Source organism: Camelus ferus, chromosome 6 (genome assembly GCF_009834535.1).
Source record: "Camelus ferus isolate YT-003-E chromosome 6, BCGSAC_Cfer_1.0, whole genome shotgun sequence".
Lineage (NCBI taxonomy): Eukaryota > Metazoa > Chordata > Mammalia > Artiodactyla > Camelidae > Camelus > Camelus ferus.
Window position 1 is genome coordinate 25,281,887 of NC_045701.1, and position 72,089 is coordinate 25,353,975.

The window sequence follows — 72,089 nt, forward strand, 5'->3', positions numbered from 1 at the left end:
TTGATTGCAATAAAGGAAACTGGGATGAGCCTGTGGGTACAGGGAGTGGTTGGGGTGGGGGTGGGGGTTCCCAGTCATAAGAAAAGAAAGAATATGAGAAAGAATAACCAGGGGTCTGCCTCCATCTAGTAATCCAGGTTATGGTATTTCTTGTCTATTTGTTTTTAAGTGTTATGTTAAAGTGTCTCCTTCAGTTCCCAGCACAATCACATGCACACAGACTCACACATACACACACATCCCTCCCTACCACACCCTCTGATTGGTGAGTTAATGTTCTTTGTTGTTTTAAATGAGGCATCATGGTTAAAATATTATTAAGAGGTAGAATTCTCTTGCCCTTGTCTATAAAATGGAAAAACTTAGAATTTATTTGGATTTATATAGTTCACCTTGAAATGGGTGTTTTAGTCAGTGAACTTCAGAAATACTAAAATGGTAACTATGTAAAATTATTGAGTCCTTAAGGAAGATAACATAATGTGGAAGACTAGATATCTAACTCCAAAACTTGGACTTGTTCTTGTTTATTGTCTTTTTAATTTTGTTTTAGAAATGTGTCATTTATCTGCTTTTAATTTGGTAGTGCATTTTACAATTGGCAGCATCTATGATTCAAGAAATTATTATAGAGTCAGGAGAGTCTTCTCCAAGGAAGTACTTTTTGCCCAGAGCTGGCCCTCAACAGCAAAACTGGCTAAGCTAGTTTTTCACATCTAGCACACACCGTCCAGGGCTAGGCTGTCTGTGTCATGTGTCCTGCAGTCACTACGTCCTCTTCTGGATTTACATCTCTGAGAAGGATCTTCTCTCTTCAGCGCCACCTGAGGGAACAGTAGGGCCCCTTGTCCCAGGCAACCACAATTTGCTGTTAATGTTATGAAGTTAATACTATAGAAATTCACATAATGATGGACAGAAAGAAATAAGAAAAATTCCTAGGAGAGGTCTGTGACTGTGATTTGTTTTTGTATTGACTTCCAAAGTGTAAACTGTGATGTTAGAGTTTGTCTTTCTTTCTAGAATATGTGTTAATGTGCCCAAAGGCTAGTAAGCATTGAGCGCATTTAATATGCATGATAAATAAAGGCATGAAGCCACCAATTTTGTTTAAAAGAAAGTTTTTACTTCATTATCAGAATAATTCTGATTCTGTAGAAAGGAATATGCAAGTCGTTTTCGGGGGGAATTCTCTGCCACTCTCCCTACATGCTATTGGCCATCTTCATTCTAGAAATTGGAGGGGGAAGATTGGAAAGAGAGACACTTCTGGACACCAAGAGCAGTGCAGACCCCTCTGAAGCTACTGAGCCTAAAATCCACATGTTAAATGAAACACATAAGGGAAGATGATGGTATTCTGTGCACCCTGCAGCTTCCTCTGTGAAATGCAAGCCCACTTTCCGTTTCAGCTCATTCTTTTTCCTGCACTGAGTGGCACTGAGCCAGGAATTGACCCAGAATTCCCCAGGCAGGTTGGTCAACTATTGGCTTCAACAGATGTATCCTTTCATTCTGGTTTAATCCCTATACCTTACGGCTCTAGAAGAGGGAATATGTTTTACTTTGTCTTCATCATTAAGCGTGCCCAAGTGTGAGTTTTAGAAATCATTTTATAAATGATTTTAGTATGTATTCTGTATTTAATAAAAATATTAACCATATGTATACAACAAAACCAGCGTATCACTCAGCTTCTGAGTTATCTTGCCAGGTATTTACAAGTCCAAGGCCACAGCATTATGGTTTTATGTCCCACAAACCGTCAGGAAGGCGGGTTGGTGAAACATAGAGGGGGATGAACCATTATTAAAACCAATGTTATTTCTTTGGATTTGAAGGGCCATTTTCTTCCTGACATTGATGTTTTCTACTGTGGGAGATGGGTCTTTCTGCTGGCTTAGACCAAAGATATTGTTAATGCCAAAATTGAGTTTAAACTTTGAAATGACAACCCCATTTGGCAGAGAGGAAGGCTCAGCCTTATTCTGTAATGCTCCTTGAGTGCCAGCAGCCCACGGCAGGGTAACTGTGCAAATGTGTGAGTGGAGCCCAGTCACGTTGCTGTTATCTGGAAAAACAATTCCAAGTACCTATGTAAGCTAGTACACCTTTCAACCATTCATTCATTCTTTCAAACATAAATTCAATAAGCTTTAACTGAATATTTACGTTTTACAAAATATGTTAACAAAGACACAGCCATCTGTGTTGGATTTGAATCCAGTATGTTGAGACCAGCACATAGTTTGAGTGTGTGGGCTTGTCTGGGTTATTCATAACTTGATTCTCATTGGTTTTTAAATTTTTTTGTTTTTATTAAACATAGTATATAAGAGGTGGTGCTTAATTATATTTCTTAGCACTATGGTAAGAATAGATCTCCAGAGTGGTTTCAATCAGCATTCTTTGATTGATTCTTGTAGCCAACTTCCGCTTTTACAAAATTCTTACTTACTGCTATAGGCAATTTTTCTTTCCTGTGTCTTCACAGAACTCAATATGTCTGCGAGAAACCTAAATCTCTTTATAAAACAAACTCTATGTATAATGCTTTCCTTTAGCTCTGAAAATTTCTTTTTATTCAGTATTACTGAGCCCTTTCTAAGATTGTGTTGTTGAATGTATTTTGTGTGAGAACCGTGGATAAATCATACTTGAGAAAGTGATGACCCTGAGCTTTTGCTCTCACATTATTGCTGGCTTTAAAGATCTAAGGTTATCACAGCAACATGGATGGACCTGGAGAACATCATCCTAAGTGGAGTAAGCCAGAAGGAGAAAGAAAAATACCATATGAGATCACTTATGTAAAATCTTAAAAAAAAAAATGACACAAATGAACTTCTTTACAAAACAGAAACAGACTCACAGACATAGAAAACAAACTTATAGTTACCAGGAGGGAAAGGGGGTGTGTGGAGGGATAAATTGGGAGTTTAGGATTTGCAGATAATTAATTACTGTATATAAAATAGATGAACAATAAGGTCCTACTGTATAGCACAGGGACTATATTCAATATCTTATAATAACCTATAAGGAAAAAGAATATGAAAGGGAATATATATATATATCTCCAAATTACTATGCTGTACACCAGAAACTAACATAACATTGTAAGTTGACTATACTTCAATTAAATATTAAAAAAATAAAGATCTAAGGTTATCAAATAAAACTGACACAGATCCCTTTATCAAATAATAGTAAAATATTTTTTGTTGCATTGTATAATGAGAAGCATATGTATGCATAACCAAATGGAAAACTCTTCAGGCTTACATAAATTCCAAAATTAAGGTTATGTTCTTTGAATTCGCTGTTTCTAATAGCACTGTCATGCTCACTTTTTTCCTTCATACTATTAACCTCTACCTTGCTTGTGTAAAGCCCAGGTTTGGTCTCTGAACTGGCAATGCAGTGTTTACTTGCTACCCGAGATACAGTGTAAAAACACAGTCAGAAGATTCGAATTCAAGGGTCTGCATAACTCACTACACTTTTCAGAGCATCTGTTTCCTTGTCTTCAAAATGTAGATAATAATGTCATTCTTGTTTGTGGGGATTATGTGAGGTGTGATAATGGATGTAAAATTATTCTTAATATAAAATGAGTATAAATATAAGTTATCAGTCTTACAGCAGCTATATTAGAGGTAGAGGTGCTTCCTCAAATTCCTTGGAAGCTCCTAATGATTTAAAGGCAGAATGTCTTCCATTCAGTTACAAATACATTTGGTGATGTTACTGTGATATTTACGTTTCATTCCTATGCCCGGAACCCTGACTAAACCTACAGATTGTATTTTCACTTATAATCCCCTTGTGTCTGATGATAGGAAATCCCCGTCTGTCTTTAACAGAAGGACAACTATTTGTGCTTGGGTGTAGAGTGTGATGTTTGTGAATGTTAAATGTTTTATTGTGTGCTTGAATTCTAACAATGAAAATAGAAGAATGGTAGGGATTTCAAGATGGATTCTGAGGAGTGATCAGACAAGCATGCTTTTATGCCATTTCCATCATTTTGAATTTTAAATCACCTTTTAAAGGGCACTAACGCATTCTTGCAAATTAGTCTGCTCTCCAATTAATGTGCCCAACATGACAATAAGACTGGTTTCAGCTTGGCTAAGCAAACCAGTCAACCAGGAGTGTGTGACTTGAGGACTTGGAAAGCTTGTATAAGTCCCATTTCCTTTCCCTCTCTTCTCTGGGGCTCTTTTAACAGCTTACATCTAATTAGGCCAGTTAATCCACCTAAAACCAGTGAATAGAAGAGTTTCTATCAAAACCCTCCCACTACTTATAACAATATGAAATTGTGTTCCATATTGCCAAATCTAATTGCTACGTGGGACAATAGCAGTATATTTCTTAATCTAGGTTACTGCTTTCCAATAGAAATATATTGTGAGCCACATATGTAATGAGACATTTTCTAATAGCCACATTATAAAAAAGTAAAAAAAAAAAAAAAAGTGAAATCAACTTTAACATCATATTTTATTTAACTCACTATATCCAAAATATTATAATTTCAACATGTAACCAATATAACATTGTTAGTGTAATATTTTGTAATTTTTCACACATTTTCAAAAAAATGTGTATTTTATACTTAAAGCATATCAAAATTTGGACATTTCAAGTGCTCAATAGCCACATGTGGCTACTGGTTGCTACATTCGACAGACCAGGTCTAGATCATGAGAATTCTTGCCTTGATAAGCCCGTTTCAGAACATTTACTGATAAAGAGAAGGTTTCTTCTTTGTCTCTTTATTTTTCAGACCATGCACATTTTTGACATGCATTAAATTTTATAAAAGTAGACTGCAAATGGTAGTGATGAGAAATGCCAGGTTTTATTACAAGAAAGTGTTCATAAATAGAAATGACTTTGTGTTTTCAATCAAAAAGTAAATAATGCTTGCATGGAAATATGGGCATCAGATTTTCCAAAGGAAAATTGAAGAGTGGGGTGCAAGAAGAAACCAATTATGCACTTTATGAGTGTAGAGATGTGCTATTTCCCAAGTTCCTATAGAAAAATAGTGATTTTTGAACTACAAGAAATGTTAAGTCATAGCACAAAATTGTTCTTTGTGGTATTCTTACCTTAAAAATCCTCATTAAATGCCTGCCTTCAGGTGGTTTGGATTGAATACCACATCGTAAGTATTGGCCTTGCCATATTGGAAATTGCAAGTTAAAACAGGCCTCAGGAATGCAAAGGTATAAAGATTTAGGGGTTTTCTAAAATGCCCACCTCGCTTACCACCCTCAAAAATGATTTTCTTTCTCAGTTTTGCATTGTTTGGGACAACTGTCCTTTCCCTTTAGTTGACTCAGTTTGGCATAATCTTGAGGGAATAGGAAAATGAGTAGGGAGACTACATAGTTGCCCAGAAAATCTTTTGTATCAGTGTAAGGGGAAATGTAGCCTTAATATTTCTTTAGGCTTTCCTTGTTCTAATATCTAACATCTCACACCATTCATGGATATGCACGTGAGCACAGACACACATATTATGACACACACACAGACAATGTCATAAGTACTCTGATATGTCTGGGGCCAGGCTGAGGTTTTGGTCCAGGAATTCCTTCATGGGTGGTCTCAGAATCACCAAGAGCATCTCATTTGCCTCCAGCATGGCATCTTTTGAGGATGCATCTGCACATGAAAAGGGGTTTATTGTGTTCCTGTATCTCAAGGCATTTAAAACTTAGTAATAGATAATTGTAATTATTATAATTATTATTATAATAGAAAACACATTTTATATATACATTTTAGTAGTCAAAATAAAAGCATATATATATACTATATTGTATACTATATATAGGTATATAAAGTTATCTACCCTCATTTGAAAAATTACAATTTATTCATTCCTTTAAAAACTTGCCAAATATTGATTCACTATCTTTTGCTCCATTTAGCATGTATAAATATCACCTGAGGTGCATGAGAAATATTGATTCCCAGAGATTCAAATTCAGTAGGTATGATGTGGGACCCAGGAATCTGAAAGCATTCAAGCTCTCTCAGGGGCTTTTGAAGATCACACTTAGAGAGACATATCTCTAGATGGACATCAATCAGAATCATCTATACAGGTGTAGGGATTGTTACCTTTACAGATAGATTAATTATTGCCAGCAATGCTGATAAGATTAAGGTCAAATCAGCTAATAAGTGTTAGTTCCTTGTCTGGGCAGAATTTGATTAACTGGTGCTTTTAGTATTTTAAAATACTGTACTGCCTAACTGAGGCATTCAGCACCTTAAAAATCAATAAATAGTTTGCATTTTAGAAAGAGCAATGAAAATGTTTAATATAATAACATCACAGCCATTCGGCACTAAAATTCTTGTCTTTTTTTAAGTGCTAACTATGCAAAATAGAAATAAATATAGACATTTTTTCTAAATATAAATTAGCCCTCTCAGAGAGAGCCTATTTTATATTTGCTAAGGTATTCCTTAATTTACATTATTAAAGAAATGCTCTTATTGTTGAAATGAAAAATTACCCTTTTGCCTACTAAAAATGGCAACATCTTTTTTCTTCAGGTACATTATGCAAAAATATCTATGTGATAGATTTTATCAGCTTAGCTCCATCTGTCAACAGGTAGTTTTAAGTATTTGCTTCTAGATAGAATTGGTGACAGGCTCTGATAATAATTTGCTTTTATTCCAATGAGTGGAAAGACAACATCAAAACTGGAAAGCTGCAGGTAAATTACAGAGCCTCATAGCTTAACGTGGCTGGACCTTCATTTATTTCAAAATTTAAATTTTATTAGTCTTTCAGTCATCATGTCTGCTGAGAAATTATATCATATGCTTCATAGTGGAAGCATGTGGATTGAATATTGACAGCAAGAAGAAACTCTTCATTTTTCTATCACAGAAAGTTATAATCCTTACTTTTCTCATAAAAGAAAATGGAAATTAAAATTATTTGTGTTCAAAATATAAATTATAAATCAAAAATATACAAAATTATTTATATAAAATTAAATACTTATATTTAGTATCAGTAGTTAAGGATATTTAATTTTATACTATCAAAGGGTGAAAGTGGGAAAATCTTCTCTAATTTTCCAGAGAAATTTAGAACAAATCATTAGCAATTCTTGGTATCTGAATTCATTCCCTGAAATGGGCCATAAGCTAAAACAACACCTAGCCTTAGAATTACCATCAAATATATTCATGACAAGTAAACTTATTTTTCCTTATGAGTACTAGGTTAATAAGAAGATAGAAATAACAACCAAGTTTATTAAGTTTCTCTAAAGTGACCAAAGAAAGAACAGGTTGAATTATTTTTCTGACCATAAAAGAATTATATGCTGATTATAAAAAAAAAAAAAAAATACAGGGAAAGGTAAAGGAAGACTTAACCAGCTCCGTAATCTACAATGCAGAGATAATTAGTATTAAAGTATTTTATTTCTATACATATAAAAAGTATGCATGAATATTTTTACAAAATTCAGATGTAAAATTTTACGTGCTGCTTTAATAAACCTGAGCTCTAAATCATAAGGACTGTCATTCACTTGTATTTTCACGTTTTTAGTGTTGTGTAATATACCAATGGATTGTTGTAATGGATTTGAATAATTTGGGACATTTAGGATCCCAGGATTTTACTGTTACAAATAATAATATGATAAATACCTTTATATGTTTATCCACATTTCTGTAGGTCAGATCTTATGAGTATGGCAAAAGTATCAATATTTCTCTGCAACTTAATATGTATTGTTATATATAGTTACACAATAATATGTATTACCTTGTAATACACTATCTGCTGCTTTCCACGAAGATTGTGCCAATTTAAACTTACACCCCAGTGTTTTAAAGTTCTAGTCTCATCACACCTCAAGAGAACGCTGAATTTCAATACATTTTTGTATGTGAGAGAACTATTCCAGTAGTCTTTAAAAGCAGCAATTAAATGAGGTCAAAAGGAAGAGCCTGACTTAATCTGTGAAAAATATGACTTTACTGTTAATTAACTGACCCCAAAGCTTGGTGATATTTTTCCTGATTAGCTCTCAGACCCTGAACTTTTCCTTGTGCTTAAGTAAGTCAGGCTAATAGGGAACATGTAATGGCAATCACTAATTGCATCAGGTATTTCAAATCAGAGGTCTAGTCGCTGCCCATTTTCGTTTTTGTTTTTTAAAACTTGCAGTTTTCTGAGGGGTTGACTGGGCCAGTTATTACCGCTTTGCCCTTGTCATATTTTATAAGAGACACATACACACAGAGACATTTGCCAAAGATGAACTGGGTCAAGGGCATCTTTCTTTGGATTGCCAGGATATGATATACAGTGTCCAGTGTTTAACCATGTATTATTATTTGTTGAAAGCCCCTCTTTCTCACTGCCATTTTACTTAATCTATGGAGCCTAATGTGGAGATTACAGGGAAACAAAAACATTCAATTGAGTGTTGCCCTACCCTACACATACAAACTGAGGGGTTTAAAGTTCTATAATATTTAGTGTGAGTAATTGAAACTATTAAATATACCTGGTCAGTCTGCACTGTTACTAGCATCACCCATATTTTGTTCCTGGTCTATAAACAGATTTGTTGGTGTTTATCATTTTGTCAGCTCTGACATCCCCATAGGACTTGATCTGGTATGTTTGGGGAATTTACCTGAATAGGCTTTAAGTGAACCCGAAAAAAATAGCATCAGTAGATTTATCATAGTTCTAAAAGCGTTTAACAGACCCTGTGGAAGATACCAAACTGCAGGTTTGTATATCCAACTGCCTACTTGAAACCTCTACTTGAATATCTCATTTCAAACAGCATGAACTCTTATTCCTAAACTTACTTCACCTTCCACTTGATCAATCACTGCTGTTGGCAACTATATCCTCTCAAATTTTAGTTCAATAACCCTGTAGTCATCCTGGACTCCTCTCTTTCTCTTATACCCAGCACTTAATACATGAAGGAATCCTACTAGTTCTGCTTTCAATATAGTTCCAAAACACCATCATTTCTCATTACTTCCAATCCTACCCTGACCCAAGGTACCATCATCTCTCAGACAAATTATTGTTAGGTGAGACAGATCATATCATTCCCTTTCTCAAAACTCTGCAATTCATTGCTCTTTGTTTCATTGAGAATAAAGAGAAAATCCCTAAGGTAACTCTGACATCCTTTCCACCTCCTTTCCTGTATTCATCCTCTTACTCACTTCACTCTGGAGTATTCTGCCCTCCCTGCTTTACCTCTGCCTCAAGGCCTTATATTAGTGGTCCCCTCTGCCTGGAATGCTCTTCCTCCAGATAACCACCTGACTAAACTCTCACCATCTTAAATTTTTTGCACAAAAGTCATCATCTTAATGAAGTCTAGTCTGACCACTGCATTTAAATTGCAACCCTAGCACCTTAGACCTCTGTTATTCTGCTCTACTTCTAATATTTTCCTAAAGCACTTACCGCCTTCTGGACTACCATGTAATATACTTATTTACTATTTCCATTGTTTCTTGTTTGTCTCCCCCACCAAAAACTTAGCTACAGGAAGGTAAGGATCTTTGCTTGCTTTGTTCATGAATGAAAACTCATAGAATCTAGACAGTGCCTTGCACATAAAAAGCTGAATAATATTTAATAAAGCTCCCCCCCAAACATGAACAAAGATAAAATAACAATCCTGAGGCTAAGAATTAACCCTTAAAATGTTTATTAGATTTAATGGTGATGTATGGAGATGCAGCTGCATGAAAATGTACTCCTGCCTCTTCCCCCCTTGCTCACACACTTTTGTTTTTCTTAACTATTCCTCATTGTTGCCTTAGGTTTTCATACCAAACCTGCCTTCAAACTACTTCCATTGAGACCAACAATAACTCCCATCTTGGAAAATTCTCATTTTCTTGACCTCTCAGAAGCATTGAAAATATTTGTCCAATTTCTTCCTCTTGAAACCTTATTATCATGGATCTTGAATTCTGTACCATGCTTTCCCTCTATCTTGAGACAGTCTCCTAGGTTGGTTCCTTCCCTTCTGCTTAGCTCTAAATATTGAAAAGTCCCAGAGCTCTGTGCTGGGTAATCTCTTCTTCCCTACTGACTGACCACTTCCACACTTTCAATTAGATCTATGCAATTATTACTGCTGAGTGTCCATTTCCAGCTTTGGGTTGAGTGCCACATTCTTATGTAGAAATGTCTACTTGACACAGCATTTAGGTGTCCAATAGGCAACTTTTCATTAACAATGGTAAAAACTGGACTCTTGGTGCACCGCCCCATTTCTCTTCCTAATTCTTCCTTCCCACCCGAGTAAATGTCACCATTCACTACTGAGTTGTTCAATGCAAAACCCATGGAAGTCATCTTGATCCCTCTCTGTTTCACACCTGTCCCCCCAAACTAAACCATTATGAGACCTTCGAGTTTTATCCTAAAGATACCTCAAATCCAAGTACCACTTATTACCAATTCCCTACTGCCATCACTGGTCATTTAGATGATTTCATTACCCTTTAAACCCTTTTAATTTTTTTCTGCCCCCAGGCCACAATGAGAGTGTAAGCTACACTAGAGCACACACTCTGTCCTTCTCAACCACAGCTTTATCTATAGTGCCTTGTATAATTTCTGGCACTTAGATGAATAAATATAAGAATAACTGGATAAATTAACTACAGTTGCACAGTTTATTGATTGAGAATTTATTCAATTTAAAACCTTACTAGAGATATTTTCAGGTAGTTGTAATGTCCTTTTATAAACACATTTGAGACTTTGGCCAGTTTATGCATTTCTAAGGTAATGAGATATTGCTGTGTTTCTTTTTTGTTTTGGTTTTAGAGATGAAGAAACTGAGATACAGATAGAGTGTCCAGCATTGCTGTTATTCTCTGTCCAGGATGATTAAATCTCTATTCAGAATCACTAATGAAACCCTGGGCTCAGCTCCAACCATTAGGCAACACTTTCTGAATAGAATCAATTTGCTGGTGTAAGAGAACAAAATAGTGTGCACTGGACTATTTATTTGGCTGCTTTCTTCTTTTTCTCAAGACATACGGCCTTTTGCTATTTTAGTATCAGAGAACTATGGTGCTAATATTAACTGAGCTCTTTGGGGACTACAGAATGAAGATTTTAGAAAGAGAACCAAGAAGCAGATTGTCATTTGGATAGATCTTCACTAGCCAGTCTTTAGACAGAAATCTGGACAGATCACTGCCACTTACCATGATAAAATAGTTATTTTCATTTTTCAGAGACATGAACCAAAATAATTTCCCCTCCAGTTTAAATAACACATTTCATTTAATGAGCAGGGAGACTTAAGACTGTATTTACCCTGTCGATGACGATCACCTTCCTAGTGGAGTGAACCCAACGAGAAATATGACAATCTCTTAACTAGAACTATTCATTAACTATCTGTAAAAGGGAAGAATAATTAAAATAATCAAAGGCAAACTTGCCAAAACACTGTAAGGGTGATCAGAGAGCCTATCTGTATCAGATGGAAGAATGTGGCTACTCAGGAGTTACTGTTACCAGAAGCTGGGATGAAAGCACACATTGGTGAGACAGAAAATTCACCACAGAAATGACTGAATAGCAACATGAAAGAAAAAACGCTCAGCATCCAAGTCTAGACCTAATTGCAAAGAGGAACTATTCCATGAAATGCAATTAAACTTCTAGGGAGATCAAAGCATTCTTCCACAAGGGAGGTGTAAGGGCAGAGAAATATTCCCCTTATAATTAAGAAGCATTACCAAAATTTAGAGGAAAATCCAGAATATCTCTTGAGATTGAAAATAAAAGTGAAATGAACATATAGGTTGTTTGTTATGATTGCACAGGCATAAAACATAAATAAATGCAATTAGCCCAAGATACTCTAGCTGGTAAAATAAATTACCCTGCATTGTAATTAAATGTCATCTAAAAGCCTCTTTATAATAATAGTTACTTCCTTTTATAATGTTTTTGAAAATTAAATTTACAACACTGAGTAGGAATGATTCATAATCCTCTATTGTGCTCAAATATAGACACAGTATTCATAGACAGTTGTGCATTCACAATGCTGTTCTTTTCAATTGCTTGAAGCACTAGAAAGAAAATGAAGTTCACTACTCTGTGCAAGGTAAAATGGAGGAATGTGTTTTGTACCTAGAATATATACAGTAATGCCTTCCCCACTGAGAGTTTTTCTTACCCCAAATCCTAGTTAATTTGGAATTCATTTTTGTTTCCAGCTTTTTTGTAGTAGCAAAGAAAGCAGAGGCAAGTGGAAGTAGAAGTTTTGTTGTTCTTGTTGCTTATTTGTTGCCAAAGAAGCCTAGGAGAGCTGACAGAGATTAGGAAATCCAGGGTCTGATTCCATTAGCAGAAAGGTATCAGGCTGTGTGTCAGCAGGGCAGATGGTTAATGATTCAGTAAGAATGTATGTACAGTGCATTGCATTAAGACCACACAACCTTAGATTGTACATAGAGGGGTTGAAAAATATCTACTCAATTACATCTCACAGGTTAAAATACAGTTTCCCAAGGCTCTCAAACAATTAAAAGACTTTGTATCTGGGACCAGTTAGAATCCTAAAACAGGAGATAATAGGTGCTGTATCATAAAATCAGAAAGGCATGGGAAACAAAAGAACACAAACCTCTTAGCATGTATTTTATTTCCAGTAGAGCACTTTCAGGTATTTTGTTCAAATCACAGGAGAGGAATATTTTATAGCAAGCATGAGATTCTAAACAAAAATAAACTACATTATTAAAAATAATACTGAAATTACTAAGTAATGACGTATATTTGTTGATTTGCACTTTATACATCTTGCCATCTTTTTGTAATGCACATTTATAAGAATTTTTATAGATTAACATGAGATTTCTAGTTTTCTATTTCAACAAAGAATACTGTTATTAAAAGGCTAGTGGGGAACAAAATTTTCCTGTTAGGAAAGCAAGATAATGTCATGATTTTCCAAGGGAAAAAACAAAAACTCATAATTCCAATTTATAACTGGCATTCATTTATAATAATGCCAAGTGTTCCATATCCCAAACCACATTGCTTTTCTCTTACAAAATTTCTCAAGTGAATTAGAACCTTTCTATTCTGGCAAAGTGGTTATTTCTGGGGAAAAAAAGAATCTAGTAAATTAGGATTTTGAATTTTAAGTTTTCATTTTCAGTAGCAACAGAATAGGGAGATTTAATTTGAAATTTCATTGAACCTCTTCCCACTTTAACAGTACTGATATCTACTTTGACTTTATATTTCTGTTTGTAAACTTTGTTATATTTTATTTAAATCATTTAAATGTTTTCATTTTCACAAATTTAATTTAAAGTGATTATAACTGACATTACAGATAATACACAATGATTGCAAGTAAAGCAAATAAGGACAGCAGTTCATGGTGTTTATGGGGAGCCATGGCACTGCACAAGTGGAGATTTTTTTCAATTCATTCTTGTTTTTTTCAAAAAAAAAAAAAGCAGGTTCAGACCTTGTGTATTGTGTACTGCCTTTTGTATTAAAGGCTTATGACTAAGAGTACGTTGACATTTACTTTCATATGCATCAGAAGAGACCTAGAAACTTACCAACAGCAAACAGAGCATGAGCCGGTGAGAGGAATACATATAAAAATTTTGGGTTCAGAGAAATCCTCCCAAAATTCCCAGTAGAGCAGTTGATGGCCTTCCAAAAAACATCTTAGTGGGAGGTCAATGACCCTGCATTTAGAGTGACCTTAAAATAATAACAGATATAAGGTCTATGAACTTTGTAATGAGGGGGTGAAAAAGCAAAAATAGAATCCCAGAACACTGGTAGGAGGCAGTCCTCTACAGCCTGCCATGCAGTTTCAGGAGAACCTAGGAGAGTGCCTGGAGAAGGGGGACCCAGCTGACACCTGGTTTGAAGGAACTGAAGGTGATTGGTAAACTCACTGTGGAATGCAAGTATGCTGAAGTCCATGTAGAATAAAGCACGTATAGGTGTCTTTCCAGACTTTAAGTTAAATCCTTGTGTTTTCTTTGAAAAATCCTGAGTTGGCAAATGTAATATAATGTAATTAGGTGTAATAATGTGATAGATAAGGTATTTTTATAGAAATGTAATAGGAAGAATTGACAACCACTATCTCCCTCTATAGGGGCTGGGGGTGGGGCAGCCAGTGAATAGAAAAATTTAATCCAGATGACCAAGAAAGCAGCCATTACAAACTAGAGTAGTTTCTGTTCTTGTTCTAAGCTTTCTGTTGGAGCAAGAAGGAACAAATGCTTCTCAGGAAGATAAGGGGAACTCATTGACTCTAATGGCAACAATGTTTATATGATGATGGGTAAAATCATTTTTTCTTTAATATGAATTTAAACTATACTATTTCTGAATTTTTTTATGTTTGAGAGACAACTTACCTTCAATAGTCAAGTATTCAAAAAAAAATTATCAAGAATGCCTCCCGCATTTCTTGGAGAATATCCAAGAAATACAGTCTTCTCTTAAGACAAACGATGGAAATTGCTCTGTGGTGGGAGACTCAACATTCAAACTGAGAGGCTTGAGAAAGTGGATGTGATGGACCTGTCTGAGAATGTGTACAGGTTGGGAGGTGAGTGAGGTTAGGAGTCAAGAGGCATTTGGGCTATACTGGCTTTGTGAAAGTTTATGCTTCTCAGTGCCTTCCACTGTTCCCTGGTTAGCTGGGTCCAATTCTTAGTTATGACATTTACTGATATCTGTAGACCCTGGTCTTTTTTTTTTTTTAACATTTTTTATTGATTTATAGTCATTTTACAATGTTGTGTCAAATTCTAGTGTAGAGCACAATTTTTCAGTTATACATGAACATATATATATATTCATTGTCACATTTTTTTCTCTGTGAGCTACCATGAGATCTTGTATATATTTCCCTGTGCTTTACAGTATAATCTTGTTTATCTATTCTACAATTTTAAAATCCCATCTATCCCTTCCCACCCTTCACCCCCTGGGCAACCACAAGTTTGTATTCTATGTCTATGAGTCTATTTCTGTTTTGTATTTATGCTTTGTTTTTTTGATTTTGTTTTTTAGATTCCACATATGAGTGATCTCATATGGTATTTTTCTTTCTGTTTCTGACTTAACTTCACTTAGAATGACATTCTCTAGGAGCATTCATGTTGCTGCAAATGGTGTTATGTTGTGTAGACCCTGGTCTTTTTTTTTTTTTTTTTTTTTTTTTAGTATCTGGGAGGAGGGCAAGATGGCAAGAAGAAGATAGATTTGTTCCTACCGTCTCCCATCCTAGACTCTAAAACAGTCCTTTCATCTTTTTATCAAGTGGACCATAACTTGAATTTTCAGGTGATGACTGAGAGAAATGGAAGACAAAACTACCATAGTAAAGCCAGTTAGTGAAGAAAACCCCAGACTCTTGAGAAGACTTAGATAAGAAAAACAGTAGTACCGAGGGGGAACTATCATCTCAAGTAGGAAGGGACCACAGTGCTCCTGGATTAACACAGGGAGTAAATGGCCAGTACTCAGCATCATCAAAATTCTGAAGTGCAATGTCATCTTCACGTGACTTAGTTCCATCTACATGAACTGTATGCCATCCAAAATAACTTTAAGTGCAAGTGGGGTGGGTGCAACTCTGCTATGAACTGAACTGTGTCTCCCCACAAATATATAGATTAAAGCCCTAAACCCTCTATAACTATATTGTATTTGGAGATACAGCCTATAAAAAGGTAACAAAGGTTAATTGAGGTTACAAGTGTGCAGCCATAATCTGATAGGACTAGTATATCTATAAGAAGAGGAAGAGACACCAGAGTCCTTCTAGCTCGCTCTCTCTACACACAGAAAAAGAGTCATGTGAGGAGACAGTGAAAAGGTGGCCATCTGCAGAACAGGAAGAGCCTTCTAATCTCTAGAACTGTGAGAAAATAAATATTTGCTGTTTAAGCCACCCAGCCTATGGTACCTTGTTCTGGTAGCTTGAGCAGATTCTACAGTCTCCCCTAGAGAGTTTATGGACAGCTGCTGAAATTTAACATGGTGAGAAGCCGCACTTGGCTTCTTCCTCCCTACCCTGGGTGTTTCCCACTCTGCTGGTCACAGAAGCTTGAGATGTTGGCTTCTTTTCCAACCACTGTTTTTTCTCTTTCCTTACAAGCAATTAGGTACCAGTACTGCCTAATATTCCTTAATAATGTCTAATGCTAGTCAAGATTATTTCAATTATGAAGAACAAAACTCCTCTCTAACTCTGAAAACTCCTATTCCTTTTAACTCCTCTGTATTCACTGTTGTAACATTTATTAGATGTCATACTTATCTGACACATAGCATCTGCTACTTGGCGTCTTTGTGAGCCCCGTTAGAGCATGGGCCAAGTGTCTGTACATATTACACACTTGAAGTCTATCTTTCCATTTAGGGTGCTCTCTGAGTCTTCAGTTTTGTAAGGCAACATGCTTAGAAGCTGGACAGACTACAGCCACTAGGAGGCAAAGACAATAGAGCTTTTAGAAATCTCTTGGGATTGGAAGAGATAAAACATTGAAGTCTGGGCCTCCTACAGTAAGCAGGGCTTAAGAGGCCAAGATATCAGAGAGAAGGAAAATACAGGAAATTGAGTCTGACACTATTCACTAGTTCTCTCTTTGAGACATTGGCCAATTATTAAGCTGCACAGAAAGAAGCCGAATAGCTCAGGAGAACTTTTGGCAGTCTCACAGTTGTGAAGACTTAAAAATTGAAATTAAAATGCAGATGCTCTGATAAGTATTCCAGGCTTTTAGTGGATCTCCAGAAAAGATAACCTTTTACTGAGGGAGAATCAGAGGTACACATAGCCTTAGAAAGTCTTAAACTCAACCTTAAGTCAAAATGCCATTGGATTGAGGTGATTTGCCCCTAGTCTTGCAGCATACCAGTAGATAAGTTAAATCATCTCTTGAAATTGATCCTCTAATTTTTCATGCCAGTTACATAATATTCAAATAAAAATTATGAGACCCACAAGGAAACAAGAACAAGAAAAAAATCAGAAAATAGAAACAGACCTGTAACTCAATAAAAAAAATGTTAAAAAAAAAAAAGAAAATAGTAACAGACCTATAGGTGATTCTGACTTATAGCTCCAAATGATGAGTTTAACTGTGAACATTCTGAAGAAAGTAGAGGGTAGAATTGATAAAAAGATAATATTTCTAGAACTGAAAATATAATATTTAACAGTAAGAAATGTAGAGTGTACATTCTTTTTGGCTAGCTTTCTTCAGTTATCTATGTTGTTGTGTGTATCAATATTACATTACATTGTTACTGCTGAGTAGATTCCGTAGTATGGATATACCTCAGTTTGTTTCTGTATTTATTTGTTGATGAACATTTGAGTTGTTTCCAGTTTGGTGCAATTACAAATAAGGTTGCTATAAGCATTCATGTACAAGTTTCTATATGGATTTATGCTTTTTTGGTGGGGTAAGATATCTAGGAATGTAATGGCTAGGTCATTTGGTAAGTGGAGAGAGTCAACATTTTAATGCTACTGAGTCTTCCAACCTATAAGTAAGGTATATATCTCCAAATATTAATATCTAAACATTTTTTTCAGATCAATGTTTCATAGTTTATAGTGTATAAGTATTTTACATATTTGTCAGATACATTCTTAAGCATTTTATATCTTTGATGATCTTGTCAATGGTATTTAGAAATTTTATTTTCCAATTATTCTTTGCTATAAAATGGAAATATAACTGATTTTTCTACACTGATTTTATATCTGCCACCTTACCAAATGCACTAATTAATTTTAGTACCTTTTTTGTAGATCCCATCAGATCTATATAGATGATATGCCATCTGTGAATAAAGAGACTATGACTTCTTTTCTTTTGAGCTGGATATTGTTTATTTCTTTTTCTTACCTTACTACATTGGCTAGAAATTCTAGTATAATAGCAAATAGATGTTGTGACAGCAGATATTCTTGCCTTGTTTCTGATCAAAGAGGGAAATACTTATCCTTTCACCATTATGTGTGTTGTTAGCTGTAGAAATTTAATAGTTGCTTTTTATCGGGTTGAGAAAGTTTCACTTTATTACTAGTTTGCTGAGAAATTTTACTGGTCATATGCATTGCATTTACTGAGATTGAGACTATCATATTTTTTATTTTTTATTTGTTAATATGACAAATTATATTGATTGGTTTCAAACGTGAAACCAACCTTGTATCCTTAAGGTTAACCCTGCTTGATTATGATGTACTATTTCTTTTACACATTGTTGTATTCAATTTGCTAACATTCTGTTTAGAATTTTTGAATCTATGCTCCTGACAGATTTGGTCTATAGCATTTATTTCTTATAATGCCTTTTTGTGACTTTAGTTCTCAAGGTAATGCTAGCCTCATAGAATTAGTTGAATATTCCCTCTTTTTTAGTTTCCTGAGTTTTTTATAAAATTGGTATGATTTATTCCTTGGATATTTATTTGGTAGAAGTCACAAGTGAAGCCATCTGGACCTGGAGCTTTCTGTGGGAAGGTTTTTAAACTACAATTTCAATTTCTTTAATACAATAATTTTAAACCAGGGCAATTTTGACCCCCTCAAGGAACATTCTGCAGTATCTGTAGACATTTTTTTGGTTTTCACAACTAGGGGGAGGGGACTGCTGCAGACATCTAGTGAGAACAGGCCAGGAATGCTGCTAAACGTCCTACAATGTGTAGAATAGGTCCCATAATAAAGAATTAGCTGGTCCATAATATCAGAAGTGCTAAATTTGAGAAATCTTGGTTTAATAGATGTATGACTAATCAGGTTATCTATTTGTTCTTGAGTAAGCTTTAGTAGTTTGTTTCTTTTAAGAAATGTCCATTTTATGTACAGTGTCAAATTTATTGGCATAAGATTGTTCACAGTATTCTCCAATTTCCCCTTTCACTATTTGTAGAATTGGTAATGTGATCAACTCTCGTTCATGATATAGCTAATTTGTTTCTTTTCTGTTTTTTTCCTAACCAGTCTGGTTAGAGATTTAACAATTATATCAGTTTTTCAAAGAACCATGATTTAGTTGCATTGATTTCCTCTACTGATTTCTAATTCACCAGCTTCCACTCTGTTCCCTATTATTACCTTTCTTCTGCTTGATTTGAGTTTAATACGTTCTTCTCAGGTTTCTTAGGTGGAAGCTGAGGTATTTATTCAAGGTCTTATTTCTTTTGCAACATATGTAAATAGAGCTATAAATTTCCCTCTGTGTACTGTGTTAAAGATATTCCACACATCCTGATATGTTGTCTTCTTCTCCATCAAGTTCAAAATAATTTTTAATTACACTTTGATTTTTTTAACCTGGAGATTATTTAGAAGTCATGATATTTAGTTTCCAAATAATTGGGAATTTTCTGAGTATTTCCGCCTGATCTCTAATTTAATTCCAGTGTAGTCAGAAAACAGTCTTTGTACTAGTTAAATCCTTTAAACTTTATGGAGCCTTTTTTTGTGGCCCATAATATAGTGCATCTTGGTCAATTTTGAAAATAATGTTTACTCTGCTGTTGGTTGGAGAGTTCTGTGAAAGTCAGTTAGGCCAAAGTGATTGATAGCATTGCTCAAATCTTCCATATCATTATTATATCAATCGTTCTATCAATTGTTCAAACTAGTTATTGAGAGAGAGTTATTGAAACCCTTACTATAATTATGTATCGTCTATTCTTATATTACCATTGGTTTTTGTTTTATGTATTGTGATGCTCAACTGAGCATTAATTAAACATTTAAGATCATATGTCCTCTTGATAAATGGACACTTTTATCATTATAAAATGGCCTTCTTTATCCCTATTAATATTCATTGCTCTGAAATCTACTTTTTCTCATATTGGTATATCTACTGCAGCTTTTAATAGTATTGGGATGGTTTATCTTTTTCCATCCTTTAATTTTAACCTAGTTCTGTCTCTATATGTAAACTAGGTTTCTTGTAAATAGCATATAATTGAGTCTTGCTTTGCCATCCAGTCTAACAGTCTCTACCTTATAATTAGATGTTTAGATAATTTACATTTAATGTAATTATTGATATGGTTAAGTCTCTTTTTTTGCTATTTGTTTCTATTTGTCGTTTTTCCTCTTTCACTGAATTATTTTTGATGAATTGAGCATTTTTATTACTCAATTTTATCTCCTCTATTGGCTTATTAGTTATAAATTATTTGTTTACAAATTCTAACATCTGTCTGTATAAGTTCTGTTTCAATTAGTTGATTTTTTTTCTCCTCATAAGCTATATTATCCTGATTTTTTACATGCCTGGCATTCTTTGATTGGATGCCAGACATTGTGAATTTTACCGTGTTGCATGCAGGGTATTTTTGTATTCTTATAAATGTTCATGAGTGTCATTCTTACAATCAAACAGTTACCATAGTTTTAAGTAGCAACTTTATTTTTCTTTTTGAGAGGTACATACAATAATAGTATATTGTACAATTGATTGAATTTTAGATTTAATGAAACATAATAGGTGCTTGCTGTATATATTAATGGGTCATCTTTGTATATATGCCTGAGCCATACATTTCTGAATAATAAAATACTAGAATTGAGTAATGGAAAATCTTGAAGGACAGATATTTTGCTTTCATACTAGAAAATAGTATAATAACAATGTCATGTTGCCATATCAGGTATCTCTAATATTCAATGCTAAATTATTGCTCCAATATAAAACTTCGAAACATTCACCAAAGTCACTCCCAAACATGAATATCTTGAGGGGAAAATGAAGTGACTTGGACATTTTAGTGAACATGGAGTAGAGGAACAAAAACGAATATGAGGGGGACTACAGCATTAAGATCTAGAGTTCATCGGGAACATAAACATATGATCTGAAATTGCAATAACAACTTTGGTTCTTAAAATTTCTGTAATCTTGGGAAGATCATTGGCTATACCTAGCCAATTTCATTTAATTTTCAAAGAACAGAATGATATCACTTGATGCTTATTTAATACATACATTTTTTGTGCACCTATTATATGCAGGTTACTAAGAAATTTACTTTAACTTCTTTTGAACTATAGTTGATTTACAATGATGTGTTAGTTTTAGGAGTACAGAAAAAGTGATTCAGTTATATATATGTGTGTGTTTGTGTGTGTATATATATATGTATATATATTCTTTTCCAGATTATTTTCCATTATAGGTTATTATAAGATATGGAATATAGTTCCCTGTGCTATATAGTAGGACCTTATTGTTTATCTATTTTATATATAGTAGTGTATATATGTTGATCCCCAACTCCTAATTTATCCTCCCTCCTTTCCCTTTTGGTAACTGTAGTTTGTCTTCTATGTCTATGAGTCTGTCTCTGTTTTGTAAATAAATTCATTTGCATCTTTTTTTAAGATTCCACATGTAAGTGATATCATATATTTGTCTTTCTCTGTCTGACTTTCTTTGCTTAGTATGGTAATCTCTAGGTCCATCCATATTGCTTCAAATGGCATTATTTCATTTTTTATGTGTAAGAAGTATTCCATTGTGTGTATGTGTATGTATGTATGTGTGTATATCTATCTATCTATCTATCTATCTATCTATCTATCTATCTATCTATCTATCTATCTATCTCACATCTTCTTTATCCATTTTATTTATCAATGGGTATTTAGGTTGCTTGCATGTCTTGGCTATTGGAGAAAGCTCTGCTATGACCATTGAGGTGCATATATCTTTTTGAATTAGAGTTTTCTCCAGATATGTTCCCAGGAGTGAGATTTCTGGGTCATATGATAACTCTATTTTTAGTATTTTAAGGCACATCCATTAATCCCTATTAGTCATTCTCAGAGGCAGGTGTTTAAAGTCTGCTTAGTGTCTGTTGGCTGAGTGCATGTTGAGAATAAACTTACTGGGGTGCTATGTCTACTAGATACTAATCCGTTTCCCAAGGTTATTGACCTTGCCCATTAGATCTTGAGCTCCAAGCCAAGAGTTCAAGTATACATAGTTTCACTGAATTATGCCTTTCTAAATTTATCTATTTATTTGACTACAACAAATAACTCATTTTCTGAATCTAAGTAGCTAGTAAGCCATTGTGCTGTTTCTGTTTATAGGTTAAAAAAAAAAAGCAATTAAAAGGTGAGGTCAGGGAGGGATTGGAGTTGCCTTAAGTGTTGTAATTCATATGTTGATAAAATGTGTAAATAACATAATTATTTCTCCCAAATCCTCACTTTTATTGAACAGTAAGTGAACAGTATGCAAGTAGGGTTGTTTGTTTTTAAAGCAACAACCTGGAGTCATCTGTGTTCAACACCAACTTGAGAAGAAGTGAAAAGACATGAGAGATATTCTGACCACTAGCCTTAAGGGGCCAAACAGCATTTCCTGCTCTACACCCAGCCTCCCCACCCAGCCTCCCCACCCACTGAATAAAATAACCATCATGGAATGGCACTTTTTTCCTTGCTTAAATTTGGTTTTAAAGTGAAGCGTAACTTTCTGAATAATTATTTTGAGCTTGTAAATGGTGTCTCTCTATAACCAACCAAGCATATAACAAGAAGATGAAGATGAGACTTATTTTCACTTCATTTCACTTCTTTGTAATTGACAAGCTCTCGCTGGGTGTCAACTTTAAAAGATGACAAATCCTAAATCTTAGAGGACCCAATTCAATAGTTCAGCTTTCTAAATTGTTTGCAAATTAATCTACATTTTCAAATGAGTCAGGCATGAAATATAAGATGACATCTATATTACAAAAATATTAATTTCCTTGTCTTTCTCTTTTTCCCAGCCAAAGACAAAAGGTACGTTTAAAATGTTCATTTTGTTAAGAGATTATAAAAATGAACATACAGTGTGCATTTTAGGAGCTTGGCTGTTTTTTTCTACACTAATTCATCTCTATTTATTTAAAAATGCATGTTATTCAGTTTGTAAATATTCTGTGTGTTGATGAGAGTAAAATTAAATTTGTGAAGTATTTTCAATACATTACATTTTAAAATCAAGGTTCATTTGGGTTCAACAAATGAAATAATAACTTAAGCCCTGTTGATTTAAAGGCTGGCCTTGGTCCTCTTCTCAATTAGCCCTTGCCTCAGTTTGCCCATGTGTAAATAAACACTGCAGTGTTGTTTTCATGCAAGTGAATTGATGGTTGTAGAGTGTTCTGCACATTTTAGTGCCTAACTGAACTTGCCATAACGCTGATGTCAGGGGTCTAATTTACTGAAGGGTGTAAAATATAAGATAGAGATTGTGGAGTTTTCTATTCCTCTAAAATGAAATTTCAGATAATTTTTTAACTTCATTGATTAAACATATATTTTCTGTCCAACAGTTAACTCCAATATCACTATCAAAAGAAATTGATCTAAATTAATTGATGATCATTAGAGGAGAGTCAAATCATATTTCTCTTAAAGAGATCACACTTCAGATAACACTATTTCCTTAGTACTTTAACATACTCCATTAAGGAAGGCTGAGAAAATATCGCCATTTCAGGAAATAGCAAGTAGAAGAATTTCCAGGTTGTTTCAGATATTAGATCCTCCTGACCAACTGTCACATTATCATCATCAGATGTTGTTGGACATAAAATTAATATAAATGAAATGAATTAATAAAAGAAAACTACCCATTTATATCAGCAAGGTCACTATCCCTCTGGGACAGGAAACCATGACCAGTGAAGAAATTAGGCCACAGTTAAATTCAACAGAGACTTGTTTGTTAGGTACATTATATAAAAGCATATATTTATAGTGCTGAGTGGGACTTTATAGGCTACCTCATCCAATTTAATTATTTTACAGAAAAACTGAGGCCAGGATAATCATAATAAATCCAAAGGGGAAAATTGTTATGAAAGTAAGTTCTTTAAAAATAATCTTTTATATATTATGTACATTTCCTTATGTTTATTAGTGAAGAACATAAGGGTGATTTTTTGTATCTTAATAGATTCATGTCTGAGAACAAGACTATAGCCCTAACCACTGTGCTGTGTCCTCACAGTTAAGCCTGGTAAGGGGATGGCCTAAAAGCTCAGCTCGAGTTGCTGATTCAGCTGCTGCCATCAAAAAGGGGAATGATTCTTTTATCTGATGTAAGTCAATGAGGGGAATATAATTTAATGCAAAACTGTAGGATTGAAGAACAGAAGAAGAAACCAGAAACTCTAATTTTGGGTTCCAAAACAATTATGCATGAGTCCTTTGATTTTAATGGTTCTAATATTACCGTTTCACTAATTAAAGTTGAATCTCTTGATTGAACATTCTTCATTGAACCATGTTGAACGTATTTCTAAAATATTCTGTCTCACTCTGGCTATACTACACCAATAATTTCTGTATCCTGCCACTTGGACATGGTATCTTGAATCCAGACAGTGTTAGTTACACATATGGGTTATGACAATTTGTTTTTTCTGCCTTCATGTCCATTCACAAATTCCAGCAGTAATAGAGGTTGTTATAATATAGTTATTCATATAGGTATCTGTATTCTCCCTTAAATTTTGTGATTCTTGAGGGCACAAATTTCTCTTTCTTCGTAATGACCAAATAAGCACCATGAACAGAGAAGTTAAAAATAAATTTCTATAATAGAGGGTGAGTGAATGTGAATGTATTTTCAGGATTATCAGTTGTCCTCTCAATCTGCCAGCTATTTATCTTCCTTTCAGTTCTGACAAAGATCTGTTTAAGAAAATATATAAATATATCTAACATGTTAAGTCACCTTTTTTCACTCTCTCTTGGGACTTTCAGTATTGGGCGGTAGCTTTCTCTTTGAAATACTAGTATACAGACTTAGCAGCCTTTTGGCAGAGCAGCTGTACCTGATTCTTTCCTTTGCCTGAAAGAATATCTGGCCTGATAAGAAATAAAGTGAGGTTATCTAAGGAAGCAAAGACACTAATGTCATTTGATGGGGGTTTTTGATATCCGTGCTTCAGCTTTCCTTTGTTGCTCTAATAAATACTTGCTTCTTCATGTTATTATCACCCTCAAATACCTGTACTTGGAAGATCATTAAAATACCTAGTTAAGAAGGCCATTCATAGATTAATGCCTAGCAGAATACTCTACACTTATGAGAAATTCAAAAAGATTTATTAAATATCCGAGAGAGATAAGATGATTGCAGGTTTGGTTTTTCTTCCTCAGTTCTATGTTCTGTCTATAGCTCTGATCTATAGTATTGCTAAATTACTGTTCATTGGAAGATACTGTGGCAATCATGTATCTAGTTCAACATAGTTCTATTTGTGCATTTAATGTTTAGAGCTTCCCATGGTCTCAGATTCTGCCGCCAGTACCTTTCAAGGGATAGGCAGTCTCTTTGGTTTAGAATGGGAATTGGCAAGCTCTTAATAGATAAAGGGATTAGATAGTAAATATTTTCACCTTTGCAATCCATGCTGTCTCTGTTGCAGCTACTCAACTCTGCCATTGTAGCATGAAATCAGTCGTAGACAATGCATAAAGGAAAGGACATGGTTGTGTTCCAATAAAACTTTATTTACAAAAACACATGGGAGGTTGGATTTTGGTTGATCATATCATGGGCGGCCAGTTCTTGGATCTCCTTTTCCAATGTTACTTCCAACCACATTGTACTAGCCTTTCAGATTTGGGACGAATACCTAGTTATGATTCTAAGTTCAGGCACTTAAAGCATTTTAATCTTCTATTATAATTCACAGTGGTGCTTAGCCTTAGTTTTCTTATTTGTGGAATAATGATGATATGTCCTTTCTCTGTCTTTTGTGAGAACAAAATACTGTATGTGAAAATTTTTTATTACTTGGGAAGTGCTATGTTAAAACTAGCACAGGATTATTTTGGTGACCAAATCCATGAGATTATTCAAAGTTCTTAAACTATTGTTCTTAGAAATGGAAAGTTTAAATTAAAAAAAACATGGCATTTATGATGATACTTTTCAAATGTTATCATATCAAGATGAAATAAACACATGCTCAACTTATATTAGATAGCTACTTGGGACATCCCTGACTTCTTTATACAAGTGTTATATCCATTTATTCTTAGTCAGTAACTTAAGAATTCCTTATAGTGAGCACAGTTGCAAACTGTGGACTCTCACTTTGCACACCATTTCTAATTAAGAAATAATTAAATGATTTCAAAATGTCAAGGAATTTGGTCCAATGGTTATGTTAGCATAATAATTATATGATTCTAATCGTAACTTTCCAGTCTATGCTGACCATTTCTAAGCAGATTTTACTCATTTCTCAAAGTCATGAATTTATCTTTAATGTAAAACACTGCTTTCTAAAAAAAAAAAAAAAAAAAATCTAGCAGGAGAAGCCAGGAAGAAAATGGAGTACACATTCACTGAGCTGTGAAATGTGAAGATCTATTCAACTCCATTAACTACAAAATATACATCATCCACTAACGTACTGGACAATGAATGACTCTATATGGAGTGCTACATGTCCAAATTACTGCAAGATGAACACTTTGGTAAAGGTTAGATGCTACAGATAACTGTTTACATATTTTAACAGAAAGGTAAGCAGGGACAATCTTGCAGTCCTTTCACGAGCTTAATGCCCTCTAATTCCAACAAGCACTATAGGAATTTCAGAAAATTCTCTGAGAAAATAGCCTTAATCTTTATTTCCAGGGTAGAGAAAGGTTAAATTATTTGCAATACTTTTCCATTTAGAAAAGTTGTAACCCGTGTCAGCTTTAGAATTTTTATTTATTAAGCATCTATTAAATAACTCTTATGTAAATGTTATGCCAGTAAAGGGAGTACACAGAAAATACATAAGATTCCATATAGAGCAAAAAGCTTAGTGACATTTGGCCAACCTAAAATTTAGTAATTTTAAAGGGAAATGATCCATATTTGTCTTTATTTTTAAAATACTTTCCTAATTATTTTTATGATATATCAATGTTTGGAAGCTTTAAAGATTAAAGATGACTCTTGTTTTAAAAATTTTTTTTCTGGAGATGGAATTCATTTTGTTTTTCTATTGCAAGATGGATATATTCTGAATTTCCACAGGAGAAAAATTCTAGACTTGAATATATCACCACAGTAATCAGCAAAAATGCTTATATGCATAGTTGGTAACTATTACAAACTCAAGTAGGAAAAATAAGTAAATGTCGTATCTCTCCTCTCATGGAATTTATTTATAGACAAACACATACACACAGATTTATGTAAGTGTATATAAGAGATCAGGTATTTATACATAGAACAATAAATAAATCAAAGCAACATACGCAAAGTGACAAATAAGTAGTCAGAATAATTGAAATAGGAATTCAGAAAGGCTAGTGATATTTTCATCACAAATAATAATCTAGCATCTACTGTGTTTGCCATGTGTTCAGCACTTGTGTTTTCTATGCATCATTTATTCCTCAAAACTTCTTTATAAATTTTGTTATTACTCCCATTTTATAGATGAGGAAACTGAGAAGTAGAGAAATTAATAAACTTGCCTCAGTTCCCGTAGCCATAAAGTGGAATAACCAGCATCCCTAATCCCAAGCAGTCTAGCTGCTGAGTTCACACTGAATTCTCAAGTTAGACTTTCTCCCTCCCGGTAACAAACTTTTACCAATACAAAGACCCCTGACTTTTGTATGGTTAATTTTGAAGTTTATACAGTACTTCTTCCAAGGTCCCTGATTCATATGATCTGTTTTGACAGCTCAGAATTGCATATATTTCATAAGGCATCTTTAAAGCACATGCACAATTTGTATTTTTTAAAATTCAGTTAGTAAGTAGATATTTTGAGTCATCATAGGGTGATATTTGCCCTTATCAAATGACTGGTCACCACTTTTGATCAGCAGAATTTACACAATTATTTAAATTTAATGCATTTTCCATCCTTAATTGGAACTAAATCATGGAAATGCTAATATTATATCCTAGTCATGAGAAAGACCTCATAGAATTAAAATTGATCAGCCAAAGTTTGAAACCACTAGTAGCCTAAAAGCTACAAGTCTTTAACTTCCTCGTATTTTTACTAGACTTGAGCCAATTGATTTTAATTGTAAAAGAAAAGATCAATATTTACGATCACGTATGAAAACCTGAAAATGTATCATCAGAGATTGTACCTTGAAGGTAGGCATAATTCAGAATTCTATAACGTGAGGTCTTTTAGGAACTTCCCTCCTCCATCAGTGCTTGATACATAGGTTTATTGTTTACCTCACGTGGTAGGTTTTCTTGTGCTGATTTTCAGAAGATGTTATATGTTAAATTCATGAACTTCCTGCATAATACTCTAATATTTAATTCTATATGTTCAAAGTCTCCTTAAACCTTAGAAATATTTTTATTGTTTATCCCAGGTGAAAACCAAAGTATTTTCATTACACTTTTTGACCTTCTATGAATTGTTTGACATAGGAGAAGTTTCTATAATGTAAACTATGGACACTTAGTCACTGGAATTTATTTGTAAAGCTATCATCAACCTTAATTTAGGGAGAAATAAAGAATAGTTAATCAAAAAGAGACATGTGGTATGTACATTACTTGTTTTGAAGGAAATTTCCAATTTCAATAATTATGATCTAACATACAAATACTAGGAACTCAAAAGTGTTTTTATGTAAGAATGATCAAGTCATTTCAAATGTTTGGACAAAGCCTAATGAAAATATTTTTAGAGAGAAGTAATAATAAATTTTCATACAAAATGATAGGGAGAAAATACATAAATGTGAATAGTAGTTACTTGTGGGTATTTTTTTCTTCTTTCCCTCTTTTCCCTGTTTTTAAAGATTCCTGCCATAGTATGAGAGCAATTATACTAATATTTGTAATTGGGCAAATCTCATCTTGTTTATCCCATAAACAGATTTTTGTTTTAGAAATCTATATATCTAAGTATTTCAGCTCTTAAAGATGTTATACTTGAATTAAAAACTACTTACTGGCTATAATTTATTTGAAATGCATTTAACTAAATGGAAGTGGAAACTACACATTTATTCCATATACATTTTATTAACACTTTCTACAGTGCAATTCAGCTTTGGAAACAAGTTTATATGGAATCTTACTGTAGCATCTGTGTAGAAAAATAATGCAGTCTGAATTTGATGGCTTTCTCTCCACCAATTCTTTGAAATACAATTCCCATGTATTTCAATCAATCTCCTTAATGGCACCAATCGTTTTTGTGGGGTCAGGGTTTGCTATAACATAGATTAGTATGGTGTAATAATTTTTCTTTGTTAGTGCAGCATAACTAATTGAGTACTTCCTTTTAATGTTTGATTGAATTTGGTAAAAACCATAGTTCAAACAAATGAAGGTGTGTCACTGACCTCAAATGGGACCTGAGTTTAAGGAAATCATTTGATGAAGCAACTGAATTAGTTCTTTTCCTCACTCTATTTTTATCAAGATATGAAATATCTCAAGCTGGTTTTAAATAATGAAAGTTCATTTGTAAGATGTTTATTAAATTGTGAACTTTCTAGCTCTGATGCAAACTTTGAAGGCAAAACAATTTTCTTTGTATATATTAAATATATATATGATTTATATAGAAATTTTACAGATTTTTCTTTCAAAGTGTTATTAAATCAGGGAAACTGCTTGTTATGTTTCCATTTATCATAGTGTTACTTTATTTCAGTGTTGTCATGTGAATAATAGGCAATCAGGATTGAAAGTTTTTCAAAATTGCAGTCCTCTAGATGTTACAATTAAATTAATTACAAATCCAGAATAAACAGTTCTTAATCACATAAAACAGTTTTGCCACATTATACACATTTCTGTTATGATGTAAATTGAAAGCCAGTGGAATATTTTTTTAAATAAATAAAGCCGCACATTCGCAAAGCTTGAGCTAACCCCTCATTAATAAACAGATGCACTGAAAAAGATGTGCCCCAAACATCTGCTCTTGCTAAAAATGACATCTTATTTTTTAGTTTTAATATTAACAATTTGACAATCTAAATAGTACTTATTTCCCATTTTTATATGAACAATCAACAGCTAAACAAATCTTAAGTACTTTATTCAGCTTCACAAAATGGAATGTTTTCAGGAGAGTTCAAAGAGATAAAGGCAGTGTCTTAGTCCATTTGGTTGATTTAACAGAATCACAAAGAATGGGTGATTTATAAACAACAGGAATATGTTTCTCACAGTTCTGGAGGCTGGGAAGTCCAAGATCAAGGAGCTAGCAGATTCAGTCTTTGGTAAAGTTCTGCCTCTCTTGGTTCATAGATGACCATTTTTTCACTGTGTCCTACACATGGCAAGGGGCCAGGGATCTCTCTGAGTCTTTTTGGTAAGGGCACTAATCTCATTCATGAGGGCTCCACCCTTATGACCTAATCACCTCCTAAAAGCCCTATCTCCAAATAACATCATGCTGAAGAATTGGTTTGAACACATGAATTTGGGGGAGATACACATATTCAGTCTATAGCACAGAGGTTAGAAGATCTTACAACTAATAAAGGAGAATTATGTGAAGATCTAGGCCTGACATTGCTGGAGTTATATGTAGACTAGGATACAGTGGGTCATTATTCCGGGTCATGTCCTGTAGCAGGTAGGCAGATGTCTGTTGTAAGATTTCAGTAGCAGCATTCAAGCTAAGTTAAAAGCAATAGCATTTTTTCCCCAACCCCATATGTTATGCTAAAAACAATTAGATTGTCTATATAATTATTCTATTTATAAAGCATTTCACATACCATTTTCTGTGTTCTGTCTATTATTTTCTGAGAGTTACTTATTGATTTTTTTAATACTATGGTTTAGAATGACTACTATGTTTTGATTTATGTGGGAGATAGATTTTATTTATTCAGTGTTATTTATCAAGAACCTGTTATGTAGCTATACTCTTCCATGTACCAGCCGATATACGATTTTCAAGAATTTTATATTCTGCTAGGAGAAATAGTCAGGAAAACCAACAATTATATTACATTACAAACCATTGACAAAAGATACATACAAAGGATATTCTAGGGGAAGACTATACCAGGGAACTAAATTCAGTAGGCAAGGTAGGGCATCTTGGAAAACCTTCCAAGAAGTTTGAAAGATACAGAGTATTTAGAAGGAGAAAGATATTCTATACCAAAGGAATAGTACACAGAGTGGCTCAGAATAGTGAAAGAGCCTAAAGACACCATTTGAGAAACTCAGAATAAGTTTTATATATCTGGCATGAAGGGTATGCACTGAAACAGTTGCTGGAGATAGGACCAGAGACCTAGGTAGGTCCACATGAATTGAAGCTTTGTTCCTTGAGCTGAGTTAGAATTTCATCCATAAAGGATGAATAGCTATTAAAGAATTTTAAGTGGGGAAATAATATTAAAGGATTTATGTATCACATCAGTAACTTAGGCATTAAGCAATATGGAGAATTGATTGGGGGTGGGATTAGGGCACTGTAACGATATCTCTGTTGAGCTTTGTTACTGTCAGTAGGTGCTACAAGCCATACCAAGTTGGACAAGATCTAGTCAATGACCATAAGTATATTAATTTAATTACTAATTCACTTATGTATCTCCTGCCTTTTTGAAAAAGGACCAACTCTAGGTTGCTTGATATTTCATTTGCCTCCGAGAGGGAGAATAGGTAACATATACATATAAATACCTAGTTTATATAGAAGTGCATGCCAAATGCAGATGAATTGTTTAAAATAACTTTCTAAGACAGTACAGTCAGGATCAATTCCAACTGAGGTGATTAGGAAATACATGAAGGGAGCAAAGCCAAGGAAGAAAGCTCTTCTTGTGAAGGGAAACTTGATAGCCACTACTTTGAGACTGTCCAAATATTCTAAACTCATTCTAAATTAAAATTATACAGTACCAGGAAAAAAGAAATAATTTAAAATGGAATTTATTATCAATCAGGAAAAAAATGCTTTGAAATCTACTAATGGGATTATTCTATAATGAAATAGAAGATTTACAAATACTTCCAAAAAGGACATTCATTTTGCATGTTGTAAACATTCTTTATTCCCCTCCCCAATCATTTTTTCAGTGTTGATTCCCAGTGCTTCCTTCATTTATTCTTGATTATTTTCTCTGCCTTTTTCAGAAGGTTTGTTGTCCCAAATGTTATCTCTATGATCTACTGCTAAATATGAGGAATTTTGCCAAGAAATGATAAGTGTTTCCATGTTTTATGAATTCAGGAATCTCAATCAGCTACTATATTTGAAGAGACTGGTGATATAGATAAGAATGATAATTGAGACAGACTGAAAACAGGAAACATAAACAAAGACGATCTCATCAGATTTATTTCTTCTACTGACATTACATTTGACCAGTTCAGGCTTCTTTAAAAAGGGAATAGCTGATGACAAATTAAAGTTTATAGTTTGACCATCTAACAGTCTTTAACCTTTGGATAGATTTGATTGCCAAGGAAAAGAGCAATCTTTGATTGAAAAAAATGCTCCTTTTATGAAGCCTTTGAAAAAAGGTGTAAATATCACTAACTGGTGTTTTTTGTCTAGAAACATCTGTATGGTGGATGTGTTTCAATAGGCGGATTAATAGAAGGGAAACATAAACATATCTTTATTTCAACTACAAAGATCTTTTTGTTTTTCTGGAACCAGAAGTCTAAGCAAACTTCCAAAAGTCAAAGTATGTTGGTCTAGTCCATGATCAGCAAGAAAAAAAAAATCTATCAGCTAAAAAAAATTCAAATTCTAAAATGAGAACTGGAAGGCAAGCTAGCCAAATCAAAAGTAAATCCAAAAAAAATTTATTTTGAAATAACTGTAGAAACATTATACAAAGAGTCGTGGAAGTCCATTTTGTCTGAAAGACTGTACAGTGACTTCCAAGAACTGGTAGAAATATACGAGTTCAAATATAACTCCCAAAATGAAAATAATGACATATAGTACTTTATGTAATCCTTCCCTCTAAATTCTAAATCCAAAAGCTTCAAGGTCATTAATCATTCAACTTGCTGATCACCGAGAGGTTTAAGTTATTAGATGTTTTTCTTTCTATAACTTACTTCTCTCAGTAAGTAACTTTGGTATGAAAAGATAACAAAGAGGATATGAACTTAAATATTGAGTTAAATATGAAGGAAATTATTATAAATTTCTATAGTTGTAGTCAGTTTGGCTTTACAGTTCCCAAGGATCTCTGAACATGATAATTGACTGAGCTTTTCATGATTATCATTCTTAGGAAATTTGTAAAAACTCAAAATCGTCTAGCCTTAATCTTGAAAGTGAAATATCAATAATGTAGTTGATAGATTGCATGTGCATACAATGATTCTGCATCCACTGACTTGAAGAGTGATCAATGAAAGGATTAAGAAAACGAAAATAGAGCAGGCATTGTAGGATTTGCTTGATTTCTTCTAAATCAGAGGTGATTCCCAATCACTATTTCCACAATAATCAAACTCTTCATAGTTCCCTTTTCTCCTCAGTATCTCTTCAGTAGTAACACTGAAGCCAAATGACTGTACACTCAAGGATACTGGTGAGATTAATTTGGTATATGAACCTCTCTATATATCTGAGACACCGTCTACAAGGCATCCAAACAGGCACACGCCCAATTCAAACTTAAACCCCAGATAAAGTGGATACAAATCTTCATTTAAATGAGTTCCTAGAACCAGATTAATTAATTCTGAAATGTTATTTCTCTTAACACTAACAACATTTTCTGCATATGATTCTACAATAATAAAATTTTCCTTGCAGATTTCAGTCTATTCTTTTTCTGATTCCAGCCTTGATACTCTTTTTCATCATAGATCCTAAACACCTTCCAAATTCCAGTGCTTGATTAATTTCACACCTCTACACTCTTCTACAGCAATAAATTTAAAAATTGAAAAATAAATACATTCCCAACAAAATATAAATGCTGTATGTTGACCCAAGAAGAATAGAAATTTTAAACATATTAATAGAGGAGGTTAAAGTCTTGCCATTTAAAAAGGCAGAAGATCAGATTCAGATGTAACTTTAAAGGAGCATACAGTTCTTTCACAGGTACACTATCTCTTGTCCACAGTTCTTATATCCAAAGACAAAAGTTGTCTTTTAATTCATTCGGTAGGAAAGCCTGACTTCTTAAGTCTTGTCCCATTTAGTATGACTATTCACATGTTCTTCTGTGGAAATATTAATATGATTACAGAGCACTATCCAGCATCTAAAAGCAAAATGTTTAAGTATTTAAAACAAATTCAGGAATATCATTTTAAGTAATTATTTCTGCCAAGTAGATTTACTCTAGGAATGCAAGAATTGTTTAATAATAGAAAGTTTATCTATGTAAGTCATTTAAAAGGGAAAAATTACATTAATAGATGCTGACAAGATATTTGACAAAATTCAGTTTGCTATAATTGATTAAAAAAACTATAGTTAAACAAGTATTTGAATAAACATTTCTATGTAAGTTAAATAGCATTTACAAAAAAGCAATCAAATGAGGGAGTGTTAATTAATAGCTTTTTATTTACCTTTAATAATAACACATGGATGCTTACTGTCACTGCTAGTATTATTTTTGAGGTTAAGTCTAATATAGAAGTCCCACAAAATCAAAGATATCACCACTGTTTATAGATACTGTAATCCTATTTTTAGAAATCTTAAGGAATCAACTGAAATGCTTTGAAATAATAATAAAATTTGTTGACTGTCTCTGAGTCATTTAAACTTGTGCTAGTCACCCACACTTTCTCTACTTAAATCCTCTCATCTGAAAAATGGAGAAATAATAACATTTAACTCATTGAGTTGTTGTGAGTATGAAATGAGTTAACATGTGTAATGTTTAGAATTGCTGGCTCTCTGGGAGTTATCTGTTGTTTCTGTTGTTGCTATTATGATGGTTAAAATTTTATATATATATATTTAAATCAGGATATATATCATATATGAGTGTGTATATATATATAATTCTCAAGTCACAATTTGCTTTCCACTAGGCTACTGAAACAATACTTGTCACGGTCACCAGCAAACTATTCTACATATTCAATGTTCAATTTTCTATTATCTTATTGGACTTCTCAGTAGCATCAGACAAAGTTTACTGCTCCTTTTCCCGGAAACACTCTCTTTCCTTGGCTTGAAAGACACTAGGCATATTAATTTTCCCCCTAGCTCACTGGTCACTACTTATTTATCCAACCTCATGACCTGAACTCCTTTGTCCATCCTCCCAATGTTGGAGATCTTTAAGACTTAGGAATTAAATTCTAGTATATAGTTGGGACCACTCTTCTTTAGGTGGTCTCATGACAAAAATCAATTTAAAATAAATTACTGGTATAGCACTTATGAACATCTAATATGCATGTATGTATTTATTTTCTATCTTTCACTACTTGGAAATAACTTGTACAAGTGCAAGAAACTTCTCTATCTTAGCCATTATTTTTTTTATTAGTACCTAGAACTGTGCCTGATAAAAAGTATGGATTCAGTAAATATTTGTCAAATAAACAAACATGAGTCATAACTATGTGAAGGACCTAAGAATAAATTTTAAAACAATGGTACAAAACTTCTAAGAAGAAAATTATAAAATTTAATTAAGAAACATAGAACTTGAATGAAAGGAGAGACATACTGATGCTCTTAAATGGAAAGATTTTCAAATTATAAAAATATTAATCCTTGAATTAATGTATGTATGATATATTTTTATCTGTTACTAACAGAATCACAACAGAATTGTTTACTAGTTTGCTTTTTGGAACACAAACTGTACAAAAGTTCAAATGGAAAAAATATGTGTAAGATTTGCCAAGGAAATCCTGGAAAAGAATAGTATGAGGAGGAGTTAATATTTGATGAAAATAACATTCCAATCAGTGGTGAAAAAGATAGATTATGTAATAAATGGGATTGGGATACCTGAATATCCATTTTAAAAAATAAATCTCTTACTCTCAGATATTTACCTAAGAGAATGAAAACATAAATCCACACAAAGCTCTATATGCAGATATTTGTTGCAATATCTTTTCTAGTTTTGCCAAAAACTAGAAACAGCTCAGTGCTCTTCATCTAGTGAGTGGATTAAAAAATTGTGGTATATCTCTACAATGGGACACAACTCAGCAATTTCAAGTAATTATGGATATATAGACACCAATACGGACCAATCTCAAAAGAATTATGCTTAGTGAAAAAGCCAGATTCAAAAAGCAACATACTGTGTCATTTCGTATGGATGACTTTCTGAAGACGGCAAAACTAACTATACGGACTAATCAGATCAATTGTTGCCAGGAACTAGAAATGTAAGGAAGGCAATTAACCACTAAGGATCACCAGGGAATGTTTTGAGATGATCCAAATAGACTATATTTTTATTTTGGTGGTATACATCTGTCAAACTCATCACATTGTGAATTTTACTGTACATAAATGATAACTCAATAAACAAGTTGAAAAAGAAAATGAAGTTAGATCCATAAAGCCATGAACAGGATAGTTTTCAGGTGTATTAATAACATAAATATAGCAGGAAGTCCTACAAGGAGAGCCTGACTCAGATATGGAAACATTTGTTGCCAGGGCCTTTCCTACAAATCAAGGGTCAAGTGGGAGTTAGCATCCTCTTGTATCTGCTGCAGAGCAAAGTTTTCTGGGGGTGTACAAGGCTTTAATGATCCACAGATGTGAAAAATGCACCTTCGCTTTAAAGAAACCTTCAAAACTACTCCACTTAGTGATGAACTTCTGGGTGCACTAAATTTTTGCTTTCTGTTTATGAAATATTATTAATATATGTCCAGTATGGAAAATTTAGGAAACACAGAAAAGCCAAAAATAGAGTACAAAAATTCCTATAATTCAATCATTACCTTTTCACTCTCTCTTTCAAAATGTAGCAAGCAAAGAATTAAACTCTTCCTCTCCCGTTGGTCCAACTCCATCCCCTGTGGGTAGATGCTGTCATCTGCACTTTGGTACACATTCTGACAGAGACTTTCCTGCTTGTACACACAGAAGTAGGTTGCAGTTTTGTCTTAGTCTGTTTGGACTGTTACAACAAAAATACCATAAACTGAATGGCTTATAAACACAGAAATTTAATTCTCACAGTTCTAATGCCTGGGAAGTCCAAGTTCAAGCTGTCAGCAATTTCGGTGTCTAATGAGAACCCACTTTGTGGTTCACAGACAGTCATCTCACTGTGTCCTCACATACTGGAAGGGGCAAGGGAGCTCTCTGAGGCCTCTTTTATAAGGATTATTCCATTCATGAGGACAGAGCCGTCAAGACCTTATCCCCTCCCAAAGACCCTACCTGCTAATACCAACACATTGAGGGTTACGGATTCAATATATGATGTCGAGGGAGACACATTCAGTCAGTTGCACTGGTTTTAAAGATTATTATTTTGTTTTATTTTGCAAGATATAATCATACTATATATACTGTTCTGCAATTTTCTTTTCATTTAATGAATACACTTTGGTGATCACAAATATAAATATAATAATGAAATTGTGATGATTTTAGTGGAAATACAGGAGAATATTTGTGAACCTTGGAGTAGGAGGATTTCTTAATCAAGATAAAAAAAATCCAAAAGACATAAAATGTAGGTCCTTTGTTTTTAAAAGATACTGTAATGATTAATTTTATATGTCAACTTGACTGGGCTAAGGGGTGCCCAGAAAGCTTGTAAAATATTATAAAATATTATTTTGGATGTGTGTGTAGATGTCTCCAGAAGAGATTAACATTTGGATGGGTTAGGCAGAGTAAAGAAGAGCTCCTCCACCCATGTGGGTGGGCATCATGCAGTCCCATGCTGAACTGAGGGCCTGAATAATCAAGAAGGTGGAAGAAGGGCAAATCTGCTCTCTTTGCTTTGTGTGTGTGTGTGTGTCTGTCTGTTTTTAGTATATATATTTTTATTGAAGTATAGTCAGTTTACAATGTTGTGTCAATTTCTGGTGCACAGCATAATGCTTCAGTCATACATGAACATACATATATTCATTTTCATATTCTTTTTCACTATAAGTTACTACAAGATATTGAATATAGTTCCCTGTGCTATACAGTATAAACTTGTTGTTTATCTGTTTTATATATAGTAGTTAGTATCTGCAAATCTCCAACTCCCATTTTATCCCTTCCCACCCCCTTCTCCATGCTCTCTTTGCTTGAACTGAGACATCCATCTTCTACCTTTGGATGTTGATGTCCAAAGGCAGAATATGCATCTATTCTCAAGCTTTTGTACTCAGACCAGGACTGAGCCATCAGCCCCCTAATTCTCTTTAGACTCAGACTGAATTACACCACCAGTTTTCCTGATTCTCCAGCTTGCAGATGGCAGATTGTGGGACTTCTCAGCCTCCATACCCACATAAGCCTTTTCCTACAATCAATCAATCAATCAATCAATATTGACTATGATTCTCTGGAGAACCCTAATAAAGATACCAAAAGCAAAATCATTTAAGCAGTTCACTAGGAGAATATATTAACATATAGAGCATATTAATAAGAATAAGGTAAACAAAGCCAACCACACCAAAAAAGAAAAAGGAAATGAATGAGGTCAACAGAGAGGAAAAAAATAGACAATAAACACATTTTTAAAAGCACAACCTTATTAATTGTCCAGAAAGTATAAGTTAAGAACACAATCAGATAACAGTTTCTAGTCACAATTGACAAAAAAATATTTACATTGAAAACATTCAGTATCAAACAGGTAATTGTATATGCTTTTGATGGTGGTGTGCATTATTATAAACATTTAATAAAATAACCTACTATTGTTTACTTAAATAAACATACCTAACCTTTGACTCAGCAGTTGAACTTCTGGAAATTTATTTAACAAAATATAAATTTAGAAAAACATACATAAAAATATATTGCAGCATTGTTTGCATTAGCAAAAAGAACAAACAAAAAATAAAAGTAAAAACAAATAAAATGTATAATCTTACATTATGTCGCCATTAAAAAGAATGAGATAGACCTATATACCTTCACTTAGAAGGATGTACATATTGCATAGTTAAATAAAAATGAAAATAACTGAAGATCGTGTATTTTTTATCATTCTTTTTATCAAGTGAACAGAAATCTCAACTGCATAAAAAGACATAGAGGATATCGTGGAGTGCTATACCCAGATACCCAGGTCATACCCTCATTGCTGGGATTATCAGCTGCTGATGGCTCTGAGTTTTGTCTTTTCTGCAAACTATCCCACTCAAGGTTCACCTCCTCCCAGAGGTTGGCTAATAACTGGATGATTTGAGAATACAAAATCCCAGTTCTGAAAGGTTCCTTAGAATTTAAGGATATTCCCGTGAGTCTGAGGGGGCCTCAGCTGCAAATTTATTTTTACAGCTTGTCCCTCTGCCCAGTGCTGCCTTCCTCACTTTCTTAGGAGTTTATTTAGAGGAGTACCTCCCAAAAGCTACCCACTGTGAAACTTCTGCTCTCAACACCCTGTCATCAGAGAGCTCAATCTGAAACAACATGTGTCCATGTATGTTAATAAATGCAGAGGGGAAAGTACCAAAGAAGATACAGCAAGTGTATAGGATTAAATCAAGGGCATAGGATTAAAGAGGGATGGCAAAGGAGAGTATTTCACTTTATTCACATCTTTATTGTTTAAATGATTAAACTTAGAGGTTGCTTCTTCTGTAATTTAAGTCACTTAGAAAATATTTTGTGAAACATCATAGGGGTGATTTCTTGTGGCTATAGTAAGGAAGATACCCACCAGTCTCGTGCCTTTTGTTCCTTTTACCTGCTTTTAAAGAAACTTTTTTCAAAGTTTCTTTTAAACCACTCAAACCAGTAAGTCATCAGTCTTCCCAAATGGGCATATTCTGCCCTTCTAATTTTGTTCTAACAGAGAACATGATCAATAAATTACTGCTGTTTGTGAAACATTTACTTTTATAGTTGTAACATATTTTAACTCCTAGGGTTCCCAGAATGGGTTTTTTCCCCACATTATTTGACAGCTGAAATTAAACAAATCCTATTCGACTACAAGGCTAATAGAAGGTTTACTATGTGTGTCATTAGCACCATCCATATAAGGTAACAGAAAATATGAGGTGTGGATTTTTAAAATATGATAAAATGAGAATACTGCTAGATGCACAGAAAGGTGTGACTTCAGGCCCGGCATTTTCTTATTAGAATAAAAGTGCTTCTGTTTTATTTTACTGAAAATAATCATCATTGTGTGTTTTTGAGTTGACATCTTTCAAATTATTTTATCAAATCAAAAATATATACCTTAGTCGAAATATGTTTTAACTATCATGTCACTTTCATGTAATATATGGCATAAAAGATTGCTCTGTAATAGGCTGCTAAACATTTTTATGTTCAAGAATATCATGGATTAGAATGAGGAAATGTAAATTTATTTGCTTATATTTTTGAGTCCTTAACATTTTGCAACATGTTTTTTATGCTTGAATAGAAGACTTTCAGGAAAACATAAAAGCACATGAAAATTGCCCCAAATATTTAAAATGTAAGCATGAGAGCATATATATAATGTGTATATATATTTATATATATAAATCTTAATGAACACATTTATTCATAATCATAATACTTAGCTTATGTATTATCACACTAAGGCAGCTTTTAATCTTGAGATTGCCTTTTTCCTACTTTACATTTATACCGTTTCTTTCATTCAGAGATATCCTAAGAATACTACACAAAGAACAAGGGGTACAGCCTACCTATAGCCAGGAAGAGACTGGACAGCCTTCATTAAAAAAAAAAAAGCATACAGATGGATATTTCCAGGATATGTTGAGTGCCAGTTGAGTTGTATAATCCCTAAGGCATATTATTTTCATTTCTTATCCTATTTATGCCAGTAGTTATTATAATTTCATAATTTAATTAAATACATGAAATAAGTATAAATATGTAAAGAGAATTGTTCTTAAGAAAATCAAAATGATGAATGTGTTAAACTTGATAAAAACAAATTTTTTTTTTTACAGAAAGTAATTGCTGTGCTTTTAGGTGTGAATGAGACAACTACAAAACATTAGAAACAAAATTTGTAAGAATCTAGAATAGAAATTTATTTATATTCCTTTACAAATGTTTTTGTACCCCTTAAAAATATAGTGAAATTCAAGATTGTGAAGGATAAAATATGGATATGGTTTATGCAAGAAAATTCTGTGGAACTTCAGTCAGTAGATCCATCCTCCAAGAAAACACTTTCACTTCATCAAAAAATAAAATATGGGGAGAGTATAGCTCAATGGTAGAATGTGTACTCAGCAGGAATGAGGTCCTAGATTCAATCCCCAGTACCTCTGTTAAAAATAAATAAATAAATAAACCTAATTACCTACCCTCTAAAAATAAAGTAAAATGAAAAAAAAGTTCCTATGTTTATACATTTTAAAGTAGATCTTATGCATGTATATCTGTATTTTTTCATGGTTCTTCTCTTAACTGACCAATTCCTGACCCCATCTAGGTTTCATTAGAAGGCTTCTTCTGTATCCAAATGCTCAGACTGCCTTGGTCCCATTACAAGCTCCAAAACTTAATACATGTGGAATTTGAGCAAGTGAGTCTTAGTTTCTTCATCTGGTAAAAGGGAATAATAGCCAGATCTGTAGAGTTGGATGAGAATCAACTGGTCATCACTGGGCAAACACTGAGCACAGTACTCAGCAAGCAGTAAATACTCAGTTAATGCCAGCTGGTATGGAATGGCATGTGGGTAAGACTGGGAATCTGTATTTGCTGCTGTCCAACAGTTTGCATTTTTTCCCTCACAATTCCCAGATTTTTTTAAAAAAATAAAGGGCTACATATAAAAAGCAAATTTAATATAATTTTAGTGTTATTAGTATTCAGACTATGGGACGCTGAACCTTCTTGCTTTTAAAATTAAAAAATAAATTAAATTAAATTAAAAGCAGAAAATATTATAAAAAGTACAATTTGTGAAAAAACATTCTAAATCTGCTGTGTTTCTGTGTCAAAATTCATAATTATGTGGAAAAAAAATCTGATATGTATCATTATTTATATGAATTGATGGCATAATGAAGCTGACAGGGGAAAAAAAAACCTGTAAATCTACCTTTATTATGACTATCTCTGATTTGAACAAAATCTCAAGGGTTACTGAAGTAACAAAGCTATACCCTATATCCTTTTTCACTTAAACATATTTTAATATGCACATGGTTCATTCCTCTTTCAGAAACAATAGATGATAAGCCCTTAAGTTATATAGTATGTGACTTATTTTAGAGAACAATTTCAAACAGTACCATTTTTTAGGTACCCAGAGTACCTATTTACAACATGGTATTTACTCATTTATAAAAAGTACGGTTCACCCTTTTAAAAGACATGTGGAATTTCCAATCCAATTTCAAATGTCAGTGAAACATTGCCTTTTTCTACATTGACCAATTGTGTTTGTATGATTCAGGTGACAGCTTCTAGCCTTGTTTATAGATATGACTGAGGAAGAATTTTTATACATATGCATCCAAAGACAATTTGAGTCTTAGAAATTAGCAGAAAAAATTTCTTGGATTTTAAACTTAGGATTTTCATTGTATATTATTTCAAATGATTTTTAATTTTTTTAGTAAAAAGAATCCTTTAATTCCAAAACAGTTACTAAATTTGTGCAGTTTAGGATCAAGATGCTGAAGGTCATTGCTCTTGTGTTTGGTAATGTAATTTGTTCTTATTAGTCTTTACTCAGTATATGCTAAGGCAATTATTCTTGTTGACATCATTCTGCTGTATGTGATAGGAAATGAGTATATTCCTTATGTCAAATGAGATAATCCTAAATTTAGGCCACCTATGGTTTCTTAGGAATAAATATAACCAGTTAGCCTATTATTTAGTAAAATTTTCTGATAGCACTGATTTTAACAACTAGCTTAGTACCGAAATGTCATAAAAGAATAAATCTTCTTTTATAATTGTTTTGTTGGGAAAAAAGCCAACTTTACTGTAGCTGATTTGAATTTTTTCACATTGCACAATGTTGATTAAATAATACAAACTTCATCAAGAATGCTTTTCATCTCTGGAATTATATCAAACAATTGCAAAAACATAGTATTTTTATCATCCTTATTCTCTATTCTCCAAGCACAATAGAGAAATAGAGGAAAGTTTGGTAATGAAAAATTATTTTCTCTAAGTAAACATCAAGACTGTTCAACTCAATAGACTCATTTTCTTAGCCAAAATTAATAACCATGATAATAACCTTGAAGAATAGCACACAACTTTCCTTCTCTCTGAGCTCTATTAAACTGAGAAAATACAAGGATATCCTCATCCATCATTTCCGATGACATTATTTGAAAGGCTGATTTAAAGAAGGGAAAAATTGAGAAAGGCACTTTGCTTATGATTGCTTTAGAAACAGTATAGATTAATCTAAAATATTCTAAAAAGCTTTTAAACCTAAAGCTATTTCAAATTTTAAAGATCTTTAGTTAGGAAATTCTTTTCCAGAAATATCAATTTCATATTAACACATGTACTTCATTGTAAACCACTGCAAACTTCACAGGTTGTGCAGGCTGCATTTCCCTCTCATGATGTCACAGGAAAGCTCAATCTGCCTTGTCAGGTTGGGTTTGGAGGCTGGGCTTCATATACCATCACCACTACTATCCTCACATCTTGTAGATGAGCAGTGCTTTCTAGTTTTAAAAGTTCATTAAGCGTGAATATGTGTTTCTGTTGCTCAAGATAGTCCTGATGTATGCATATTGCCACAGTATAATGATCAGTGCCTCCCTCCTTCTGTCTCAGAAGTGTCCTGGTTTAGATGACAAAATGATCCAGCATTAACTTACTTATATGACCATCCTATGACCCCCCCCAAGAATCTGTCAGAAAATTAGCATTGTCCTTATATAACAGATAGGAAAAGAGGTGAGGCCTTAAAAAGTTACTCACTGTTAAGTGAGTATCTGAACCTAAACTAAGTCTTTTGGCTCCTTTTTCAAGACTCTTTCCTTGCTACATACTAGGTTTACAGAACCAAGTCCTGAATGCTTCAACACTGCCTGAACTCAGGCAAAAATGCTGCTTTCCTGAAATCTTATACTATATTCAAAAGACATTTATTCTTTATAGAGTATGAATTAGGGTTGCTCCAGGATTCTAATTTTTTCTTATTAGTTGATTGTATGTGTGTGCGTGCGTGCGTGCGTGTGTGTGTGAGAGAGAGAGATGGGTCACATTCTTGGTTACATTCTTAAGAAGCAAAGAGAATTTGCTAACAGTCCCACTGCCTAGCCTTCTGATGAGGCTCACACTTAAAGTGACTGGACATGACCTCGTCATTTCACAGTGCCGCAGGACAGACCCGGGAACTCCCCTGGCAGCTGCTCTCCCTGTTGGACTTGTAGGTGCCTGATTTCTGGATCAGTGCAGTAGAATCTGTGTTAATCCTGTCTCTTCTTCCAGTTTATGACACTTATTGTCACATCAGCAAATTCCAAGTACCAAATAAGTTCACAGAGTAGTTTCTCCGTGTGCACAGTCTTATCTAGTGAAAGCTTTATAAGTCACAGAATCTTGTTCCCCCCCCAAGTTTTATTTTTTTCTTCTATCTTAGAAATCTGAGTGTTTACTAAATTGGCTTAAACAGTTACAAGTTAAAAGGAAATGCTAAGCAATAATTTGATTATTTTGAACTTGCCTAAGAGAAAATATTTTTAGAAATTTGCTGAATTTTGGAGTTAATATTGTTTCACAATTAGAAATAATTTTAAAAGTGATAGCACAGCTTAAAAGAAGAAAGAGTATAAAAATAATTTATTATGAAACAAGTAGATGCATTTAAAAAGAAAAAAGCATTTAATTACATCTTAGTATATTTGCAGTGATTCATGATGGCTATTTACATCAAATGATTTCTTAAATATTAAATATTAAATCCATTTAAATGCAATAAGTTGTATGGAGAATTTTCATCTTTATTTCAGAGTCATGCTACTTTAAAATTCGTCATTAGAGTTAATAAGAAATTATATTGAAACTACTCTGTACATTTAAATGAAGCATAAATCAATTATTGAAGCAAGGAATTTTTTCATCATTGTAATGATTATCAGAATAAATTTAGTTCTTCAATGCTGCCTAATGGTATCTTCAATAACAAAAAATTGTGTGGATTTAATTTTTACTACGAGCTCTTTAAATGTGCTTATAATGTCTTTTTTCAGGCAAAAATATTTTACTGAATTCTCATGCATTATTTGGAGGCTCTAAATGCCAGATTCAGTTATCCTCAATACCCTGGAAGCCAAAATTAGATTCAGAATCAATATACTGTACTATCCATTTAACATCTAGTATACCAAACACTAACAACATTTATGAAAGAGTAACAGACTCAAAAAGGTTAAACTAGTAAAACCAATCAATATAGCAAGTAGTATTATTAGAAAGGGGAATTTTGTATGTCTGTGACTTGCTCATGGTGTCACCCAGAAAAGCTAGTTTGCGTTTGGATAACTTCTAGAATTTCTTTTGGAATTCACATGACAATCCCTTTAGTCCACCATGAGACATGGATCCTTGCTGTACCCTCTACTTTGAACTTCTCATCTTTTGGAGACAAAAAAATAGGGCAAGATCTAAAATCGCCATTTGGCTGACTTGTTGATTACATCTGGTGTGAGTTAATGGAATTATATAATAATCATTATTATTGTTGTTGTTATTATTAAGTGTATACTGTGTGCCAGGAAGTTGGGAAGCACTTCATAACCATTATCTCACTCAGTCCTCACGATACTCTTCTCATTTGTCTGTTAAGAATGCAGGCACTGAGAGGAAAAATGACCTGCTAGGTTACCCTGCTGGGAGGTGGCCAAGTTAGAACCCCCATCTGTCTCTCTGATGACAGAGACTGTCCCGCTAACCGTATACCAGTGCGCTATAGTGAGATCTGCAGCATTCCCGGGGACTCAAGAGTCTCTGAATCAAGAAGAAAATAAAATGAAATGATGGTATTTGTCATTATACCCCCTACACATTCAAATTAATCAATAAAAATGTACCCCTAAAATTTCTGAACATTGATCAACACATAAAATTTTTAAATACACACAGGCAAAAAAAATAATAGTTTGACAAATGTCTTTAAATGTTCTGTGACTTCTAGTCCAGACAATGCCAGGTAATACAAGTGTCCTGGTAGAGCTGGCCATCGGAAGGTGAAATGGTTACCTCAGTGGCTATCTCATGGCACTTCCTGCAGATCTGCATTATCTCCTTCCAAAACAGGAGTGATCTCAACCAGGGCTGTCTTGATACCTTAATATAGCTGATTACTTATGAAGCAAGTTGCTGAGAATAGCTGATATACTAATGTTTGAAACCAATAGAGGATGATATTGATGAGAAAGAGGGAAATTAATTTGTTCCTCTAAAAACTATAACTTTCATGCAGGTACGCTTTTTTGAATATGAGAAAAGAGGGATGGCGTTTCAGCTAACCTTTAGGGAATTTGCTTGTTGGGAATATATCACTGATATTAATGTTATCCTATGTGTGTTTTCCATACAGGAGAAAGACTCACCACAGCTACTCAAGGAAGATGGAACCAGAATGAGAAATTTTCCACTTGGACTCGGGAAAAGGAATGAAGGTAGGACATACTCTATATATTTACTCATTATGTTACGTTGTCTAAAGACGTCATGATTTAGATTTCAGATTACTCCTTTATTGACGTCAACCTGCAAAGACTAAGAAAACTTGTTCTTTTTTGGCATAGCTCAAAAACTTTCCATCTGAGCTCACCTGCTCGTAAGAAATCCAACTTATAAGTACAGGGCAATCTACATGAATATATTTATATTAATGGGAATAAACCTGGAAAACCTCAAAGAGAATTGTATATATAATATAGGATTAAATCATTTTTTTTCTCATTTTGCTAACAACTGCTAGGAGGTAGATGATTACACTTTCACTAACAAAATCTACAGAGATGTGCTTAAATACAGAAGTACTTAATGACTATTTTCCAAATGCATCACACTTCACTCAACTGTCAATATGTTATATGAACAAAAATGAATTTAAAAAAGAAGCTAAGAGGACACAAAAATGCCATTGTAAACATTTGATGTCATACTCATTTTTCCATTTAGAATCTGGCAAAACAAGCCAATCCCAGTACCCTGAGACAGGAAACTAGACTGAACACTGCAGCAGGTGTCAGAGCCCAACCAACCCTAGCTTGGCCACTTGTTAGCTGAATTACCTTTATCTAGTCTCTTAAATTTTCTGATTCTCAATCTTACCATCTGTGCAGAAAGAGGAGTTAATGAATATACTTACAGTTCTAAAATTATTAATAAGTACTTAAGTTGGATAATGCAAAATTATTCAAGAAATATCTGAATGGTTATTTATAAAACTATACTTAATAGGTTTCTTTCTATTCTATTTTTCATCCAAGACCAAATTATTTCCTCTTGATAAAGACTGTAGAAAGTGAGCTTTATATTGAATAATATGAGTGTATTCATACAACACAGTAATTCTTCAAAGGAAGTCATCACCTCCATGTCCATTTCATAGAGAAAAGAACTGAGGCCCAGCACTACTGACATTCCTGGAGTTAAGAAGATTTGTAGGGATAGTATGAGAATTGAGATTTTAGTGCCTTCCTAATTTTAGCCTTACGAAAATAGGCCACTTTTCCATGGGTTATTCATGTCTATCTTACTCATCAAATCATGAACCCTGGAAAGGTCATTTAAAAAAATTTCACCTAGCATTTAACTCAATGCCTAAGGCATCATAATTGCTGTGACTATAGCTTGTTGAACTTCAATACTATATGTGATATAAGGAAGAATCAGCAGTGACCTGTGATCTGTGGTGCTCTCTAGTTTAAAGTGCTGTACTAAGCAATTGCTTCACTCATGGACTTAGGGTGGGCAGTAGGGTGGTGGGTGGGGACAATGGTGGAGCACAAAGCTCAAAATTGGAAAGTGTTGTGCTCGTATACTCTCTCACAGCTATTAATCTCTTTCCCTGAATTCACTGAATTGGCAAGTGTCTTAGATGTCATTAAACCAATCCTCTACCAACACAGGAATCCCTTCTATGGTTTTCCTGAGGGCTGATGACTAAGTTTCCTTTTCAACAGGGAGAGCATAATATCTTAAGTGGCTACAAATTGTTGAAGATTCTTGGAGTTTCTTAGAAGTTCCTCTTACACTGAGCTTACTCACTGTCCTACTTCTGTTTTGATTTGTCTGCATGTCATTGTCAGCTTAAAATGGATAGTGAGCATAGATTTAGCTTCTCTCCTGGGCTTTGAGAAGTGGGATAGGAGCAGAACTGCTTGTGTTGAGTAAGAATTAGGAACAATGGGAAATGGGGAAGCAGAGTTACAGGAATTTATAGACATATATCCCCAACCTTAAAAGGCAAGTGTTTAAATTTTACTATGGTATAGTAGAATCACTATGGATACTGAATTCACAAAGGTCCTTGAATATGAGCTGTCTTCCCCTCCCAAGTATAAGGAAAGTCAACTGGATTTGGATTCAGAATTATGATCCCATCACTTACTGACTGGGTAATAGTTTGACAACTTAAAATATCTCAGTTTAATGAGCTAATGTATATGAAAATGTGTAGTGTAAAGTCTGGGACATGATAGATTTCCTCCTTTTCTAATCATAGGGTTGTAACTTTTATCATCATCCTAGAAACCTTTCCAAATTTATAACATTAGTAGTCCATTATTAGAAAACTAAAATCAGGTAAAACCATATAAAACATTTCTGAAGCTTTCATATAGATTTGTTAAGTGTTGTTTGTTCCAACTAAGTAGAGGTAGACATAGAGTAATTATCTATGATTAATCATGACACAAATGGAAATATAAAATGATTTCCTTGGATCAGGCCTTGTATTTTTCATCTAAAAATTTTAGAGTTGTTCCCCCATATAATAATACCTATTGTTTATCTAAACTTTTTTTTTAAGTGTATCTTTCTAAACTTTGATAACTCTGGTAGAAATATTTATTAAGTTTGCCATTTACTTGTCATACTTATATTTATTTGTTCTAAATTTAATTCCTTAAATTAGTCTCTTAAATCCACAAATGCTTTCTTCTAATTCTATATTCATTTTTGACTGTGTTATTGAAGCTAGTCATAATTACAGATCATCTCTACTACTAACAGTAACCAGAAGATAAGCCTGGTAGGATTAGCTTGGATAAAAATAATTTATATTAAGTAATAACATACAAATATACTTTGAAAAAGTTTAAAGTATGATACACTATAAAGTTTTTACACTTGCTGCTTAATTGCCTGGCATGGTTGAGAGAGGACATCACAGTACACGTAGCATTTTGGTTATCTGAGGCTCAAGTAATTTCTGTGACTAGATCTCCCTAAAAACGGATACTGCTGGTGAGAATGGGATTTGAATACTGGGCATTTTATACTGTAAACTGTATTAAGCTAGTTGATTTCTTGGTAATGATAACTTAGAAAAATAGTGCTTTCGGGGAAATATACACAAGATCTTATGGTAGCTCACTGAGAAAAAAAAATGTGACAATGAATATATATATGTTCATGTATAACTGAAAAATTGTGCTCTACACTGGAATTTGACACAACATTGTAAAATGATTATAAATCAATAAAAAATGTTAAAAAGAGAAAAAGAAAAATAGTGCTTTACCATTAATGGAAAAAAAAAAAAAAAAAACACCTCAGTGTCTATGTGTTTTGAAACAGGCTCATAAGGGCACCGTGAATGTGAAGATAGATACATGGCAGACATAGTAAATGTGCTGCTTCCCTTTTCTACTCATCCTCCCACTCATTTTTGTGGTTGGAATGATTTTATTTATCTCTCAACCTCACCTGTGCCTAGCATCCCCATTCTCTTGGCTAGGAACCCATTCATTCCACTTAGTAAGCACACCCATGCCCAATAACAAATGTGTCCAGTAAATGACATTGTGTGTCACTTATTCCCATGGAGTATTTTTTTTAATCAGCCAAAGTCCATAGTTTACATTACGGTCCACTCTTGTACATTCTATGGGCTTTGACAAATGCATAATGACATGTAACCACCACTATAATATCAGACAGAATAATTTCATCACCCTAAAAATCCCCTGTGCTCCATCTATTCATCTCGCCCTCCCTCTCCCTAAACCCCTGGAAACCACGATCTTTTTATTATTTCTGTAGCTGTTTTATTTATCCTTGGCTTTAAATAGAGGGACGCTCAAAGATCAAGTTGCCAAAAGATCATCACAGAATAAGAATTACAGAAAAAGAGTAAGGATTCCCCTTTTGATACCCAAATACAGGTGGCACAAAATATAAAAGATACACAGGAAGGAAATACATTGTACTTGAAAGAAAGTGAATTTTTGCAAGTCTGCCATTCCTATTACCACTTTCTATGATATTTCTAAATAGCTACAACTTTTATAAAAGCGTTCTTAGAGATATCCTCATGGGAAGTACTTTTATTTTTTCTTTCTAGTCAAATAGGGGTAATTTTTTTCTTCCACAGGACTCAACCGTTCATTATCTTTGTAACACTCAGACATTTGACTGATTTCTTTGGTCCCATTATGCAGATGGAGAAAGTAAAGCATTGAAAGACTACAACTAGGTCAGGCTTAAGGATGGTGCTAGTTACTGAAATGCACTTTCATAATTACCTTGTTTATGAGTTTTTGGGGCCAAGACTTCTTCTTGGATGTAGTGTGTATCAGATCAGACTGATTTTTGACAGTGGTTTTGACAGGAAAGGAAACATATCTAAATTAAATCATTTCCTCAAACTTAGTAGAAATGCTTTGTCAGCACTGACAAAGTTTTTGTATTTTATTTAAGTTTCAGCGTCACAGAATTTTGACCTGAAAGGGGCCACAGAGATAATGTAATCTACCTTCTCATTTTCCAAATGAGGGAACCAGTCCCCCAAGAAATGATGCCAGTTACCCAAGGTGACACAGTTAGCCATATCAGGGTTGGAACAAGAGCCAAGTCTCCTTACTCCAAGGTTATTTTTTGTCCCCCACTATCATTTTGTTCTATATATTCCTAAGGAATGTTTAGAATTAAAAATAAATTTAGACACTGAAAGATCCCAATAGATTCTTTTATTCAGTAACTAATCTACTTGTCATTCCCTCCATGTAACATTCTCTTTCATACTTTGCACTTGTGTTTGCCCCTACCTGGAAAAGCCCCCTTCATTCTCATAACACCCACCTCAGATGTGACTTTTGATGTGAAGACTTCTCCAGTTCCATCAGGTAGTCCCTGTTCTCCTGTCTGTGGTCTCTTACAACATCTTACAGTGTGTTAATGGGACTGTGAGCCTATTTCCCCCATTTGACCACCCACTTAGAAATAAAAGCAGTGCCCAAACTAGTAAAAACGTTTTAGATTGCAAACAGTGGGAACCTATTTGTACTAACTTCAGCAAAGAGAGTTGTGTTTTGGCTCATTTTATTTTAAAAATATAAAAATAGCTTCCACAATATAGGGAAGGGAAGAAGCCTGTTCTCTGGGATGGGCTGAATACAGGGCATGGGATCAGAAGGACCTCTCCCTTTCTCTCTTGTTTCTGCTTCTCCCTGTGCATCTGCTTCTTTCTTGGCTGTTACTGTAGACCAGCTGTCTCATTTTCCCAGTCTCCAGAGTTGTAGACACTGATGATGACCTTCGGTTGATATTACCTCCACGTGAGACTAAGCCAGATCAATTTGGAATCTCCCGGTCCTAAATGCAATTCCTAGAATAGCCTGAAGCCACCAGGACAAGTGTCCACTCCTCTGCTAGTCCACTATGACCACAGGACAGACATGCTATTTTAACATGGCTGCTCTGACTGTAACTAAGTGGATGGCAGAGAAGGTGGTCTCCAGGAAGCAGACGAGAGCAGACTGAACAGACAAAACTGGGTTTCTACTACAGTGTCTTATTCATTGTAAATTCCTGTGTCCCCTTGAGTAACACAACTTACCAACATACTGATGAACTTAGTTCTTGGAACTGTGATAGACCAAATTTCTAAATGAATTAATTTAAAATATTTTACACAAACCTATCATTTTTTACATGAGTGAACAGAAAACCAGAGAGAATAAGTGATTCCTTCAATGACACATGAATGGTTAGTAATCAAAGGAGAATCCAGATTTTCAGAACTTTAGTCTTAGGCTTTAATTTAAACATTTATCAGGTATTTGTCTCATACCAGATAATTTGCCAAGTGCTTTACCAACATTATCTCAATTCATCCTCATGAAAACAGTCCATTGAGTACTATTATTATGCAAGAAAAGAATCTGCAGCTTAGAGAAATTAAATGACTTCAGTAGATTAGGGCCTGGACTCAAAGCCAAGTGTGCCTTACTAGAAATCTCTAAACTAGCACTGCCCAATAAAATAATGTGTGAGCTACATATGTGATTTTAAATTTTCTAATAGTCACACTTTTTAGGGTTCAAAAAAGAAGCAGGTGAATTTTTAATTTTAATGATTAACCCACTATACCTAAAATATTATCATTTCAATATGCAGTCATCATAAAATTATTATATTGCATTCCCCTCTTCAAACTAAGTCATTGCTTACAGCACACCTCGTTTTAAACTAGCCACATTTCAAGTGCTCACTAGCCACATCTGGCTAGTAGCTACCGTATTGGACAGTGCAGTTGTAAAAAATTATGCTCAGCTGCCCATCAGAACTACCTCAACTACATGAATTTTGATGTGACGTAAGGACAAATTGTCAGTCAGACTTTACGACATCCAGCCTTCCTCCCAGATATCATATCCAATATTGCACTGCCTGGTCCAGGGCAGACTACACTAATCTGGAATCTCTTGCCTCTGCCTCCAGATGAGCTACCTGCACTGCTACTCCAGGCGCAGTGGAAGACCGCCTGGCAAAAGCCCTGACCTGGGGCTCACACAGCAGAGGGGCCCATCCCTAAGAAAGCTGCCCTGAGATCTGCGCTTCAGTCTGTGCCACAGCAAAAGAAACCAGTTTAGTCTGTTCCTCAAGACATTTAAAAACACAAGTAGTTCAATGTATCTTATCTTTGGGTCTGCTCTCAAAGTGCCCCTTTCACTAGCTAACAAGCACTAGATGTGTTTTGACTTAGAGGGTTTTCCAAGTTCGGGTGTAGACCATTAGCAAGAATGTTATAACCCATTTAGAAGAAGGGGGAGGGGTCCCACATTAAGCATATGTTGAGCATCCTTCTTCACCTCATTTCTCAGGCTGTGGGCAGCAATTAACATCACTAGCTGACAATGCTTGTCCTCTTTTCAACACCACTTTCAACAACACTGGGAAGCAACTCTACATAATGAGAAGAAACAGGAAGGTTGTTGGGAAGCCCACTAATATATGAAAGTACATAAGGTGAAAAGGAAGGAAAGATAATTATGTGAGCTACATCTATAAGTGAAGAAAAACAACCAGTTTATAAACTCCGTAAGCTCACAGTTCTGCAGTATCTTATCACTAATTTCTAAAGCATGTATTTCATTCATATAAATCTGAGTACTTTATTTTTACTGATGAATAAATCCTAAGAGATTGGGAACTATTCTAGAATTTAAACATTCAAGAATAAATACCAGATCTGCTATTGATGTACCTTTAAAAATACTGTGTTTTTATAAGCTCCCTTCTTATACATATACTTATAATATTGAAGAGTTCAGAACAACCCACACTTAAATGTGTTAATAAAAAATAAGATCTTAAAATGAATACATTTACATCACACCCATTCTAATATCCATAATCTGTTTTCTTCTATGTAGAGTAGTGCTCATTTGCAAATTCAACAGATTAATCATAAAGACATTTGTTTTTCCATTTTGTTAAGTTTTTGTCACATGCTTTTGTCACTGATCACATTATAGAACAAATGAGAAGAATTTAAAACAAGAGATGCTGTACCTGCCTTGAAGAAATGTGTAATTTAAATTCTTTCTTGGAGAGACAAGACAAGATAAACTACTGCATGGCTCCAGTAATTTCCAGAATAAGTAGAAGAGAAGCAGACAGAAAGATTGGTGCTAGCTGATTGAAGAAAGGGAGATAGTAAATTTGGGAAGGTTACGTGAAAGAGCTCTAAGCCCCAGCAAAGTGGGGCTCCACTAAAAATAATAATGACAGTAATACAGTTGGGGGTGAGAGTAAAAGGAAGACATTGGGTGATATGAAGAGAGACTGGATAGAACTTAAGTTACAAAACAAGGAATTGAAGTTTAGGTGATGAAAAGAGAGAAGCAGAAAGGAATGAGAGTCTTGAAGACACCTCAAGATACCTGGGACATAGTAAGCCTTAAATAGGTGTTTATTTTTATTAAATTAAGTGTGAGAAATGGTGAGGATAATTCATGGGAAGGCAATGAATAATATCAACATAAGAGCTAGAATGACTTAAGAATTATTTTATCTATAACTTTTCATGGTGGGAATCAGCTGGAGTCTGGGAACCCAAGAAGAATGAGGAAATGGAAGTGGAAGGACCTGGTTGAAAGAAGGCAAAAAGGAATGAGCAAAAGTAGAGCAGTGTTTTGGAGAAACAACTGCCTAATTGTGAACAGTTACTACAGGCTACTGGTGATTTAATAAAAACCCAAAAATAATGATGTCAGTCATACCTAGTCTTTATGGGAACAAGTGCAGACTAGCCTAAAGTTGCTCTCTTCATTGAATATAAACAAATAGTAACATTTCCTTTGTTCAGACTTTTTTTCTGAGAGAGGGAGGAAGGGTTGAAGGGAGAAAGAGAGAGACAGCTGTTCTGGCCCCATTTATAATGTTGCTATACTAAAAAACTTGTTTTATATCTTTGAGTTTTTAAAAAAAATAGAATTATATAATTCCAAAATGACATTGTCATTTCTGTTGTGTTTAATGAAAATTTCATGCCATAGTGTCAGCTTTTTTCCTTTTCGTCTGTCTTCACAGAGGTCTTTTTCTCTAGAGTCTATGGTCTATCATATCATGTTGCCTTTTTCAAAGGAATGGACAAGGATCAACTCTCTGACTAGAAGTGCTTACCTGACATTTTGCACCAAAGACATATATTATAAATTCCATTTGTAAAGGCAAGAAACTAACTAAAAATTCTCTGTGTTTAATTATAGGGATGTATAACACCTGAGTACACCTTTACCTTTCTAAGCTGTTTGTGTACTTAAGCTACTTTTTAATGATTTCCCATCATTTCTGGTGTCTATGCCTTGCTTTCTGCTTTAATTACAAACTACCCCTAACTAGTGGCTTAAAATAGAAACAATCATTTGTTTAGCTCATACACCAGCAAGTTGGGCAGGATGCTGTGAGAAGGCCTACACACGGGTCAGCTGAGGTTCTCAACTGAGGTGGCAGGGTCTGCTCCCAGGATGGCTCTCACCCCGCTGGCCCGTTGACACTGGCTCAGCCCGAGCTGAGGAAGCTCTGGGGGTCTTAGTTCTTCTCTACGTGGGTCTCTCTGCTTGGGCCTCTCTGTGAGTTGCCTTCACTTCCTTGCATCATGGAGGTTGGTTTCCAAGAGCGAGAATTCCATAAGAAAGGGGCAGAGGCTGTAGTAGTTTTTAGGACCTGGGCTTGGAAATCACGAGCATCCTTTCTGCCACAGTCACAAGTCAGCCCAGATCTAAGGGAGAGACCATAGACACGACCTCTCAATCAGAGGAATGTTAAAATCACATGCTAAGAAGAGTGATGTGGGATGGGAGATAATGTTGTGACAATGCTTAGAACATACAACTGCTGCAAATTCAAAATCTGTCCAACTCTAAGTGAAGAAAACTAATTCCTGGTTCACTGTTCTCTTTTGTTTTCTTATCCAAATCTCATTGCTCAGGAACCCAGAATTCTTCCCTGAGGCTGCTGGCTCTTTAGAGATAACCATGAAGAAAGGTTAGGGAACAGAAAGCCACTGCCTTCTAGTGTACTAGATAGATCACAGTTAGCTCTGGAGTCTGAGACTGGACACTTCTTTCTGAGCGATAACTCATATCTGTTACAAATCAAATGCCTCTGATATAATATTCATAACTTAACAAATCACAGCCTCCAATGCCTCCTTCTACACAAACTCTGGAGTAAATCTAAAGAAAAGTAGAGAACATGTAACTTGGGAAGCCAGATTAAAGTTAGACAACATGCACCACCAGGAAATAGATAACAGCATGGTTTCTACTGAATGTCATATTCAAGAATTGACTTAAAGGATTGTGTATTCCAAAGGAGAGATTAAAGAAAATACTTGATCATGGTTGAGTCCTAGTTCAGATCAAGAGGGCCATGTGCACTATGGAAAAAACATGGGCTCTCAAACAGATTCAGGTTACAGTTTAGCTCTGCACTTAACTGTGTGATCTTGGGCAAATTGCTTAATCACTTTGAGCCTCATTTCTCTTTTCTGTTAAGCAAGAATAGTAATACTTACCATACAGGACTGTGGTAAGGACTAAATAAGATAATATAAGAAAGCCCTTGTAACTAGCATATAGCAGGCCCTAAATAAATGAATTCTCTTCCTCTTTTCTCTACGACTGACTCACTATGCTTTAGAGCACCTAATTTTCCTGAATTTCAATTGTCCTATTTTATAGCAAAGGAACTCAGATGAATTTGACCTTCATACCTCAAACCAGTTAGTTGATGGCAATGTTGAGGCTTATGTAAATATGTTACAGTCTGAAAGGTATTAAGTGCTCTTCATATGAAAAAGGATGCATAAGTACAGTGAAACCCCGTTATCATAGTTTCTAAAAATCAAACATCAGTCTCCCCATAATTGTAGACAAACATTAAAAGGAATATGTTGCATATGTGTATAAATGAGGATTCTCAAAAGAAGAAGGCCACATAGAGAATCTTTACCAGAAAACATGGTTATTTGTGGATTTTCACTATGTAAAATAATTTTATATCTATGTGCTAGGTATACAACTTAGTTTGAGAAGAATGCTGGTGAATATGGCAATTGCGAAGGGTATGGGTTTTAGAAAATGCTATGTATGCCCAAAAGCTTTTGGAGAACTTAGATTGATTCAGTGATAAAATCATCAAGAACATTCCATTATGTTTTTCAAGTTTATCATTTTTGCTCTGGGCATATGTGACTGGCCTTTTTCTGTGTCATTGCTCCAGTCTTCTTTTATAATGAAACCAGGAGATAGAGGAATGTTGGCAAACTTCACACATGCTTCATGCCCTGAGCCCACTGAGGGAAGAGTAGCAAGTTTGTAATGTTTGCCAAAATGGTCTGGAGTCACTCGCTGGGCTGACGTTTAAAGCCCTGGCAAATATCAGAAGCTAATTTCAGCTTTAGATGATGGCTCACTGAATCCATACTCTGACCAGAATGCTGGTTCAAGCCGTATTTCTAGTTTTTAATGCTCTAGAGAAGAATCCCTAAGCATCACTTAAGTGCTCACTATGTACTATCTTTTATTCTATAATCATGATACCCTGTTAAATCCATTTCAACATAGGCCAGCTTTCTGTGGCTTTGATGATTATGGATTTGTGGTTTGGAGATGTTCTAGAACATTCCATTCTTATTTTAGTTATTTTCTATTTGAGTCATTTTAAATTGGCAGCTGGCCCAAGGGGCTATTACCTGCCTTATCAGAATCAGTTAGTATTCTATTAGCAATCATAAGTCCAAGAAAATTGAAAAGAGCAAGTCAACCTAATTTGAAAAGGGACTCAGTTTCCTCATCTATAAAATGCATTCCTATTGGAGAATGCTCCAATGATCAGCTGAGAAAATATTTTTGAATGCATTTTTAAACTCTACAAAGACAAGGTGATAGGAAGGAGATTAGATTCATTACACTGAGAATCTGAGAATTCAAATTAGAGTCCTGGGAGAGGAGTGCTAAAAGCAAGCCATCACAGAAGAGCATTTCTTTAGGAGTGGTTAGAGTCAGGGAAGTCAGGCTGGGGTCAGAAATTAAGGTCCTTTCCCGGATCAAGTGAGATCATCTCAGGTCTGGAACCCAGGAGATGGGGACAGTTGTGGAAGCACCAAGGTCCAGGCACGAGAGTTGAAGCAGAGAGATGTAAAAGGTTGAGTTTGCCATTCAGCTCAGGTGGCTTGGGGAACTGTAATTGCCTGTTGCCTGTTTCTATATCTTTATGGTGTAGCCTGCCTGTTTTCCTCAAGGAAAAAAAAAATACTTAACATTCAGTGTGAGGACAAAGTTTGCCAAGCAAAGCCAACCTGAAGAGAGCAATATAACTTGTTAATGCATCTTCTGAACTCTTGTCACAACCAATGTTCACCTCCACTGTTTTCATCATCCCTTGGATGATTCAGCCTCCTGTTAGGCTCCTAGCAACCCACCCCCAGGGTTCTCTGGGAAGTAATGCTGCCCACGTTCCTCAGTACATCCACCTTGAGAATATCTTAATGTTTCTTTGCATTTGCCCAATCAAAATGTACCCATATTATGTCTGCTTCCCTTGAACGTTTGGTTTCTGTCTGACTAACCATTTTCTCTTGGGATATGGTAATAATGACCAGTGGCTGGCTGACGTGTTTTTTTTCTCCCAAATAACAATTTTATTGTAGGGAGTTTTTAATGCCATGATCCCCCAAATTGAGGATCTCATGGTATTGCTAGTGAAAATGAAATTCTGGCCATGTTTCCAAACATCCTTCAAATCACTCTGCCAAGGTGGGCACTGTCACTGCCTGCTCATAAGGTGTCGAGCAGGAAGAAATAAGTAGGTGGACCCGTTTCAGTAGGGGGTGCTTCTTGGAGATGATAATGAGGGTGGGATGGTAGTCATTCATTTGAAAACCAAGATATATATAAAACACTTTGAGAGAAAATGATAGATAATTCACCAGTTTTTTATGATTTTCCTGAACAATGTAGTAAATGGTCTGAGATCATGCATACAATTACCATAATGTTAATTTATTCAACATGTATTTACTGGGCACTTACCATATGCTGGGCACCATGCCAGGTCTGAAATATACAGTGAACACAAATCTAAGCACCCAAATAAATAATTTGAAATTGTGTTGGTTGTTCTGAAAGAAGATACAGGACAGTAGGAAAAAGTAATAATGGGGAATCAAGACTTGAACTGGCTGGAAGTTAGGAAGAGTCTCTGAGGAAGTGTCCTAAAGGATAAACAGGAATTAGGTGAAAAGAAAGAGGGAAGAACTTTCCAGGTGCTGAGATATGAGAAAAGCCTGTTTTTTTAAATCTAAGAATTGACAATAAGGGCAGTGTGGCTGTAACCCAGAAAGCGGGAGGACAAGTAGAATGAAGTATCTGGAGGGGTAAGCAGTAAGCACATTATACAACTTCCTGTAGGTTTTTGTGAAGAATTTTGGAGTCTATCCTAAGTCTAGTAGAAAGCCATGGGCAGTGGGCGATGGGAGGGGCCACTGAATTACGGGAATGGCATGCTATTTAAATTCAAGAAATCATTCTGTTTCTTGTAGGGATGAAATTATAGCAGAGGCAGGAGAGGTCAGCTAGGCAAGCAAGAGAAGGAGCTTGGACTAGAATGGGTGGGAACAAGAAAAGAAGAGAAATTCAAGGTATATTCTATGAGGAGATTCTGAAAAACTTGATGATGGATTGCTTGGGGCAGAGGTTCTGTGGGACAGAGGATGTGTCAGGAATCCCTCTCTTATTTCTGTCGTAAGCACCTAAGTAAATGGAGGTGCCTTAACGGAGATGCGCAGGCTTTCACAAAATGATGGGATTTCAACCAGCATAAACTGCAGGCAGTGTGGATATAGGTCTTTCCCTCTGATATTCAATGAAGATGACAATGCCAGTCGTCGTCATCATTTGAGTGTGTCTGTGTGTCTGTGTGTGAAAGTGACTGTGCTTGTGCTTTGTGGAGAGGAGCACGGGGGCTTGAAAAGGAAAATTATAAACAAGTTGGTACCTAAAATAATGAAAAAATGATCACTGACTAGTATAGATGCTGCTAGGAAGTCTTTCTGATGCAAATATATACCTAAGTTAGCTCTGCTTTTACCTCAGGTACAAAAAAAGAAAAGAAAGAAAAGCGAGGTTTAGAAAAGAAACACTGCCACCACAAGCTACAGATTCCATTGTTTCTAGAGAAAAATTCATTTACATCAAATATCTGAAGCTGTCAGTGCACACAAAGACTCTGAAAGCATTTGTTTGGAGCTAATACTGTACTTTCTATTTATATTCTAATACCTCGTCCACCCCCTTATGATTCTTTGTGAACTTGCTCAAGTTTTGGCTCTACTATACTTTCAGTTTTTTTTCCCCTGAGACACACTTCTAATCTTTACAGACTTGTTCTAAGAGCAAAGAAACGGATCATTAAAGAAAGAATGAAATGTCATTTGACGGTGTGCCTGCTGCTTTCTTTGTGGAGAATCCATTCCCATAGTCATGTAAAACTGGAGAGACTGCATGCTACGGAAGTTAAGGACCAGGTTAGACCTGGTCGAGGGCAGAAAACACATGTTCTACCCGCCCAATTCCAAGAAGATGAATTCTGAAGCTGAATGATGCCTGGTGTTTCTAATTGTTTTTAATGAGAGCAATCTTTTTGTGACCTGTCTCAGAAATGATAAACAGCCTCTGAAAATGAAATCTAATGCAGACAATGGACACAAAGCTCTCATAAGATAAATAATAACAAAACTTTAGTAAAGGTAGGACTAATAAAAATCAGATCTGAAATAATGAAATATTGTCTGACAGAATCACTGGCCATTTGAAACTCCAGTGATAATAGTCTGGAAGAAAATGTATGAAATCTTCAGGAAATTTTCAAATCTTACGTGAAAAGAACCAATATCAAAGGTAGATCAAGAGTATTAGTACTAGTAAGAAAGAAGGGGATACGAGAAACACTTGTATCTGCTAATTTTGGAAAAAGAAATGAAGGAAGAATGAATCAGAAACTAAAGAGATTGGTTTTCTACAGGGGTGGGTGGAAAAATGACAGGAAAAGGGAGGAATGGAAATGAGTAGAGATGGGAGGGACTAGCACCTCCCTGAGAATACCATTTTGTATTGTTCTGACTTTTAGAACCACAATACTATTTACATTCCAAAAAGATAATTAATTAAAGTTGATCAGGATGTGGGTGAACACAACGGAATGTAAACTACAGTAAATATACCTTACCATATAGCTATATTCCAAACGAGTAACATGACCACACTGAAGAGGTGAGGAACAAAAGAACTAACCTATAGTAACTGAGGAAAAACACTGTCTTGTCTTGATATTCTAAGGTTAAAGACCGAAAGACCTGTACAAACACAAACACAGTGCTCAAGTTAATGAAAGTGTTTCTTAGAGGGGTATTGTCAGCAATTAGTTTCTCGTCTTGTCGCAGAAAAGATTCATAGATGAGACATGGCGGTCAAGAAAGTAAAGCGGGGATTTGTTAAGGGATAGGTTGTACACTCTCAAGGAGTCAGCAGGCAGGATCAGGTGAGCACCTTCCCCAAGTTTCTTTGGCAAGTTGGTTACAAAGAATGTAAAAATGAATGAGTAGAATATCTGGAGAGAGAGGAATTTGGGGTCATATTCCCCGATTTTCATACCAGCTCCACCTTCCTGAGGGAACGAAGGATTTCTGTCCTTACTTAGTCTGGATTGGAAGTGTCATAGCATTGGTGCATCATGGGTACTTCTAATCTGCAAGGCTAATTTTATTGTAATGAAGGCATAATAAGCAAAATTTTACTTTTGGACACTAGAGATTCCTGCCTTCTTGCACCTTTCTTTGTCAGCCTCCAGGCCACTTGTCACCACAAAATGTGTGACTTCTTATCATTCCTCAGCTTTTCTCTGCCCAAGGACCCCTATTGTTCACATGCTATATGTCATTTGGCCATGTCCCTCCCTTTTTGTCCATTCCTGCGATTTGACCTGTGTTCCCCTTTCTCTGCTTATATCTAGCTGTCTGCCTGCTCTACCAATATGAGTTAGTAATTCTAAAACTACATCATGTGTATACTAAAAATAAACAAATAAATATTTTGTAGATAATGAGAGTCAGGTTTCTCACAGGCGGAGAAAGAAATTATAAATTAGGAATGGAAGAAACTAGAACAAAACCTGTGATACTGGATTTAAATCATAGATATCAGTATGAACTCATGTTTTTACTACATGTAAAACTACATGTTTTACTGCTAAAGAAAAATGAAGTTAGAACACTCCCTCACACCATACACAAAAATAAACTCAAAATGGCTTAAAGACAAACATAAGACAAGACACTATAAACCTCTTAGAAGAAAACATAGACAAAACATTATCCAACATAAATCTCTATAGTACTGGATTAAAAACCATAGAATAAAATAAATGTCTATGAGTCCGTTCTGATATTTTAAATAATTTTATAGATAAATAAATGAGGAGAAAAGACAGATCACCCCTGAAAAAGAACTTCAGTTGATATATGTGAAAGGAATGAGTGAAATGCAAAATCACATGTAAGCAAACACGACAGTAATAACCATTACAAACAAGAATTGTCAATAGATGCTAACAATAGAGGAGAAATAGTACATTTGGATAGTCTCATATTATCTGCTCTAAGATATTTGTTAATTAGAGCAAAAAAAATTATAACTTTATAATACAGAAGCCTGGCAAATACCACCTTAACCAAGTGATCAAGGGTAGCATTATCAATTGCAAGCAAAATTCTTAGAAGAAGAAGCAAGTTAGAACATTTACATCAGAGACCATTTGTTTCCCTCTAAGGAATCTTGGGATTTCAGGAGACATGAGAGATAGGATCAGTCTTTTATTTAATGAATAATAGTCATTCAATTTATGTTAGATTTATGTTCTTACAAGATGACTCCCTCACTCTTATAGCGAGAACAATGGTTCACCTAATGACCCTTTATTACTTGATACGTGCTGGGAAAGCCTCATTTATAAACGTAGTTTCTATGCTTGGTATCCCATATATTCCCAAGACATTAGAGCAACATACACCTAGACTGGGGAAAAGGGAAGAGAGAACACAATCCCATAGATCATCTTTTAGTTCTCTAATCTCAATGTAAGAAATACAGAGTTACAAGAAGTAGCTTATAATATAAAGTTTTCCTACTTTATTGTGGGATTGGTAGCCACAGGGGCTTTATGTGATGATGGAGTAAAGCATTTTCCTGAATTCCCTGAGAACTTCTACTTTCCAAAATCTTCCTGCTATGATCACTGATAATTAAATGGCTATACTAAAGAACAAAGCTCACTTCATCATTAACAGGAAATCAGAGAAGTATAACAATGTTTTTAGATCATACCAATGAATAAGTGACTACTAACAGATCCTATTGCCAAAGCTGATCACAGTAGGGAAAAGAACCTTAACAGAGAAGTACATTATCTCTTACTTAAAATATTCATTATTTTTTCTTTAAAAGCTTATCTGATTAGGTGAGAGAAAAACAATGGGAAAAATAACAATAATGAGTCAATGTCAATATATTGAGCTTTAGCTCAATACTAGGCATTGTTCTAAGCACTTTGAGCCATTTATTCATTTAATCCTCAAATAACTCAAAAAATAGGTATTTTTATCATCGCTGTTTTGTAGATGAGTAAACTGAGAAAAGAGGAACTAACCAATCTGGAGCAGCAAGGTACTTGCTTCCTTGAAGAAAGTAAAAATAATGCCTTTACTCCTAAGAGTAACACAGTTGTCAGCAGAGTAAGTGTTGTAGTTTTTAGTATTTTGAAATAACATGTTTCCAAATCCATGTGTTGTTGTAGAGCTATGTTAAATTCTCTAGGATTCACAGGTAAATCAATGATTATTGAGGAACTCATGTCACTGGTGCTAATCCTGATGTAATCCTTTCAATCATGGACCTTACTTCTAAAATAGCATAACAACTAGATATGGAAGGAAAGATTATTGGAGAAAAGGACAAAACAGTGCATAGAAGAGGTCAGAGCTATTCATTATAGAAACCATGGAACTTTACAGTATCCATGCTTCTGTGTACAATGAACTCTAACTTCTTGTATGCTAATTTTCCATGGATTCCTTTTATATTCCTAACTGCATCATATTCATATTTACATGAAGAATAAAAGATAAGATAAATGTAACAATTAAAGTTTTTGTAATAACATATAGAGGAAACAGATTTGTTATACTCAGTACTAGGTACACAAGCAGAGAAGTTTAAAAAAAGCAAGACTAACAAGAAGTTCAGAATGGCTAGAAAACTGAAACTAGGTACAGAAAAGCTGGATGAGACTGAAATGCTTTGCAGGTTACATGCCATGAAAAGAGTATTATTTTATATGTGCATGTGTGTGTGTACGTGCATGTGTTTGTAGGTGTGTGTGTCATGGACAAGGAGGAGCCAGCAAAAGATTTTAAGGAAAGTGCTGCCATATTTTTATTTCAGCAAATTCACTCCAGCCTTGGTATGAAAAACAGATTAAAGGGGTTGATGCAAGGAATTGGGTAAAGAGTTCACTCTAATAAGAAATGATGGGATGTTTTCAAGGGATTCAGGTGAGCAGAGAGTTATCTAATCTGTTGAATATTGAACATTGTGATATTTGGGAGAAGATTAAGAACTATAGAGCAGAAGAACAAGCTTATGAAGGAGACTGAGGGGATGAAAGATGTCAAAATGGCAGGAGGAGAACCAAGAGAGAATAACTCCAGGTTAAGTAACAAGTGGTTTGGATTTGGACTTCCATGTCAGAACAGCTGATGATGCCTTGGGCCCTCATCACATAGGGAATTGGGGCTGAGATTCTTACAAGACATGGGACTCTAGAAATGCTACATCCATAGTGAAAAAGTAGATTAGGAAAAGGGGAAAAAAATCTCTTACATCAGTGCAGAGAATTGATAGTTACTAGCCTTGTCTCTGGTGAGAAAATAGTCTCCTCTGAGAATCCTAAAGCTTAGGCCTACTACCATATGGATTTTTAGTTTGAATTAAACTACAAAGGTGCCCTAAGAGCTATCAAAAATAGAATTTAGCATAAGAAGGGGTCTTCAGCTATTGATAACTGCCAAAAGCAAAAAGTATCTTGGAAGGGATGTACCTTCAACCCAGAAGCAAAAGACCACAGGACTGCCCTGCTGAAGATGAGCTAAAGTTTATAATCCAAAATGTACACACACACAGCACTAATATATACATGCCCAGAAGAAACAGTGTTTCATGAGAAAGTAGGATTAGATTGATTTTTCAGGAATGTTGCAGACCCTCAGAACTTGTCATGATAGAACCATCAAATAGAGACTTTAAAAAGGGGATGGTAGAAATAATAATATTAAAAAAAGGAAACATGAGGGAGAAAAACTCAATAAATACTAGGAAATTTTGAAAAAAAGTTATTATTTCTAAAAATAAAAATACACAGTAAAAAACACAGTCATTGACACTAAAACAAAGTGTAAACATCAGGCAGACACGCAAACGACTGAATCAGCAAAGTTAAGAGAGGAATAGTGAACTAGAAGAAAGATCTGAGGAAATTACCCTGATGCCACGCAAAAGAATAAATAGATGAAAAATATGAAGAGAGATTAGAAACATGGAAACTAGAATGTGAGGGTCCAACATACACCCACAGAAACATTCTAAAAGGAAAAACAGAATGTGGGAGAGGCAGTATTTGAGGAAAGTAATGACTGAGAACTTTTCAGAATTGATAAAAGCCACAAATACTCAGATATAAAAAGGACAAGAACTAAATTTAAGTGGCAGGTGAGGAACTAGTTCCTTGAGAAGCATGGCCATGAGGAGGAAAAGCTGTATACAAAATGCAGCTACTGAGACGTTCTTAGAGGTATGTGTGATGCATGTTTTTATACCTCAGGCAAAAAGGCAGCTTGAGGGAGAGGCTGAAGATACAGGAGAAAGGAGATTAATGACCATCTGAAATGGTCAAAGCATTGAGGGGACAGAATCCTTAGCTGGTGGTGGTCAGTGCAGGAATTACAATGGAACTGGGTTTCCTTTCTCACTGATTACTGTTAGTTGATCACAGATTTTAAAGTCTGATAAATCTAGGCCCCCTTCCTACCTTCCTAACTCTGTCACTTGTTAGCAGTGTGGCTTTTTGCAAGTGACTCAACCCTTCTTAGCCTCAATTATTCTTTCTGGGGAAAAAAAAAAACTATGTAAGGATTTGAGAATTCTGGGCAAAAAACAGAATTCTGTACATCAAAAGTTTTCGATTAACAGTAGCAATTGTGTTTTTCTACAACTAGTAAGTGGTATGATGCTAAAATAAAATCTTTTATTGTTCATTCTGAGTCTGCAGTGAGTCTGTGTTATCACATGCCATATTAAAAAGCGGAGGCAGGGAGGATTACAAATACATTCTATCCTTCTAACTTCCTACCCCTCCAGGTTATCCAAAGATTCCAAACTTTTAAGATGTTCTGTAACATTTTCCCGTATTCTCATTGTCTCTGTTTCTAAACCATTGTTTAAACTGCATATATATAGATATAACTAAAATATATGTATGTAATTACATCCATGAGTATTTGTAGCTATTATTTTAACTTAAAACTCTGAAGCTAATTCATTTGTAAAGATCCTAACATAGATGAAAGCCTTTAAAAAAGAATAGCACCTGGTTTGGGTGTATGGTGGGATAGGTTATGACAACAGTTTTGGCAGTCGGTTGTTCATACATACCAAAAACATTTTAGTTAAATTCTGAAAAACAGATTTAGAACTTGAGAAGGGCCAATGAGATCACAATCAACACCTTCATTATACAGACGAATAAACCCGGAAAAGTTAAGCAACTTGTTCAAGGTCTTGGATTCCAAGTCGGGTTTCTAGACTATAAGTGGTAGCAACCACATGTGTATCCTCCCTGTTTTATATACAGGGAACCCTGAACATAGTTCAGACAGACAGTGTTCACAAAGCAAGAGGGCAGCAGGGCTGCAATTAGAAAGCCCTCTTTCTACAACTTGTTTGTTAATATCACCTTTGAATGGGTAGTTTCCTTACTCCTGTTAGCTTCGGAAGAAAGAGGAAAAATCCGTTTTACCCACAGTGCCTAGCACAATGATTGACACATTGTGATAACTGGGAGCTGGAGCTACATTTAACAGTGAGTGGTGGACGCTACCTCACAGAGGTTGCAAAGCAGGAATCAGAAACAGGATTTGTGAACTTCATGCCATGAAGACAATTCACTTGAATAATTAAACAATAAGCCAGTTATTTGGGAAGAGGAGTAAGACACTAATTCTATAAATCAGCTGCTTAAATGGATCTAATATGTCAGTCAGTCATCCCTAACTTTCTGTCGTCCTTTGGCTAAACTTGCTTGCAAACTTACTTCTGAAGTTTAGACCATCGCTACTTGAGAAACTATACATTCTTCAAAGTAAAAATAAGTTGAATGCTAACTGGACATACTGAATAATCTTATCTCGTCGTCGTTTGTTTCTTTTACAACCTTTTGGCTTGCCTCTGCATTTTTACCATCTTCTCTTGGTAGTAATAGAGACTTAAATAAAATGCCTTTGTTCCATTGTTTGCTGTTTCAGGTTCCATTGTTTTGCTATTATCTTAAAAGAGGTACATGATCTCTAAAGACTTACAATGATAATGTTTTGACATTGTAATTTAACATGGCAATGTGGTCTCAATAATCTTTCAGTGACATTGTTTTACCATTGTCTTGACATTGTAATATGGTCTCTATAGATTTGCATTGAAATTTGTTTTGTCATTGTCTTGATATCATAATGTCCTCTCTATGGACTTCTCTTCATATACATCATCCTCTCCAAAGACTTGAATATCAGCCCCATTACAGTAGCAATGTGCACTGTTAACTTCCCATTCAGGTGAACTGGGAATGATCTTTCATGGTTTCTACTTAGCAGTAAGTATCATATCTCATCAATAACTATTTTCAAACTCTTTTATCTAAACTCTTTCCAAATTTCATTCTTGATTCAGGTTTTTACCAGGAAGCAAAATGGACAAATTCCCATTAGGTAAAATCTGCCTGCACATTTTTCATTTTTAATATTAAATTCACTCACTTTAAAAGCATTAAAGTGGAGCAGATCATGAGGGAGTTTGCCACTCTCTAACCCATAATGGGAAACTATTTCATAGAGTAGATTCAACCTGTACAATAGCACAGTCAACTACATTAGAAAATCTCGATACTTTCCCTACTCCTGAAATATCTTGGTAAATGCTATTCCCCCTTTTAATGCCATTATTTTTAATGCTTACTGCTTCAGACAATGACACTGCATATATCATCTTTACCCATTATTACATACCCTAAAAACACTAGGAGTGTTTAATATCCACATTCTCGTCCACTCTTCTACATGCATGCCTCAATGGAATCATTTTTTTCTTAGTCACAAAATGCAAGTTTAAACAAAAGCCAGCCCATTTGGAGGGGTCATGAATTCCTCCCCTCCCCCCCCCAATGGAATCCTTTCATTTGAGCCCCATGGGGAAAAGTAAGGAATTGAATAGGTCTCTGATAGTTGGACTGTTCCTAGAATGTAGCTCCTGCTGGTGAATGATTACCTCATTGGAACATTAAGAGCATACTTACAACATTTAGTGAATTCTTACATTGTGCCAAGCACTGTGTCAAGTACTTTATAGGTAAAAACTAAAGTCTGCAAATCTACCTCCATAAATTCCTGTTATCACTCTCCTTCTTTAGGGACTTAGAGAGCCTGAGTCATTTGCTAAGGTAACACAGATATTACGTGCTAGCAGTGGGATTTAAACCCATTTCATTTGGACATCAGACCAGAGGTTCTTAATTCAAAGAGCATATAAAGGGGCAGAGTCATATCTGAATTGCCCTATCTTCTTTCAGTTATGAAAGCAGATAGTAAAGCACAGTGATATTAGCAGTGCCTGTGACTTTGGCACCAGGAGAAAGCACAGATATTTTCCTATCATTTGACAGTTACCGCAGCTCTCTCTAAATAGCACTTACGTTCGTCACTGCTTCAAAATTGGCGATAGTCATTAGACCTGCCTCTAGAGCTAGTTATTTAATATCTTAAAGAAGCATGTATCTCACTATATTATAATTTGGTTTTTCTAGTGTTCTGATATTTGCTCTTCAATATAATTAGTTTCCTCCCATGATTTCCTTCCATGACTTTTTGCCATGTCCTCTCACCACCTTTGTTTTTACATAATGTTTCCTTTTAAATAATCTATAGATGTTTTACTCAACAAACTCTTTATACAGGAAAGTTTCTCTTTCTCCTATTATAATAACTAATTATCTTTGAAAACATTAAAATAAATATGCAACTACTGGAATTTTAATAAGAAGAATCTGTAGCTTACGTTCCCCATTTGAGAAATGCTAAACTAAGGCATAAAATGCCAGGTCTTGGCACTAACCTGGCAAAAACAGTCTGCTTTGCTAAAAGATCAATAATCACTGGGTGATCAGGAGGTTTCTCCGAGGGCCGTTCTGTAAGTGCAAAGCTGCTTCACAAACAGCTCATGGCAGCTCTTGCTGTAGGGATAGACTCCATGAGGCAATTTCCCTGTGAGGTGGAAAGAACATGGCTTTGGAGTTACACTGTGGTATAGATTCTTCTCAGCCATCTACTAACTGTGCTATCTTGCTAAATCACTCAAGCCAGCTGATTAACCCCATCTACAATATTCCAGTAAGAAGTTAGACCCTAAAAAGTCCACACACACACACAAACCTGCTAAAACTAACAAAGGGATTCATTAAAGTTGCAGAATACAAAACCAGTTGTGTTTCTATACACTAACAATGGACTATCTGAAAAAGAAATTAAGAAAGTCCTATTTATGATAGCATCAAAACAATAGAAAAAACTTAAGACTGAATTTAGCAAAAGGAGATGGAAGCTCTTTACACTGAAAACTGCACCACACTGACAAAGAGCTGAAGATGTAAGTGGAAATACATCTTGTTTTCATTGATTGAAAGAATATTATTAAAATGTCCATACTTCCCAAAGCTATCCAAGATTCAAAAAAAAAAAAATCCTATCAAAATCCAATGGCATTTTTCACAGAAGTGGAAAAATGTCCTAAAATTTGTATGAAACTGTAGAAGAGCTGGAATAGCCAAAGCCATTTGGTAAAAACAAAAAGAACAAAGCTGGAGGCATCACACTTCCTGGTTTCAAGCTATACTACAAAACTGTAGTCATCAAAACAGTATGGTACTGGCATAAAAAAGGGCACATGGACAAGTGGAACAGAACCGAAAGCCCAGGAATAAACCCACACATATATAGTCAACTAATATTTGACAAGGGATTCAAGAGTACACAATGGGGAAATAATAGCCTTTTCAATAAATGATGCTGCAAAAGCTGGATAGCCACATGCAAAAGAATGAATTTGCTCCCCTATCTTACACCATACACAAAAATTAACTTGAAATAAATTAAAATCAAACATAGGACCTGAAACCATAAAATTCCAGGAACAGCTCCTTGACATTGTGTTGGCAATAACTTTTTGGATATGACACTGAAAGCACAGGCAACAAAAGCAAAAATAAACAAATGGAACTACATTGAACAAAACAGCTTTTGTACCACAAAGGGAAGCATCAACAAAATGGAAAGATAAGCTACAGATTGTGAGAAAATATTGCAAACCATGTATAAGGCATTAATATCCAAAATATATAAAGAACTCATACAACTCAATAGCAAAAAAGCACAAATCATCCCATTTTTAATTGGGCAAAGGACCTGGATATTTTCCAAAGATGACACACAAATGGCCAAGTGGTATATGAAACACCCTCAACAACACTAATCATCAGGAAAATGCAGATCAAAACTGCAGAATGGATATCACTTCATACATGTTAGAATGGCTATTACCAAAAAGACAAGAGTTAATGTGGCTATAATGTGGAGAAATGGGAACCCTTGTGTACTGTTGGTGGGAATATAAATTAGAATAGCTACAGAAAACAGTATAGAGGTTCCTTAAAAAAATAAAAATAGAACTACTATATAATCCAACAATCCCACTGCCAGGTATAAATCCAAGAGTTGAAATCAGGATCTTGAAAAGAGATCTGCACCCCATATTCATTGCAGTACTGTTCACAATAGCCAAGATATGGAAACAGCCTACATGTCTGTCAATGGATTAATGGATAAAGAAAATATGGTACATATATTAAAAATGGATATTACTCAGCCACAAAAAGAAGAAAATCCTGCCATTTGCAACATGGATAAAACTAGAGAGCATTATGCTAAGTGAATTAGCCAGACAGTAAAAGACAAATACTATGTGGTATCATTTATACATGGAGTCTAAAAGTCAAACTCATAAAAACAGAAAGGAGCTTGATGGTTGCCAAAGGCGGAGGGGACAGAGGGGAAATGGGGAAATGCTGGTCAAAGGGTACAAAACTTCAGTTATAAGATAAATAATTTCTGATGCTCTAATGTACAGTATGCTAATTATAGGTAATAATGTTGTATACTTGAAATTTGCTAAGAGAGTAAATCTTAAGTGTTCTCATCGCACAAAAAAATGTTAACTATGCGAGGTGATGTATTGTGTTAATTAACTTGATTGTGGTAATCATTTCAATATATATATGTATAACAAATCATCATAATGTACCCTTAAATATATACCATTTTATTTGTCAGTTACACCTCAATAAATCTGGGAAGAGAAAGAATAAATAGGATGCCACTGAAGACACCTGATCTGATTAAGTGCTCATAGGATGCTTATTCTCGTCCCTACTCCCACTCCCTACACTCTTTCTCTTGGTTATTTTATTAGACAGCAG